The 72,089-nt window shown below is 47.5% G+C and overlaps 1 protein-coding gene across 1 annotated transcript; it reads left to right on the forward strand.

The window, feature by feature from the left end:
- Nucleotides 1–3,081: 3,081 nt before the first annotated feature.
- LOC149441884 (uncharacterized) lies at nucleotides 3,082–50,740 on the forward strand. The gene is made up of 2 exons (XM_089656795.1): nucleotides 3,082–4,448; nucleotides 48,666–50,740. The coding sequence occupies exons 1-2, from the start codon at nucleotides 3,148–3,150 to the stop codon at nucleotides 50,110–50,112; spliced, it is 2,748 nt and encodes a 915-aa protein (XP_089512921.1). The 5' UTR covers nucleotides 3,082–3,147; the 3' UTR covers nucleotides 50,113–50,740.
- The last annotated feature ends 21,349 nt before the right edge of the window (nucleotides 50,741–72,089 follow it).

The following is a 72,089-nucleotide window of genomic DNA, read 5'->3' on the forward strand; positions in this document are numbered from 1 at the left end:
GTGGGGGATGGACTGGTTGGAAGAGTAGAGGATTCCAGAATTAGCAGAGGACGGGATAGGCTTCCCTGAAGAGAAAGGTTTTCAGTGAACGCCAAAAGGCAGGTGATAATTTGATAGATTGGGGTAGGGAGTTCCAGAGGATGGGTGACGCCCTGGTGAAGTCCTGGAGATGAGCATGGGAGGAGGAGACAAGGGAGCTAGAGAGTAGGAGGTCTTGCGAGGAGCGGAGAGTACAGTTTGGGTGATATCTAGAGATAAGATCGGTTATTAAAATTTGGGCAGTGTTGTGGATGGCTTTATATGTCATTGTCAGAGTTTTGAATTTTTTCCGTTTGGCAACTGGGAGCCAGTGGAGGGATTGGCAGAGAGGGGTGGAGAACACTGAGTGGAGGTCAGTGGAGGGATTGGCAGAGAGGGGTGGAGAACACTGAGTGGAGGCCAGTGGAGGGATTGGCAGAGAGGGGTGGGGGACACTGAATGGAAGCCAGTGGAGGGATTGGCAGAGAGGGGTGGAGGACACTGAGTGGAGGCCGGTGGAGGGATTGGCAGAGAGGGGTGGAGGACACTGAGTGGAGGCCAGTGGAGGGATTGGCAGAGAGGGGTGGAGGACACTGAATGGAGGCCAGTGGAGGGATTGGCAGAGAGGGGTGGAGGACACTGAATGGAGGCCAGTGGAGGGATTGGCAGAGAGGGGTGGAGGACACTGAATGGAGGCCAGTGGAGGGATTGGCAGAGAGGGGTGGAGGACACTGAATGGAGGCCAGTGGAGGGATTGGCAGAGAGGGGTGGAGGGCACTGAATGGAGGCCAGTGGAGGGATTGGCAGAGAGGGGTGGAGGATACTGAATGGAGGCCAGTGGAGGGATTGGCAGAGAGGGGTGGCAGATACAGAACGGTTAGTGAGGTGGATGAGTCTGGCAGCAGCATTCTTGATAGACTGGAGGGGGATAGCCTGCGATGAGATCGGCCAGTGAGGAGGGAGTTACAGTAGTCGAGGCGAGATATGACAAGGGAGTGAATAAGTTGCTTAGTGGTTTCCGAGGTTAGGATGGTGTTAGTGATATTTATGGTGAAGTCAGGGTAGGGGGCACGGGCTGGGGGGAAAAGTCAGTTTTGGAAAGATTGAGTTTGAAGAAGTGGAGTGACATCCAAGCCGATATGTCACTTAGTAGGTTAGTAATGCGAAAGGAGACTGAAGGGGTGAGGTGAGGAGGAGACTGAAGGGGTGAGGTGAGGAGGAGACTGAAGGGGTGAGGTGTAGAAAGATAGATTTGCATGTCATCAGCATAGAGATGGTAGTTGAAGCCATGGAAGTTTTTCAAGTGACCAAGGGAGGAGGTGTAGATGGAGAAGAGAAGGGGTCCAAGGACAGAACCTTGAGGGACCCCAACAGAGAGGGGGAGGGAGGGGGAGGTGGCAGCATTATAGGTAACACTGAAGGAGCATTGGGATAGGTAGGAAGAGAACCAGGAGAGAGTGGAGTTGCTGAGGCCAAAAGAGTGGAGTTTTTTGAGGAGGAGGGGATGGTCAACTGTGTCAAAAGCCGCAGAGAGGTCAAGTAGTAAGAGTATGGAGTAGTGGCCATTGGTTGGGATGAGTATGGAGTAGTGGCCATTGGTTGGGATGAGTATGGAGTAGTGGCCATTGGTTGGGATGAGTACGGAGTAGTGGCCATTGGTTGGGATGAGTACGGAGTAGTGGCCATTGGTTGGGATTAGTATGGAGTAGTGACCATTGGTTGGGATGAGTATGGAGTAGTGGCCGTTGGTTGGGAGGAGTACGGAGTAGTGGCCGTTGGTTGGGATGAGTACGGAGTAGTGGCCATTGGTTGGGATGAGTATGGAGTAGTGGCCGTTGGTTGGGATTAGTATGGAGTAGTGGCTGTTGGTTGGGATGAGTATGGAGTAGTGGCCATTGGTTGGGATGAGTATGGAGTAATGGCCGTTGGTTGGGATGAGTATGGAGTAGTGGCCGTTGGTTGGGATGAGTATGGAGTAGTGGCCATTGGTTGGGATGAGTACGGAGTAGTGGCCATTGGTTGGGATGAGTATGGAGTAGTGGCCATTGGTTTTTGCAGTTAGTAGATCATTAGTGAGTTTTAGTAGGGCAGTTTCAGTGGAGTGTAGTGAGCGAAAGTCAGACTGTAAAGGGTGAAGAAGGTTGTTGTCGGTGAGGTGGGAGCTCAGGCGATTGTAGACTAAGCGTTCTAGGAGTTTAGAGGTAAATGGCAGCAGGGAGATGGGTCTTAAGTTGTTCAGGTTGGTGGGGTCCAGGGAGGGCTTGTTAAGTATGGGAATGATGTGTGCATGCTTTAGAGGGGAGGAGAAGGCACCAGTAGAGAGGGAAAGATTGAAGATGTGAGTGAGGGAGCATAGGATGGAAGAGGAGGGGGACCAAAGGAGTTGTGAGGGGACAGGATCCAGGGGGCAGGTGGTGAGTTCGGCTTCTGATAAAACCTTAGTGACCTCTTCAGTATAGCGGGGTCAAAGGAGGACAGTGTTGAGGGAGGTATGGTGTGAGGGATACTAAGTGGGATGGATGTCTGTGTAGTGGCGATGTCCCTATGAATTGCATCAATCTTGTTTCGGAAGTGGAGTGCAATCTCGTGGGCAGTGAATGAGGCGCTGGGTGGCGATGGGGGTGGAGAAAGTAGAGAGTTAAAGGTAGAGAAGAGCCGATGAGGACTCGAAGAGAAGGTATTAATGAGAGTGACAAAGTAGGCTTGTTTGGCAGTTTGAAGGGAGGAAGTGTATGTTAGAAAAGCAGGTTTATATTGGGTGAATGCTTGGTGGGATTTGGTTTTAGGCCACAATCGCTCCAGCACGATTACATTACATACTCCTAACCCCTGCACTATATACTCCATTTTATACATTACATACTCCTGACTTCTGCTCTCTATCTACCCACTGTTATATATTAACATAGGAAAACACGGAGAAGATGGCAATGAGTGATAGAGGGGGTGGGGACCCTCGTCCTATAATCCCCTCATCACTGTCCCTCCTATAAAAGACAGTTCTGGTTGTTTCCTCACTCTCTGATTAAGGTCCATGAATAAAGAAATGACCTGGTAGGAGATCAGAGGAGCCATTTCCTAGTTCCCTTGAGGGTGGAATTGTAAGCTCCTCAGAGACCAAGCTGCCTGATGTGGGCGGAGTCCTGGTTTGGGGGAACCAATCATCTCCTGTCTAGTAATCCTCTTTGTCTTTGTATTTTAGTCCATGGCCGGGAGATGAGGAAAACCTCCGAGGATTGTCTCACTTTGTCTCCAGACTGGAAAGTAGAAGATGAGGACATCACACAGTATAGTCCAGGAGAAAACCCGGCTCCCTCCAATGTCCATCCGGCACCACCCAGTGTAGATGGACCATCGGATTCCTCGTATCCTGAGGAACCTCAGACTGTGCGGGACCGGGCCGGCCTTCCAACAGGGAAGAACTTATCCTGTACTGAGTGCGGGAAGGGTTTCCGTTCTAAACATGGTCTTAATGTGCATAAAAGATCTCACATGGGGCAGAAGCCGTATTCCTGTCCTGAGTGTGGAAACTGTTTTTCACATATGTCCAATTTTTATAGACATCAGAGATCTCACACAGGGGAAAAGCCGTATTCCTGTCCTGAATGTGCAAAATGTTTTTCAGAAAAGTCCAATCTTCACATACATCAGAGATCTCACACAGGGGAAAAGCAATATTCCTGTCCTGAGTGTGGAAAATGTTTTTCAGTGAAGTCCCAGCTTTACAGACATCAGAGATCTCACACGGGGGAGAAGCCATATTCCTGTCCTGAGTGTGGGAAGTGTTTTTCAAGGAAGTACAATCTTTACACACACCAGAGATCTCACACAGGGGAGAAGCCATATTCCTGTCCTGAGTGTGGGAAATGTTTTTCAGACAAGTCCCATCTATACAAACATCAGAGATCTCACATGGGGGAAAAGCTGTATACCTGTTCTGAGTGCAGAAAATGTTTTTCAGACAAGTCCTATCTTCAGACACATCAGAGATCTCACACGGGGGAGAAGCCATATTCCTGTTCTGAGTGTGGGAAATGTTTTTCACAGAAGTCCAGTCTTTCCAAGCATCAGAGATCTCACACAGGGGAGAAGCCGTATTCCTGTCCTGAGTGCGGGAAATGTTTTTCATTTAAGACCAGTCTTAACGCACATCAGAGATCTCATACGGGGGAGAAGTCGTATTCCTGTCCTGAGTGTGGGAAATGTTTTTTAGTGAAGTCCCATCTGAACACACATCAGAGATCTCATACGGGGGAAAAGCCATATTCCTGTCCTGAGTGTGGGAAATGTTTTTCAGCTAAGTCCCATCTTTACACACATCAGAGATCTCATACGGGGGAGAAGCTGTATTCCTGTCCTGAGTGTGGGAAATGTTTTTCATTGAAGTCCCATCTTCACACACATCAGAGATATCATACGGGGGAGAAGCCGTATTCCTGTCCTGAGTGCAGGAAATGTTTTTCACGGAAGTCCCATCTTTCCAGACATCAGAGATGTCACACAGGTGAGAAGCCGTATTCCTGTCCTGAGTGTGGGAAATGTTTTTCACGGAAGTCCCATCTTTCCAGACATCAGAGATGTCACACAGGGGAGAAGCCACTTTCCTGTCCTGAGTGAGGGAAATGTTCCTCACTGAAGTCTTGTCTTCCTGTACATCAGGGGTCCCACACAACCCTGGAGGTGTATTAGTGCCTTGAGTGCGGGAAATGTCTTCTAGATGAATGTTGCTGGACATCCCAGCTCTCATGTGGGGAAGAAGCACACCCTGATATACACCTCAGATATACTCCATGGCTGATCTTCATCATGGAAGAAACAGTTCATAAGGAGATGAGAGGCCCCCAAAGACATGGATGAAGTGCAGTAAATGTCGGGGTGCAGAGTGGTCAGTAGATCCTGGAAATGAAGGACACAACTTCAGCCCTTCTTGGGTGTCGGAGTTGCGTTTTCTGATAATGATATAGCGGGTTACAGAGCTAGAAGCCGGGAGTGCCCAGATCTCGTTATCGGGGAACTTTACACAGACAACAAGAACTTCTGAAGTTGATGTCCTTCATTTCAAGGCTCTACAGAACAGTGGTGACCCCGAAGTGTCTCTCTTTCTTCAGTCGATCCTTCTCCCATCCCCCAACAGGAGGGAAGGAGAACTCCGCCCCAAACTAGGGGGGAACTTTCCTCTCATTATTTCCCTTGGCTTCTGTGTGGGTTTGGGTGGTTGGAGGAGTGCGGCATGAGAGGGAACACAGCTTGTTGTTCTATGTCTACATATGGGGTCTGGGTAGAGGGGATCCACCGGAAAATATTTCTACTCTTTGATTTTGTGGAAACTGTTTTTGTTCTCACTTTGAAGGGCGATATTATGTGTGGTTTGTAAAAGGGATTGGCCCAATAGATACCGCCCCACTTAGAGAATAGATGAACTAATATGACCAGCATTCATTCAGCCATGTCACATGTTGGTCTTTTCATACAGTGATTTCCTATGATCATTGGCTCCATCTAGTGGCCATAATGTGGTATGGAACTGTTTTTCCTAATTGAGGCATTTTGGTGTCACGGCTGGACACATGCTTGTCTCTCCACCCAACATATTATTAGTGTACTATGTCAGGGATGGTGTCATACAAATAACGGAGATCACACTCCTACATTTATGAGTACAGTAGACATTGAAGGACATAAATTAAAAAAAACCTCAGGATTAAACCAACCATTGATTTAAAGCAAAAAAAACCTATCTGGCCTTTAGATGGCGCTAAGTATCATAGTAATTCGCTCCACCTACTATATGAAAGGGTTAATAGTTCACTCACTTTTGCTTTGTGCCTACTAACTGGTTTGTTGTACATACAAGATGTTCCCGTGGGATGTGAATGCTGGTATCTATGCACACATTTCTTGTTTATAGAAATCAGAAGTCACTATCCTGTTGTATTTTTGTTATGACGCAACATGGAGTAGTTTACTGAAAATTCTGTATTCTGATTGGTGATTTATGGAAAACGCCTGATATATGCCGGGTTATCATTTATTATTAAAGCTTGATGAATAATAAAGAAGTCACATTTTGCATCACACATCCAGATGTCTGACTTGTATTATTCCCAAAGTACTTTGAACTGGATGTTTGTATGGAGGAGGAGGCCGGCATAAATTGATGTTCCTGTCAGAAGTGGGATAGGATCGGCCATCGGAGGTAAGTGAGCATTTTTTGTCTTCCTTTGCCCTGATCGCCCCCTATCTCCACCAAGCCTCTGTGCTGCGGTAGCACAAGCAATTGTCTGCTGGAGCTTTGGGAGCTCGCGGGGTTAAACAGAACCTAGGTTGATGTATAAGAAATGTGTGTATGTCCTCCATACAATCATACAGAGCAGTGTGTTCAGTGATTATGTACGCTTGTAACTAGAGAAACTGTTCAGTTGATGTATTCTAAGTCTCTGTAGGACTGTGAGATGCCCCATCTACTCAGTGAGGAGATTTCTCCATTGGCCTGGGATAGGTGAAAGCATGGTGACAGTCTGAAGGAGTCACAATAGGGTGTACCTGTCCAGGTGATTTTCAGCCTTGAAGCACTTGTGCAGTTGAGAAGAATTTTGTTGGAGCTCTACGTGAGTTCAGTCCAGCTTCACCCGGCACAAAGAGTCATCACTGGGAGTGAAACACATAGGCCAGCTCACATAATATTGCTTCTTTGCTTTGCAGTGATGATGGGAAACTCCCAAGGTAAGGGGAAGTACCCAGACCCTCCGGAGCCACCGTGTAAAGTATTCAGAGGAAGAAAACCTGTTAAAGAAATTTACTAAGGAAGACGGATCAGCTCTAGAAAAATCCCAACTATCAGCTAATGAGACATGTAAAGAGTATTTGTCACCTTGGGATTGTTATGTTGTCCCGTGAGTGGACAGCTTGGTGGGGTGGAGTTCAACCATGGGGAGTGCCAGTCCTTTTCCCAGAGATGGGGACAATGATGATTTTCACATGGATATAATAAAGGGGATATGTTTAGGGGATGAAACTGCCTTTCCCTATTTTGGTCCAGATCCTGAGTGGGATATGAAAGGGGGAGCATTGAATTGGTTGAAGTATGCCCCAGGATATAAGCGCCCGACACCAATCCCTTCTGCCCCAGTAGCTAAACACAGTAATAATCCTTTTTTTGCCACTTCTTTGACGCCTGCCACTGCGCTTCCTGATTATATTCAGCTGTATCCTCAGCTCACTAAGGATGAGGATTATTTGTTGTCTTGGAGGAGAAATGCATTACACTCTGTCCCAGCCCCCACCGTCTCACACTGATGAAAGAGGCCATTTGGCAGTGATCTGTGGTGATGTGGAAGATTCTTCAGGTCAGGTTGAAGTTTATCAATGTGTGAAATGAATAAAGAGTGGAAAGAAAAAAAAAATACATTGGGAAGGACATTAGACCAGATGCAGCAAACTGGCTGCTCTGCTGCCCAGGACCAAGAAAAAAAATGAAAGGTAGTAAGAAATCCATTGAAATGAGGCGGACAGACATCCATGGTAAAAGAGCAGACAGTACAGGAGAGGGACGTATCAAGATTCAAAAGGAGATGTAGAGGTGAGTCAGCAGGAGCAAAATAATTCAGAAGAATTTGGTATTATTTGAGGTCCAGAAAAGAAGCAGAAGACGATGGAGCCACTTAAGCTTACCCTTACATCATTGTGGGAAATGATGTGGTGATCAAGCAAATGGAAATTAATGATGTTAACGACATTATAAAGGGTTGTCCTGATCCTCGGAAAAACCCCACTGCTGCCATAAACTACTTGAAAAGAGCAACGCAGAGACAACAATGTTCACAACAGGACATGAAGATAATCATCGATGGAATTTTGGGATATAATATGGAATCAGGTTGAGATTGGACCAACGTGCTGCTATTTATGAGCTTCATGAGCCGTTTGGACTGACTGTGGAATATGAGTGAGAACGTTCGTAGGACAGAAACAGATGTGGAAGGAGTTGGCTGCAGAAATGCAGAAGTTGTGGAAAGATAAGCAGTCACTAGCTACAGCAGTTGCTTGTAAGCAGAGCAGTATGGAATCAACTACGGAGTTCCTAAAAAGATTTAAGAAGGTCTGGAAAGAAGAGGCAGGATGAAATCTGACATCAGAGTTAGGAATTATATATATACAGGCAGTTATGCAGGGATAGAAAATGGGAGTGGAGGCATCTATGGCTATGAAATTGGGACATAACACCGTGTTACATACTACACATCACGTGTAGTGATGTGATAATTTCTTTGCCCATTTTCCAGTGTATACTTCTATTATGCAGTGTTTGTTTTGCCCTTTTCCAATATGGCTGCTATGCTCTCTGGGCATTGAGGATGAGGTCATCAGAGAGAGACTTGTGAAAAAGAGGGAAGTGTGGATTTCCTGGGGGAGAGATAACTCAGACTGTAAGTGTTGCAGCCTCCCCTCACTGAGACATGCAGAAAAGACTGTTAATGCTTTAATGTTCCTGTGTGGAAGATACTTTATGTTGGATGGTCACTGAATGTGATTTCTCCAATACATGGACTTTCATATACAATGCTGTGTGGATTACTGTCTATGTGGATGATACATTTCTCAGTTGGGATTTCACTTGTTATCCACAAGCCCCAATTGAGTGGAGGCGCTAGTGCTTGTTAGAGATCTTGTCCTGATCACACAGATTATAAGGTTTCTGCTCCTAAATACTATACAGGTGACACCATCATACCCCAGTAGCCGCAAAGAGTGTACAAATAGCACTACATTTGGAGGCACTGCTGAGAGCTATCTTGGATCAGGACATTAAGGAACTACCATGTCATTGTTATTAACAGAAGCTGTGAGGCAGTGAGCCCTAGAAGAGGGACTGCCACCTGAAAGGACATTTGCCATTTCATATGTGCCTATCACTGTGAGTTCCCACAGACTGCAGGAGGCACTAAAAGCAAATAAAACCTTGTAGTATGCCACTCTTGTGGATAAAAGAGAAGAGGATGAGAGTTGTGAACTGTATACCCATTATCTTTGTCTCAGTGAGGTGGATTTAAATCCAGATAAAGGGCCCTTCTGCATAAATCCCAAAGGGGCTGAAGCAATTGGTTGTGCTGTAGTATTTCCAGTGATTTCACCTCCAGTAAGGAGAGAGTTACCAGCCCTGCCTGTAAAGTGTGAACCATTGAACACAACGACTTCATCAGGAGAGTCTGAAATGTCGCCTGCTACAGCCACCATGCAGGAAACAAATATTGAGTCACTGAAGTCATTGCTTAGAATTTACATGCTGATTCTTACCGCAAATGAAAGGCTTTTTCCGGAGTGCTACCTGTCCCTGCTGGTGAAGAAAGCTTTGAAGTGTGGAAAGATTTTGCACAAGTGATAGAGGAATGGATATGCACAGAGGAAAAGAAAAACAGCGCATCATGGAAAGCTTAAGACCACCAGCATCCATTATTGTCAGAGCTTACAAGGACACACATGTGAGTACCAGTGCTCAAGAATATATTGATATTTTGACAGATGCTTATGGACGGCACCGTGACCCGGATCAGATGCAGATTGCTGATTGTAAACAGACAAAGCATAGAGAGGGAGAGGATGTTTCTGTGTTTGTGAGGAGGCTAGAAGTGCTTCTAGGAAGATTGCTCACTGAAAAGGTTATCTCTCCTGCAGATGTTGATAAATTAAGGACTGCTCAAATCATAAAGGGGCTTCTGCCGCATCACCCAATGTCACCGGCCCTAAGAGTTGTTTTGAGAGAGAGAAACTTTACTTTACTGAAACTATGAGTGTAGTAAAGAAACAGGAGGCTGATATCCTTTTTAGTACCCCTTCTAAAAGCAAAGTTCATCAGAGTTCTTGGGGTGAGCACAAAAATGAGACTGTTGCTAAAAACAAAGAAGTTGGTAGACTTCCACAGCCTAGAGCTCTATCTGCTGATAAAACCTCCATTGATAAGCCTCTCTTCCACATTGAATGTTTCCGCTGTGGACAAACAGGCCACACAGTTCATCAGTGTCTACAGATTGCTGATAGTTCTGAAATTCATAGTAAAGCTGGAAAAATGTATAAAAGAAAACAGAGAAAATCAAGAAAACAAATGTTCACTAAACTGCCTGGAGTAGGCCGCAGATGTACTTTCAGTTTGTTAATGATATACCCAATACTGCTCTGTTTGACACCGGCTCTCAGGTGACTATTATCTACAGACCCTTCTATCAGCAACACTTAAGCCACCTCCCATTGAAACCTATGGACACTATACCTGTTTATGGTGTGGGAGAAAATCCTGTTTTTATGGATGGTTGTTTAGAAGTTGAGCTTCGCATTCCTGGTGTGACAGCTGATGAGGATCCCCCACTTAAAGTCATTGCCTATGTGAGCCCTTCACCCGGGGGTAGCAAGTCTGCTCCTATGATTGTGGGTTCCAATGTTGAAGCCGTTGAGGCTGCTTTCATAAGATTTCTTCAGCCACAACAGGATACTCCTCTACCTTCACTGCCTGTTGCTCCAGAACTTCAAAATATCTGCCAAACTTTTGCTCCTGATCTTCCTGGAGGATGTGTGGGGAATCCATGGCATCCCATAGAGCTTCCAGCCGGGGGAGTGAGAGTGTTGCAGGTTTATGTGGAAATTTCACCGGGTGCAAACGGTAGCTTTTTCCTGCTAGAGACTGATCTGAAAGAGGCTGCAAAGAATGGCTGGGAGATAGTCTTTCCTTTCTCGTACTATCATTTAAAATGTCCAAGAGTGGATGCTGTTACTGTTTGGAATGTTACCACATACCCAGTTATAATACCAGCCTGGCAGGAGGTAGCCTATTGTTACCCAGTGGAGACCATTAGCTCTTACCCTGCCAAGGTCGAGGGGAAAGAAACCAAATTAGACTTTCACCTGAATGATGCTGATAGTCCTGCAGAGCACAAACAAGCACTAGAAGAGCAGCTAATGGAATACAATGACGTTTTCTCTACTGATGACATGGATGTTGGGTGTGCTAAAAGTATTTAACGCAGTATTTGCCTAACAGATAGCACCCCCTTTAGAGAAAGATCCAGGCGCATACCTCCTAAAGATCTGGATGATGTTCAAGAGTGCTTGCACAAAATGAAAGATCAAAACATCATTGTTGAGTCTAAAAGCCCATATGCATCCCCAATAGTGATGGTCAGAAAGAAAAATGATGGAGTGCGAATATGTGTTGATTACAGGACTCTAAATCAGCGAACGGTTCCAGATTAATACACGTTACCTCACATTGAGGAAGCTCTTGATGCCCTGCAAGGCAGCAAATGGTTCACAGTAATGGACTTAAGATCCGGGTATTACCAAGTACCAATGAGTGAGGAAGATCAAGAAAAGACAGCTTTTATTTGCCCCCTGGGGTTTTCCAGTTTGCTAGAATGCCTCAGGGAATTAGTGGTGCACCTGCAACCTTCCAGCATCTAATGGATCGGACACTGGGAGACCTTTGTCCCACTCAATGTATTGTCTACCTAGATGACATAATTGTTTTTGGCTCTACCCTGGAGGAGCATGATCAGAGACTATTTAAAGTGCTTGATCGTTTGAGGAGAGAAGGTCTTACAAATGTAAGTTTGCCCATTCTTCAGTAAACTTTGTGGGCCACATCGTATCTGCAGAAGGGGTAGCAACTGATCCTGCTAAAGTGGAGGCTGTGGTAACCTGGCCCTGTCCCACAAATCTGACAGAACTGAGGTCCTTCTTGGGGTTTTGTGGCTATTATCGCCGCTTCATTAGAGACTATTCCAAGACTGATCGGCCTCTTAATGACTTGCTTAAAGAGACACCTGGTATTGACACAACCAGCAAAACTCCTTTCAGTGAGAGGTGAACTTCTGCTTGTGAGGAAACTTTTCTACAGCTTAAAAAAAGCCTTACAGAAGCACCAGTGTTGGCTTATGTAGACCCACAAAAGCCATACGTTCTGCATGTAGATGCCAGCTATGATGGGTTAGGTGGAGTCCTCCATCAGGAGTACCCAGGAGGTCTAAGGCCTGTTGCTTATATCAGTCACAGTCTAAACCCAGCAGAAACTAATTTTCCTGTTCACAAACTGGAATTTCTTGCCCTGAAGTGGGCTATTGTTGAAAAGCTGCATGATTACTTGTATGGGGCTCAGTTTGAGGTGAGAACTGATAATAACCCCCTCACTTATGTCTTGACTACAGCCAAGCTGGATGCCACTGGTCATAGGTGGCTTGCTGCCTTGTCTAATTACCAATTCACTCTCAAGTACAAGCCAGGACCCAAAAATATTGGGGCTGATGCTCTCTCCATGCGTCCTGGATTGCCAATGAACTTAGAAGAAAGTGAATGGGAGGAAGTACCTGGGCCTGCTGTGGCTGCCTACTGTGCTACAGCTGCTGTACAAGGAGACAATATTGTTTTCTCTGACGTACGAGTTGTTGACTCATTGGGAGCTGGTGAAGAGTGTATCCCAGACATGTATTGCTGCCCCACTGCTCTAGGGATACCAGAAAACATCCAGCTGCAAAAGAAAGATATGATTCTTCTACAAATGAGGGATCCAGTAATCAGACATGTTAGAGAGTCTGTTTTCCACAAACATCCTAATTACATGAGAAAATTCCTACCTGAGCAGAGTAGCTACTATCTGAAGGAATGGGATGAACTCAAAATATTCAATGGACTTTTGTATAGGGTAATGTCAGGGATCCCCTCGATCCCCGCCGCGTTGGTCCCGGCGCAGGCGCAGTATGCCGCCCGGCGCAGGGACTCGAGCACTGGTTCCGGGCCGGCCGCGGCGTTCGAGTTCGCGCATGCGCAGTAGAAGCCGCGGCCGCCCGCTGGGCACCAATGGCAGCGCAGGGCGGGATATTTAAACGACCCTGAGCTGTCATTCAGTGCCTTCTGGTCTTTCCTGCATTCTGAATCCTGTGAACCTGTACCCTGTAAGTTATTGACCCGGATTGAACCTGACCTTGCTGTTTTCGCCTGTTCTGACCCTTGCTTTGCCTGACCTCTCTCCTGAATGCCCCCTATTGGATTTGACCTGCTGTTGCTGACCTGGCGTGTGACCCGACCATTCTATGCCCGCTGCCTTGTACCTTGCCGCCCTCTCTGTTACCGACCCGGCCCGTCTGACCCTGCTCATCCATCCATCCATCCCGTGCAGTGGGGTCTTCTGACCTCCTCACATCAGACTCTTCCCCGTGGGAGCCCCTTGCGCATACTACTACCACTGACGGACGCACCCGGTAGTCACGACCTGGTCTCAGGGAGCTCCAAGTCCATCCCCACCATCAGGGGCCCTGGTGAACAAGCACCCTGGGACTTAGACTCCGTGCGCTGGGGACGCCTATTCAGTGGAGTGCTAGTAGTACCGCCGGGCGGTCCCTTACAGGTACATTTGTTCCATGATCATCCTGGAAGGAGACAGCTAGTGCTCCCTCAAGTCTACAGAAAATCTGTTTTGAGAAGTTTGCATGACCAACATGGGCATCTAGGAGTTGAAAAAACATGGATTAATCCGAGACCGTTTCTTTTGGCCACGAACGAGGGAAGCTGTTGTGGACTATTGCTGCCGTTGTGTGAGATGTCTGCAACGGAAAACGCTGCCTACTCAAGCTGCTCCTATGGAACACTTGAAAAGTTCTGGTCCAATGGATTTAGTGTGCATGGACTTTTTGTGTATTGATAATGACAGCAGTGGTGTGGGAAATGTTTTGATTGTGACTGGTCACTACACTCGATATGCTCAAGCCTATCCCACCAAAGATCAAAAAGCAGTAACTGTGGCCAAAGTGTTGTGGGAGAAGTTTTTTGTTCATTCTGGACTGCCAAATCGACTTCACTCTGACCAGGGACGGGACTTTGAAAGTCGCCTAATTAAAGAGCTGTTAACATTGCTTAACATGGACAAGAGCCGAAGCACGCCTTATCATCCAGAGGGTGATGCTCTCCCTGAGCGTTTCAATCGTACCTTGTTGAATATGTTGGGTACCCTCCCTAATGGTGCTTAACAAACCTGGAGCCGACATGTTGGAGCTATGGTACATGCCTAGAATTGTACCAGACATGAGTCAACTGGTTTCTCTCCTTATTTTCTCATGTCCTAGATTGTAAGCTCGAAAGAGCAGGGCCCTTGAACCCCTTGTGTATTGTATTGTTACTGTCTTGTCTCATGTTCTGCCCCCCCCGCTACTGTACAGCGCTGAGCATACCCTTTGGCGCTATATAAATACTGTATAATAATAATAATTAGAGATGAGCGAATCGAAGTAGGCGAAGTGGAATTCGAGTCGAATATTGGAAAATTTTCGTAAATTTCGTAAATTTCGAATCGAAATTTTTCCTAAAATGGCGGCGGACATGTGCGGCGACGGAGCGGGGATGTCTGGGAAGACGCGCAGACAAGGCGCGCTGACCCATAATGCATTCCTTAATGACGTGATCGCATTAGCCAATCAGCAGCCAGCCAGCCAGCACTGTGTAATGGTCGAGCTATAAATAGCGGCCATTTTAGAATTCTTCATTTGCCTCCAGTCATTCAACAGAGGCAGACCGCTCTGTATTAGGGACAGAGTTAGGGCCACAGAAACGTTACTTGGGGACAGAGAAACGTTACTTAGGGACAGAGAACCATTACTCAGGGACACAGAATTGTTAATGAGGGCCACAGAATCGTTACTTAGGGCCAAAGAAACGCTAGTTAGGGCCACAGAATTGTTACTCAGGGACAGACAGAATTGTTACTGAGTGCCAGAGAATTGTTACTTAGGGCCACAGAAACGTTAGTTAGGGCCACAGAATTGTTACTCAGGGACAGACACAGAATTGTTACTGAGGGCCACAGAACTGTTACTGAGGGCCACAGAAACGTTAGTTAGGGCCACAGAATTGTTACTCAGGGACAGACACAGAATTGTTACTGAGGGACACAGAACTGTTACTTAGGGCCACAGAAACGTTAGTTAGGGCCACAGAATTGTTACTCAGGGACAGACACAGAATTGTTACTGAGGGCCACAGAATTGTTACTTAGGGCCACAGAATTGTTACTCAGGGAAGGACAGAATTGTTACTGAGGGCCACAGAATTGTTACTTAGGGCCACAGAATTGTTACTCAGGGAAGGACAGAATTGTTACTTAGGGCCACAGAAACGTTAGTTAGGGCAACAGAATTGTTACTCAGGGACAGACAGAATTGTTACTGAGTGCCAGAGAATTGTTACTTAGGGCCACAGAAACGTTATTAGGGCCACAGAATTGTTACTCAGGGACAGACACAGAATTGTTACTGAGGGCCACAGAATTGTTACTTAGGGCCACAGAAACGTTACTCAGGGACACAGAATTGTTACTGAGGGCCACAGAACCGTTACTTAGGGCCACAGAATTGTTACTCAGGGACAGACACAGAATTGTTACTCATGGACACAGAATTGTTACTGAGGGCCACAGAACCGTTACTTAGGGCCACAGAAACGTTACTCAGGGACACAGAATTGTTACTGAGGGCCACATAACCATAACTTAGGGCTACATAATTGTTACTCAGGGACAGACACAGAATTGTTACTGAGGGACACAGAATTGTTACTGAGGGCCACAACCGTTACTTAGGGCCACAGAATTTTTACTCAGGGACACAGAATTGTTACTGAGGGCCACAGAACCGTTACTTAGGGCCACAGAATTGTTACTCAGGGACACAGAATTGTTACTGAGGGCCACAGAACCGTTACTTAGGGCCTCAGAATTGTTACTCAGGGACAGACACAGAATTGTTACTGAGGGACACAGAATTGTTACTGAGGGCCACAGAAACGTTAATCAGGGACACAGAATTGTTACTGAGGGCCACAGAACCGTTACTTAGGGCCACATAAAAGTTAATCAGGGACACAGAATTGTTACTGAGGGCCACAGAACCGTTACTTAGGGCCACAGAATTGTTACTCAGGGACAGACACAGAATTGTTACTGAGGGACACAGAATTGTTACTTAGGGCCACAGAATTGTTACTCAGGGACAGACACAGAATTGTTACTGAGGGACACAGAATTGTTACTGAGGGCCACAGAACCGTTACTTAAGGCCACAGAAACGTTACTTAGGGCCACAGAAACGTTAATCAGGGACACAGAATTGTTACTGAGGGCCACAGAACCGTTACTTAGGGCCACATAAACGTTAATCAGGGACACAGAATTGTTACTGAGGGCCACAGAACCGTTACTTAGGGCCACAGAATTGTTACTGAGGGACAGACACAGAATTGTTACTGAGGGACACAGAATTGTTACTGAGGGCCACAGAATCGTTAATCAGGGACACAGAATTGTTACTGAGGGCCACAGAACCGTTACTTAGGGCCACATAAAAGTTAATCAGGGACACAGAATTGTTACTGAGGGCCACAGAACCGTTACTTAGGGCCACAGAATTGTTACTCAGGGACAGACACAGAATTGTTACTGAGGGACACAGAATTGTTACTGAGGGCCACAGAACCGTTACTTAGGGCCACAGAAACGTTAATCAGGGACACAGAATTGTTACTGAGGGCCACAGAACCATTACTTAGGACCACATAAACGTTAATCAGGGACACAGAATTGTTACTGAGGGCCACAGAATTGTTACTCACGGACAGACACAGAATTGTTTCTTGAGGGACACAGAATTGTTACTGAGGGCCACAGAACAGTTACTTAGGGCCACAGAAACGTTAATCAGGGACACAGAATTGTTACTGAGGGCCACAGAACCGTTACTTAGGGCCACGTAAACGTTAATCAGGGACAGACACAGAATTGTTACTGAGGGACACAGAATTGTTACTGAGGGCCACAGAACCGTTACTTAGGGCCACAGAATTGTTACTAAGGGACACAGAATTGTTACTGAGGGCCACAGAACCGTTACTTAGGGCCACAGAATTGTTACTTAGGGACACAGAATTTTTAATGAGGGCCACAGAACCGTTAATTAGGGCCACAGATTTGTTACTTAGGGACACAGAATTGTTACTGAGGGCCACAGAACTGTTACTTAGGGCCACAGAATTGTTACTCGGACAGACACAGAATTGTTACTCAGGGACACAGAATTGTTACTGAGGGCCACAGAACCGTTACTTAGGGCCACAGAATTGTTACTCAGGGACACAGAATTGTTACTGAGGGCCACAGAACTGTTACTTAGGGCCACAGAATTGTTACTCAGGGACACTGAATTGTTACTGAGGGCCACAGAACTGTTACTTAGGGCCACATAATTGTTACTCGGACAGACACAGAATTGTTACTCAGGGACACAGAATTGTTACTGAGGGCCACAGAACCGTTACTTAGGGCCACAGAATTGTTACTCAGGGACACAGAATTGTTACTGAGGGCCACAGAACTGTTACTTAGGGCCACAGAATTGTTACTCAGGGACACAGAATTGTTACTGAGGGCCACAGAACCGTTACTTAGGGCCACAGAATTGTTACTCAGGGACAGACACAGAATTGTTACTCAGGGACACAGAATTGTTACTGAGGGCCACAGAACCGTTACTTAGGGCCACAGAAACGTTACTCAGGGACACAGAATTGTTACTGAGGGCCACAGAACCGTTACTTAGGGCCACAGAATTGTTACTCAGGGACACAGAATTGTTACTGAGGGCCACAGAACCGTTACTTAGGGCCACAGAATTGTTACTCACGGACAGACACAGAATTGTTTCTTGAGGGACACAGAACTGTTACTGAGGGCCACAGAACCGTTACTTAGGGCCACAGAAACGTTAATCAGGGACACAGAATTGTTACTGAGGGCCACAGAACCGTTACTTAGGGCCACAGAGTTGTTACTAAGGGACACAGAATTGTTACTGAGGGCCACAGAACCGTTACTTAGGGCCACAGAATTGTTACTTAGGGACACAGAATTGTTACTGAGGGCCACAGAACCGTTAATTAGGGCCACAGATTTGTTACTTAGGGACACAGAATTGTTACTGAGGGCCACAGAACTGTTACTTAGGGCCACAGAATTGTTACTCGGACAGACACAGAATTGTTACTCAGGGACACAGAATTGTTACGGAGGGCCACAGAACCGTTACTTAGGGCCACAGAATTGTTACTCAGGGACACAGAATTGTTACTGAGGGCCACAGAACCGTTACTTAGGGCCACAGAATTGTTACTCAGGGACACTGAATTGTTACTGAGGGCCACAGAACTGTTACTTAGGGCCACAGAATTGTTACTCGGACAGACACAGAATTGTTACTCAGGGACACAGAATTGTTACTGAGGGCCACAGAACTGTTACTTAGGGCCACAGAAATGTTACTCAGGGACACAGAATTGTTACTGAGGGCCACAGAACTGTTACTTAGGGCCACAGAATTGTTACTCGGACAGACACAGAATTGTTACTCAGGGACACAGAATTGTTACTGAGGGCCACAGAACTGTTACTTAGGGCCACAGAATTGTTACTCGGACAGACACAGAATTGTTACTGAGGGCCACAGAATTGTTACTGAGGGCCACAGAACCGTTAATTAGGGACACAGAATTGTTACTGAGGGCCACAGAACTGTTACTTAGGGCCACAGAATTGTTACTCGGACAGACACAGAATTGTTACTCAGGGACACAGAATTGTTACGGAGGGCCACAGAACCGTTACTTAGGGCCACAGAATTGTTACTCAGGGACACAGAATTGTTACTGAGGGCCACAGAACCGTTACTTAGGGCCACAGAATTGTTACTCAGGGACACTGAATTGTTACTGAGGGCCACAGAACTGTTACTTAGGGCCACAGAATTGTTACTCGGACAGACACAGAATTGTTACTCAGGGACACAGAATTGTTACTGAGGGCCACAGAACCGTTACTTAGGGCCACAGAATTGTTACTCAGGGACACAGAATTGTTACTGAGGGCCACAGAACTGTTACTTAGGGCCACAGAATTGTTACTCAGGGACACAGAATTGTTACTGAGGGCCACAGAACTGTTACTTAGGGCCACAGAAATGTTACTCAGGGACACAGAATTGTTACTGAGGGCCACAGAACTGTTACTTAGGGCCACAGAATTGTTACTCGGACAGACACAGAATTGTTACTCAAGGACACAGAATTGTTACTGAGGGCCACAGAACTGTTACTTAGGGCCACATAAACGTTAATCAGGGACACAGAATTGTTACTGAGGGCCACAGAACCGTTACTTAGGGCCACATAATTGTTACTCAGGGACAGACACAGAATCGTTACTGAGGGACACAGAATTGTTACTGAGGGCCACAGAACCGTTACTTAGGGCCACAGAATTGTTACTCAGAGACAGACACAGAATTGTTACTGAGGGACACAGAATTGTTACTGAGGGACACAGAATTGTTACTCAGGGACACAGAATCGTTGAATTAAAGAGTATGTCAGACAACATGCAGAGGAGTGGCAGAGGAGGCAATGTTTGAGGAGCGAGCAGACGTGGCAGCAGAGGAAGGGGTCGAGGCAGCACTATTCGCAGCCAGAGGCCAGTGCTCCCGGTGTCATCCAGTGGTCGTGTCTCCACCGACAACCCTGCCGTCGTCGATTGGTTGGCTCGGTCGTCTTCCTCTTCCCAGGTCACCTCTGACACCTACAGCCAACGGTCGGTGGGTACGTCAGACACAACCGTTAGTTGGCATGGCCCGGGACCAAGCCCACTGAAATCACATGTCCTCTACCTGCCCCTGTCCTTTGGTGTTCCCTCACCAAGCGAAGTATCGCATGCTGTGGGCTCAGCCCCACTGTACAGTGAGGAAGAGCTAACAGAGGGCGGTCAGGAACGGGGGGAGACATCCGCCTTTTCAGCAGCCAGGCGAAGAAGTAGTGGCGAGGAGAATGGCTCGGTAGCCGGTCTAAAGACAGGTCTGTCTCCTGACCCAGACGCAGCCGAGGGGGCTAGTAGTGAGGCGGAGACCCTACTTGATGATGAGGAGGTTGATCGCACTTGGCAACCTCGTCGTCATCAGGCAATTTCTTCCGCATCATCAGGAGAAGAGGGTGGCAGCTTGGCAGCGAGCGAAACAGTCGGTGGGTTGCCCAGGAGACAGCAGCAGGGTCGCAGCAGTGTCAGTGGAGCCAAACGGCCACGGAGTAGAGCACCAGCTCCGCTGCAGCCTACCACCACGGCCAGTAGTGGTGCCGGTGTGCACGGGGGAAGCAGCAGTCAGCCAGTGAGGAGTATCGGGGGCAAAGTTTCCTACTCGGCGGTGTGGCAATTTTTTGTCAAGCCGCCCGAGGAAGTAAACGTAGCCGTATGTCGACTATGTGGCCAGAAAGTCAAGCGTGGCCAGGGGGCCCATGTTGGGACTACAGCGTTGCGGCAGCATATGCAGCATCACCATTTGGTGGCCTGGGAAAACCGTGATAAAGATACGGCGGTTCTGCCCGCCCCAGCCCCCGCTCCATCACCCGCTCCGTTACTTGCTCCGTCACCCGACGTCAATCGCCCTCTATCAGCCAGTCAAGGCTCCAACACCTCTGCTGAGGGGAGTTGTCACTCGTTGGCATCTTCCGCTCGTTCAGATGCTCCTTCTCCTGCTACTCCTCTTCACGGATTCCGTCAGCAGTCTTTCTTGGAATCCGTTTCCAAGAGACAACAGTTTGCGAGCACGCACCCGACGGTGCAGAAGCTGAACGTCCTCCTGTCCAAGTTGCTGGTGCTGCAGTCCCTCCCTTTCCAACTGGTGGACTCAGCACCTTTCCGAGAAATGATGGCTTGTGCCGAGCCGCGGTGGAGAGTGCCAAGCCGTCATTTCTTCGCCAAAAAGGCAGTGCCAGCCCTGCATTCACATGTAGAAGAGATGGTGGGCCAGTCTTTGAGCATGTCGGTCTCTGCCAAAGCGCACGGCAGCGCCGACGGTCAAGGACAGTACATGTCATTTACAGCCCACTGGGTGAACGTGGTGCTGGCACAGCCGCACCAGCAACTTGGACAGGTCACGACGCTTTTGCCTCCACGTTTGCACGTCCTTGGTCCAGCAAAGATGTCCGCCTCTACCACCTCTTCTTCCGCCGTGTCCTCAGCCGCCACCCCCGTGCCAAGTCCCATTACTCGACCGGCATATCACATGTGCAGGGCGCAACGGTGTCACGCTGTGCTGCACCTGGTATGCCTTGGCGAACGTAGTCACACAGGGGAGGAACTTCTGAGTGTAATGAACAGAGAAATCGACAGATGGCTGTCTCCGCGCAAACTGAAAATCGGAACCATGTTGACCGACAACGGAAAGAACATGGTGTCTGCTCTGCGTCAAGGAAGGTTGTGCCATGCGCCATGCATGGCTCACGTGTTCAATCTGGTTGTCAAGCGGTTCCTAAAATCCACCATCCCACTGCAAGACATCCTTAAAATGTCACGTAAACTTTGCATGCATTTCAGCCATTCCTACACCGCAAAGCACACCCTCCTTGAGCTGCAGCGGCAGAACGGAATTCCACAGCATCGCCTGATCTGCGACGTTGCAACAAGGTGGAATTCAACCCTACACATGTTAGACCGCCTTTACGAACAGCGAAAGGCCATCACCGATTTCCTGATGTTACAAGCGGATAAAGGTACTCCCCTGTGTAACTTCGATGTCAGCCATTGGCAGCTCATGCGTGACACCTGCCGCTTGCTCAGGCCCTTTGAGGAGGCCACGCTATTCGTGAGTCGGCAGGACTATGGGATGAACGACGTCATTCCTCTGTTGCACGTCCTGGAACAAATGCTGTTAACAATGGCTGGTCAGGGTGCGGTAGACGTGGCGCACAGATCTCAACGCCACATGACCCCTGTGGGGCCAGGACAGGAAGAAGAGGAGGAGGTAGAGGAGGACATTTGTGCTCAGGAATTATTGAGTGAAATGGGTGGTTTTTCCACTCAGCGGACAGGAGTGGAGGAGCAGGAGCATCTGGTAGAGGAGGAGGAGGAGGAGACAGAGGACCCAGACGCACCGTGGCAGTATGCTGTGGAGATGGAGGCAGGGAGTCCCTCGCATTCCTTGGCGCAAATGGCCCATAGCATGCTCGGTTGCTTGCGTAGCGACAGCCGAATAATAACCATCAGACAGAGGGATGACTTTTGGCTGTCCACCTTGTTGGACCCTCGCTATCGTTCCAAAATGGTGGCCTTTTTCACACCTGCTGAGAGGGAGGCCAAAATTACGTACTATAAAAACCACCTATGTAGTCAGTTGGTCTCTGCCTTTGTGCGCCAACGTCCATCCTCAGACACTGTGGGCCCTGTGCGCTCGCGTTCCGCTGCCATGGCAGCAGGGGAGGGGTGGGGTGGTAGGAGCAGTGGCAGCTCCACCAGCAGCGGCTGCCTCAGTCTGCAGTCGATGATGAGTAGCTTTCTTCACCAGCACAGTGAGGAAACTACGAACCAGCCGCAGCAGCAGCATCAGGTGGACCTGGAGCAGGAGCTCAAACAACAGGCTTGGGCCTACTTGGACAGCACCCTGCCAACCGAGGTAGACAATCCCCTTGACTACTGGGCAACGAAACTTGACCTTTGGCCCCAACTAGCTGAATTTGCCCTTGAAAGGCTGTCATGCCCGGCTAGTAGCGTGGCATCGGAGCGCGTGTTTAGTGCGGCAGGAGGTATTGTAACTCCGCGGAGGACACGACTGTCCACCCAAAGTGTGGAGAGACTCACGTTTGTGAAAATGAATCAGGCGTGGATTAGTCTGGATTTCAAACCACCAGTTCCTGACACAACTGACTAAATCCGCCATGAATCATGCCCCTGCCATGTGCCACTTTCAGGTCTCCTCACACACTGCTGGTGTGTTCCATTTCTTGTCATAGGGTGCTGGCAGATTACGGGCCTCCTATAGCTGCTGCCAGGCCCCTAATCTGCCATAGGCCCCTATATACCGCCTCCTCATGCTGCTGCTAGGTCCAGAGTCTCTCATGGGTCCCTGTACGGCCTCCCATTGCTGCTGTCTCCATCGCCACACTCTGCCATGTGCCACTTTCAGGTCTCCTCACACACTGCTGGTGTGTTGAATTTTTTGACATAGGGTGCTGGCAGATTACGGGCCTCCCATAGCTGCTGCCAGGCCCCTAATCTGCCATAGGCCCCTATATACCGCCTCCTCATGCTGCTGCTAGGTCCAGAGTCTCTCATGGGTCCCTGTACGGCCTCCCATTGCTGCTGTCTCCATCGCGACACTCTGCCATGTGCCACATTCAGGTCTCTTCACACTGCTGTTGTGTTGAATTTTTTGACATAGGGTGCTGGCAGATTACGGGCCTCACATAGCTGCTGCCAGGCCCCTAATCTGCCATGGGCCCCTATATACCGCCTCCTCATGCTGCTGCCAAGTCCAGAGTCTCTCATGGGTCCCTGTACGGCCTCCCATTGCTGCTGTCTCCATCGCCACACTCTGCTGCCATGTGCCACTTTCAGGTCTCTTCACACTTTAGTTGTGTTGAATTTTTTGACATAGGGTGCTGGCAGATTACGGGCCTCACATAGCTGCTGCCAGGCCCCTAATCTGCCATGGGCCCCTATATACCGCCTCCTCATGCTGCTGCCAAGTCTAGAGTCTCTCATGGGTCCCTGTACGGCCTCCCATTGCTGCTGTCTCCATCGCCACACTCTGCTGCCATATGCCACTTTCAGGTCTCTTCACACTTTAGTTGTGTTTAATTTTTTGACATAGGGTGCAGGCAGATTACGGGCCTCACATAGCTGCTGCCAGGCCCCTAATCTGCCATGGGCCCCTATATACCGCCTCCTCATGCTGCTGAAAAGTCTAGAGTCTCTCATGGGTCCCTGTACGGCCTCCCATTGCTGCTGTCTCCATCGCCACACTCTGCTGCCATGTGCCACTTTCAGGTCTCTTCACACTGCTGGTGTGTTTAATTTTTTGACATAGGGTGCAGGCAGATTACGGGCCTCACATAGCTGCTGCCAGGCCCCTAATCTGCCATGGGCCCCTATATACCGCCTCCTCATGCTGCTGCCAAGTCCAGAGTCTCTCATGGGTCCCTGTACGGCCTCCCATTGCTGCTGTTTCCATCGCCACACTCTGCCATGTGCCACTTTCAGGTCTCTTCACACTGCTGGTGTGTTTAATTTTTTGACATAGGGTGCAGGCAGATTACGGGCCTCACATAGCTGCTGCCAGGCCCCTAATCTGCCATGGGCCCCTATATACCGCCTCCTCATGCTGCTGACAAGTCTAGAGTCTCTCATGGGTCCCTGTACGGCCTCCCATTGCTGCTGTCTCCATCGCCACACTCTGCTGCCATGTGCCACTTTCAGGTCTCTTCACACTGCTGGTGTGTTTAATTTTTTGACATAGGGTGCAGGCAGATTACGGGCCTCACATAGCTGCTGCCAGGCCCCTAATCTGCCATGGGCCCCTATATACCGCCTCCTCATGCTGCTGCCAAGTCTAGAGTCTCTCATGGGTCCCTGTACGGCCTCCCATTGCTGCTGTCTCCATCGCCACACTCTGCTGCCATGTGCCACTTTCAGGTCTCTTCACACTTTAGTTGTGTTTAATTTTTTGACATAGGGTGCAGGCAGATTACGGGCCTCACATAGCTGCTGCCAGGCCCCTAATCTGCCATAGGCCCCTATATACCGCCTCCTCATGCTGCTGCCAGGTCCAGAGTCTCTCATGGGTCCCTGTACGGCCTCCCATTGCTGCTTTCTCCATCGCCACACTCTGCTGCCATGTGCCACTTTCAGGTCTCTTCACACTGCTGGTGTGTTTAATTTTTTGACATAGGGTGCAGGCAGATTACGGGCCTCACATAGCTGCTGCCAGGCCCCTAATCTGCCATGGGCCCCTATATACCGCCTCCTCATGCTGCTGACAAGTCTAGAGTCTCTCATGGGTCGCTGTACGGCCTCCCATTGCTGCTGTTTCCATCGCCACACTCTGCTGCCATGTGCCACTTTCAGGTCTCTTCACACTGCTGGTGTGTTGAATTTTTTGACATAGGGTGCAGGCAGATTACGGGCCTCACATAGCTGCTGCCAGGCCCCTAATCTGCCATGGGCCCCTATATACCGCTTCTTCATGCTGCTGCCAGGTCCAGAGTGTCTCATGGGTCCCTGTACGGCCTCCCATTTCTGCTGCCAGGAGGCAGCAGGGTCGCAGCAGTGTCAGTGGAGGCAAACGGCCACGGAGTAGAGCAGCAGCTCCACTGCAGCCTACCACCACGGCCAGTAGTGGTGCCGGTGCGCACGGAGGAAGTAGCAGTCAGCCAGTGAGGAGTAGCGGGTGCAAAGTTTCCTACTCGGCGGTGTGGCAAGTTTTCGTCAAGCCGCCCGAGGAAGTAAACGTAGCCTAATGTCGACTATGTGGCCAGAAAGTCAAGCGTGGCCAGGGGGCCCATGTTGGGACTACAGCGTTGCGTCAGCATATGCAGCGTCGCCATTCGGTGGCCTGTGAAAAACGTGATAAAGATACGGCGGTTCTGCCTGCCCCAGCCCAGGGTTCCATTTTGTCATAGGGTGCTGGCAGATTACGGGCCTCCCATAGGTTCCGCCAGGCCCCATATCGGCCATGGGCCCCCGTACCTCCTGGTCACGCTGCTGCTGGTCCCACAGTGTGACCTGGGTCCCTGTACGGCCTCCCATTGCTTACACTCTGCCATGTGCCACTTTGAGGTCTCCTCACACTACTGTGCTTGTCCATTTTGACATAGGTTGCTGGCAGATTAGAGGACTTCCATAGGTTCCGCCAGGCCCCATATCGGCCATGGGCCCCCGTACCTCCTGGTCACGCTGCTGCTGAGCCCACAGTGTGACCTGGGTCCCTGTACGGCCTCCCATAGCTTACACTCTGCCATGTGCCACTTTGAGGTCTCCTCACACTACTGTGCTTGTCCATTTTGACATAGGTTGCTGGCAGATTAGAGGACTTCCATAGGTTCCGCCAGGCCCCATATCGGCCATGGGCCCCCGTACCTCCTGGTCACGCTGCTGCTGAGCCCACAGTGTGACCTGGGTCCCTGTACGGCCTCCCATTGCTTACACTCTGCCATGTGCCACTTTGAGGTCTCCTCACACTACTGTGCTTGTCCATTTTGACATAGGTTGCTGGCAGATTCCAGGACTTCCATAGGTTCCGCCAGGCCCTATATCGGCCATGGGCCCCCGTACCTCCTGGTCACGCTGCTGCTGGTCCCACAGTGTGACCTGGGTCCCTGTACGGCCTCCCATAGCTTACACTCTGCCATGTGCCACTTTGAGGTCTCCTCACACTACTGTGCTTGTCCATTTTGACATAGGTTGCTGGCAGATTAGAGGACTTCCATAGGTTCCGCCAGGCCCCATATCGGCCATGGGCCCCCGTACCTCCTGGTCACGCTGCTGCTGAGCCCACAGTGTGACCTGGGTCCCTGTACGGCCTCCCATTGCTTACACTCTGCCATGTGCCACTTTGAGGTCTCCTCACACTACTGTGCTTGTCCATTTTGACATAGGTTGCTGGCAGATTAGAGGACTTCCATAGGTTCCGCCAGGCCCCATATCGGCCATGGGCCCCCGTACCTCCTGGTCACGCTGCTGCTGGTCCCACAGTGTGACCTGGGTCCCTATACGGCCTCCCATTGCTTACACTCTGCCATGTGCCACTTTGAGGTCTCCTCACACTACTGTGCTTTTCCATTTTGACATAGGTTGCTGGCAGATTACAGGACTTCCATAGGTTCCGCCAGGCCCCATATCGGCCATGGGCCCCCGTACCGCCTGGTCACGCTGCTGCTGGGCCCACAGTGTGACCTGGGTCCCTGTACGGCCTCCCATTGCTTACACTCTGCCATGTGCCACTTTGAGGTCTCCTCACACTACTGTGCTTGTCCATTTTGACATAGGTTGCTGGCAGATTAGAGGACTTCCATAGGTTCCGCCAGGCCCCATATCGGCCATGGGCCCCCGTACCTCCTGGTCACGCTGCTGCTGGTCCCACAGTGTGACCTGGGTCCCTGTACGGCCTCCCATTGCTTACACTCTGCCATGTGCCACTTTGAGGTCTCCTTACACTACTGTGCTTTTCCATTTTGACATAGGTTGCTGGCAGATTCCAGGCCTTCCATAGGTTCCGCCAGGCCCCATATCGGCCATGGGCCCCCATACCTCCTGGTCACGCTGCTGCTGAGCCCACAGTGTGACCTGGGTCCCTGTACGGCCTCCCATTGCTTACACTCTGCCATGTGCCACTTTGAGGTCTCCTCACACTACTGTGCTTTTCCATTTTGACATAGGTTGCTGGCAGATTCCAGGACTTCCATAGGTTCCGCCAGGCCCTATATCGGCCATGGGCCCCCGTACCTCCTGGTCACGCTGCTGCTGAGCCCACAGTGTGACCTGGGTCCCTGTACGGCCTCCCATTGCTTACACTCTGCCATGTGCCACTTTGAGGTCTCCTCACACTACTGCGTTTGTCCATTTTGACATAGGTTGCTGGCAGATTAGAGGACTTCCATAGGTTCCGCCAGGCACCATATCGGCCATGGGCCCCCGTACCTCCTGGTCACGCTGCTGCTGGTCCCACAGTGTGACCTGGGTCCCTGTACGGCCTCCCATTGCTTACACTCTGCCATGTGCCACTTTGAGGTCTCCTTACACTACTGTGCTTTTCCATTTTGACATAGGTTGCTGGCAGATTCCAGGCCTTCCATAGGTTCCGCCAGGCCCCATATCGGCCATGGGCCCCCGTACATCCTGGTCACGCTGCTGCTGAGCCCACAGTGTGACCTGGGTCCCTGTACGGCCTCCCATTGCTTACACTCTGCCATGTGCCACTTTGAGGTCTCCTCACACTACTGTGCTTTTCCATTTTGACATAGGTTGCTGGCAGATTCCAGGACTTCCATAGGTTCCGCCAGGCCCTATATCGGCCATGGGCCCCCGTACCTCCTGGTCACGCTGCTGCTGAGCCCACAGTGTGACCTGGGTCCCTGTACGGCCTCCCATTGCTTCCACTCTGCCATGTGCCACTTTGAGGTCTCCTCACACTACTGTGCTTGTCCATTTTGACATAGGTTGCTGGCAGATTACAGGACTTCCATAGGTTCCGCCAGGCCCCATATCGGCCATGGGCCCCCGTACCTCCTGGTCACGCTGCTGCTGGTCCCACAGTGTGACCTGGGTCCCTATACGGCCTCCCATTGCTTACACTCTGCCATGTGCCACTTTGAGGTCTCCTCACACTACTGTGCTTTTCCATTTTGACATAGGTTGCTGGCAGATTCCAGGACTTCCATAGGTTCCGCCAGGCCCCATATCGGCCATGGGCCCCCGTACCTCCTGGTCACGCTGCTGCTGAGCCCACAGTGTGACCTGGGTCCCTGTACGGCCTCCCATTGCTTACACTCTGCCATGTGCCACTTTGAGGTCTCCTTACACTCCTGTGCTTTTCCATTTTGACATAGGTTGCTGGCAGATTAGAGGACTTCCATAGGTTCCGCCAGGCCCCATATCGGCCATGGGCCCCCGTACCGCCTGGTCACACTGCTGCTGGGCCCACAGTGTGACCTGGGTCCCTGTACGGCCTCCCATTGCTTACACTCTGCCATGTGCCACTTTGAGGTCTCCTCACACTACTGCGTTTGTCCATTTTGACATAGGTTGCTGGCAGATTAGAGGACTTCCATAGGTTCCGCCAGGCCCCATATCGGCCATGGGCCCCCGTACCTCCTGGTCACGCTGCTGCTGGTCCCACAGTGTGACCTGGGTCCCTGTACGGCCTCCCATTGCTTACACTCTGCCATGTGCCACTTTGAGGTCTCCTCACACTACTGTGCTTTTCCATTTTGACATAGGTTGCTGGCAGATTCCAGGACTTCCATAGGTTCCGCCAGGCCCCATATCGGCCATGGGCCCCCGTACCTCCTGGTCACGCTGCTGCTGAGCCCACAGTGTGACCTGGGTCCCTGTACGGCCTCCCATTGCTTACACTCTGCCATGTGCCACTTTGAGGTCTCCTTACACTACTGTGCTTTTCCATTTTGACATAGGTTGCTGGCAGATTAGAGGACTTCCATAGGTTCCGCCAGGCCCCATATCGGCCATGGGCCCCCGTACCGCCTGGTCACGCTGCTGCTGGGCCCACAGTGTGACCTGGGTCCCTGTACGGCCTCCCATTGCTTACACTCTGCCATGTGCCACTTTGAGGTCTCCTCACACTACTGCGTTTGTCCATTTTGACATAGGTTGCTGGCAGATTAGAGGACTTCCATAGGTTCCGCCAGGCCCCATATCGGCCATGGGCCCCCGTACCTCCTGGTCACGCTGCTGCTGGTCCCACAGTGTGACCTGGGTCCCTGTACGGCCTCCCATTGCTTACACTCTGCCATGTGCCACTTTGAGGTCTCCTTACACTACTGTGCTTTTCCATTTTGACATAGGTTGCTGGCAGATTCCAGGCCTTCCATAGGTTCCGCCAGGCCCCATATCGGCCATGGGCCCCCGTACCTCCTGGTCACGCTGCTGCTGAGCCCACAGTGTGACCTGGGTCCCTGTACGGCCTCCCATTGCTTACACTCTGCCATGTGCCACTTTGAGGTCTCCTCACACTACTGTGCTTTTCCATTTTGACATAGGTTGCTGGCAGATTCCAGGACTTCCATAGGTTCCGCCAGGCCCTATATCGGCCATGGGCCCCCGTACCTCTTGGTCACGCTGCTGCTGAGCCCACAGTGTGACCTGGGTCCCTGTACGGCCTCCCATTGCTTACACTCTGCCATGTGCCACTTTGAGGTCTCCTCACACTACTGTGCTTGTCCATTTTGACATAGGTTGCTGGCAGATTAGAGGACTTCCATAGGTTCCGCCAGGCCCCATATCGGCCATGGGCCCCCGTACCTCCTGGTCACGCTGCTGCTGGTCCCACAGTGTGACCTGGGTCCCTGTACGGCCTCCCATTGCTTACACTCTGCCATGTGCCACTTTGAGGTCTCCTTACACTACTGTGCTTTTCCATTTTGACATAGGTTGCTGGCAGATTCCAGGCCTTCCATAGGTTCCGCCAGGCCCCATATCGGCCATGGGCCCCCGTACCTCCTGGTCACGCTGCTGCTGGTCCCACAGTGTGACCTGGGTCCCTGTATGGCCTCCCATTGCTTACACTCTGCCATGTGCCACTTTGAGGTCTCCTCACACTACTGTGCTTTTCCATTTTGACATAGGTTGCTGGCAGATTCCAGGACTTCCATAGGTTCCGCCAGGCCCTATATCGGCCATGGGCCCCCGTACCTCCTGGTCACGCTGCTGCTGAGCCCACAGTGTGACCTGGGTCCCTGTACGGCCTCCCATTGCTTACACTCTGCCATGTGCCACTTTGAGGTCTCCTCACACTACTGTGCTTGTCCATTTTGACATAGGTTGCTGGCAGATTAGAGGACTTCCATAGGTTCCGCCAGGCCCCATATCGGCCATGGGCCCCCGTACCTCCTGGTCACGCTGCTGCTGAGCCCACAGTGTGACCTGGGTCCCTGTACGGCCTCCCATTGCTTACACTCTGCCATGTGCCACTTTGAGGTCTCCTCACACTACTGTGCTTTTCCATTTTGACATAGGTTGCTGGCAGATTCCAGGACTTCCATAGGTTCTGCCAGGCCCTATATCGGCCATGGGCCCCCGTACCTCCTGGTCACGCTGCTGCTGAGCCCACAGTGTGACCTGGGTCCCTGTACGGCCTCCCATTGCTTACACTCTGCCATGTGCCACTTTGAGGTCTCCTCACACTACTGTGCTTGTCCATTTTGACATAGGTTGCTAGCAGATTAGAGGACTTCCATAGGTTCCGCCAGGCCCCATATCGGCCATGGGCCCCCGTACCTCCTGGTCACGCTGCTGCTGGTCCCACAGTGTGACCTGGGTCCCTGTACGGCCTCCCATTGCTTACACTCTGCCATGTGCCACTTTGAGGTCTCCTCACACTACTGTGCTTGTCCATTTTGACATAGGTTGCTGGCAGATTAGAGGACTTCCATAGGTTCCGCCAGGCCCCATATCGGCCATGGGCCCCCGTACCTCCTGGTCACGCTGCTGCTGAGCCCACAGTGTGACCTGGGTCCCTGTACGGCCTCCCATTGCTTACACTCTGCCATGTGCCACTTTGAGGTCTCCTTACACTACTGCGGCTGTCCATTTTGACATAGGTTGCTGGCAGATTCCAGGACTTCCATAGGTTCCGCCAGGCCCTATATCGGCCATGGGCCCCCGTACCTCCTGGTCACGCTGCTGCTGGTCCCACAGTGTGACCTGGGTCCCTGTACGGCCTCCCATTGCTTACACTCTGCCATGTGCCACTTTGAAATCTCCTCACACTCCTGCGGTGGTCCATTTTGTCATAGGTTGCTGGCAGATTACAGGCCTTCCATAGGTGCCACCAAGCCCCAAATCGGCCATGGGCCCCCGTACCGCCTGGTCACGCTGCTGCTGGGCCCACAGTGTGACCTGGGTCCCTGTACCGCCTCCCATTGCTCCCACTCTGCCATGTGCCACTTTCAGGTCTCCTCACACTCCTGCTGGTTTCCATTTTGTCATAGGTAGCTGTATGGCCTCCCATTGCTGCTGGCTCCACCGCCACACTGTGGCTCCAAACACTGGTTTTGGCCCCGTGACTGGCCAAAGGAGTGAAGTGTGCGGTGATTCTAAGATCGACGGCACTCATCTGCATGTCATACTGACTGACAGTATTATTTCTCTTCCCCAGCAGACTCCAAGGGCATTTAAATTAAAGGTACAGTGTTCTGCACTAATATTAAGTCTCTCTGAAGCCTAGAAACACCCTTTTTTAAGTTAAATTCACAGCGAATTTATTCGACTCGAATCGAATATTGTCCACGAATTCGCCGAATCAGTCGAATCGAATTTTTCATTTCTTCGCTCATCTCTAGTGATGATAAATAATAAACAATACAAGATAACAGTACAATGATCTAATCCACAATAATGGGGAGAAATACAAGCCAGCAATTACTGCCAAATATTAATGAATTACATCCAACTGTCTGGAAATGTCGTGTAAGAAATCAGTAACTCAGCAACATGTGACAACAGATATACAAATCCCCCCCGTGATCTCTCTACAACCAGATATTCAACGCTCAACGTGTACCTTGCCATGACTTGATCTGGAATCCCATACACAGGCCAATCCAATCCGCTTACAATCTGAGATGAAGATGTAATGTTACATGAAGTAGTCTACCTTGTCATATATATACTGTATACATCCGGATAAACCATTGACTAGAAGCCAGAATCAGCTTCAGGGATATGTAAAATCAATCTTCCCCAGAGGAGTGAAATGATAATAATTTATACTGCAGGTAAAATGACGTCACATCCCCTCCTGTGCTCACCAGAACCGTTATCGGACTAAACAATGTATCTGGAGATATAAGGGGAGTACAAGTTATCTGAGGAAAATGAAAGTTCTAGTTCCCAATATGGACTGTATGGTGTCAGTGATGTCAGCTTTCAGTGCGCTCACTTCAGGGGGTGTCTGTGTCCGTCTGTTGCCCCTTGTCTCCTGTCTTGTGGGGTCTTGTTTTGTGATGTGTGTCCTCTTCTCTGTCCGTCTCTTACTTTTATCCCCACATAAACCTAGGCGGGCAAAGCTTATCTTCACCTAAAAGTGACCTCAGACTAGGTGTCATTTCTCTATATAAAGATTTCAATGACCTGAAGGGGGCAGTACAAGATTGGGAAGGATTTGGGTCTTCTGGAACATGACAAGGTCTGGTAGGAGGAGTAGAAGATTCCATTATTAGCTGAGGGCAGGATAGGCTTCCCTGAAGAGATCGGTTTTCAGAGATCACCTAAAAGTGAGCAGAGTAGGCGATAGTCTGATAAATTGTGGTAGAGAGTTTGAGGATGGGGAAAGCTCTGGAGAAGTCCTGCAGATGAGCATGGGAGGAGAAGAAAAGGGAGCTAGAGAGCAGGAGGTCATATGCGGAGTGGAGAGTATGGTTTGGGTGATATTTAGAGACAAGATCGGTGATGTAATTTGGGGCGGAGTTATAAATGGCTTTATATGTTATTGTTAATGTTTTTAATTTTATCTGTTGGGCAATGGGAAGCCAGTGGAGGGATTGGCAGAGAGGGGTGGAGGACACTGAATTGAGACCAGTGGAGGGATTGGCAGAGAGGGGTGGAGGACACTGAGTGGAGGCCAGTGGAGGTCTTGTCAGAGAGGGGTGGAGGACACTGAGTGGAGGGATTGGCAGAGAGGAGTGGAGAACACTGAGTGGAGGTCAGTGGAAGGATTGTCAGTGAGGGGTGGAGGACACTGCATGGAGGCCAGTGGAGGGATTGGCAGAGAGGGGTGGAGGACACTGATTGGAGGCCAGTGGAGGGATTGGTAGAGAGGGATGGAGAACACTGAGTGGGGGCCGGTGGAGGGATTGGCAGAGAGGGGTGGATGACACTGAGTAGAGGCTGGTGGAGGGATTGGCAGAGAGGGGTGGAGGACACTGAGTAGAGGCCAGTGGAGGGATTGGCAGAGAGGGGTGGAGGACACTGAATTGAGGCCAGTGGAGGGATTGGCAGGGAGGGGTGGAGGACACTGAATGGAGGCCAGTGGAGGGATTGGCAGAGAGGGGTGGCAGATACAGAACAGTTAGTAAGGTGGATGAGTCTGGCAGCAGCATTCATGATAGACTGAAGAGGGGATAGCCTGCGATGAGGTCGGCCAATGAGGAGGGAGTTACAATAGTCAAGGCGAGAGATAACAAGGGAGTGAATAAGTTGCTTAGTGGTTTCCGAGGTTAAGAACGGGCGTATCTTGGAGATGTTGCGGAGGTGAAGTCTACAAGATTAGGACAGCGATTGGATTTGGGGGTGAAAAGACAGTTGGGAGTCTAGGATTACACCTAGTACCCTGGCATGAGGGGAGGGACTGATGGTTGTATTATTGGTCTTGATGGAGAAGTTAGTGGAGGGGGCACAGGAGCTCAGTTTTGGAAAGATTGAGTTTGAGGAAGTGGAGTGACATCCATGCTGATATGTCACTTAGTAGGTTAGTAATGCGAGAGGAGACTGAAGGGGTGAGGTGAGGAGGAGACTGAGGGGGTGAGGTGAGGAGGAGACTGAAGGGGTGAGGTGAGGAGGAGACTGAAGGGGTGGGGTGAGGAGGAGACTGAAGGGGTGGGGTGAGGAGGAGACTGAAGGGGTGAGGTGAGGAGGAGACTGAAGGGGTGAGGTGAGGAGGAGACTGAGGGGGTGAGGTGAGGAGGAGACTGAAGGGGTGGGGTGAGGAGGAGACTGAAGGGGTGAGGTGAGGAGGAGACTGAAGGGGTGAGGTGAGGAGGAGACTGAGGGGGTGAGGTGAGGAGTAGAAAGATAGATTTGTGTGTCATCAGCATAGAGATGGTACTTAAAGCCATGGGAGTTTATCAATAAACCAGAAATCATGAAATAGAATATACAGAACAAAATGGCTTCCAGCATGTCCATGTAGAGATGATATGTTCAGGCCTTCCTGTTTCATTCTGTGAGCCCAGAACAGTTCCGACAACCTGGTGATCTACGATTGGCTCATATCCCTGTGGGGCGATAATCTGTAGGCACCTGCTGATCTATGATTGGCTCATATCCCTGTGGGGTGATAACCTGTAGGCACCTGCTGATCTACAATCGGCTCATATCCCTGTGGGGCGATAATCTGTAGGCACCTGCTGATCTATGATTGGCTCATACTCCTGTGTATCCGGTTCAGATGATGATTACAGAACTCCCAATGTTGTTCATGTAATGGAGTGCACAGTGTGTTCCATCCAAGAAGGGCAGCAAGGTAGAAGCCGGCAATTACAGGCCAGTGAGTCTAACATCGGTGGTAGTCATGTTAATGGAATCACTCCTGAAAGGAAGGATCATTGATCATCTAAAAACACACAACTTGCTGGATCCAAAGCAGCATGGCTTTACTGGGGGCAGACCATGGCAGACTCATCTGATTGGACCTTTTGACTATATTACCAATGATTTGGACCAGGGTGGTGCTGTGGACATAGAATATCTTGATTCCAGCAAGGCATGTGATACAGTTCCACATAATGATCTAATACAGAAGTTGGACAAGCTAGGACTTAGTCCTTGGGTGGTTCAGTGGATGTGCAGTTGGCTAAAGGATAGATACCAGAGTGTGGTTGTAAATGGGGTTCACTCAGAACAGAGAGCAGTCACTAGTGGTGTACCCCAAGGCTCTGTACTGGGTCCTGTTCTATGTAATCTATATGTAAGTGATAGAACTAAAGGGTTGTTGGGTAAGGGGATGTCTCTTTGCTGATGACACAAAGGTGTGTAATAGGGAGGATATCCCTGGAGGTGTCTGTAACATGGATCAGGATTTAGCATTGCAGGAAGATTGGTAAAAAAGTGGAAATTGCAGTTCAATATTTCAAATCTAAAATAATGCACCCAGGAAAAAAGAATCCCTTGAGAAAGTACAACATTGGAGGTACAGTGTTGGCCAGCACTTCAGAAGAAAAGGATTTTGGGTACTTATTTCAGAAGATTGCAAAATGAACAAACAGCATGGCCAGGCAGTGGGGAAAGCGAATAGAATTCTAGGATGCATCACTAGAGGGGTCACCAGCGGGAGGAAGGTATGACAGAATGCGGCATCCGACCTCAGCCCTTCTCACCAACTCGTGACCGAAGGACCAGCCGATCTGCCACTTGCGTAACAATGCCACTCTCAGTTGCGCCCTGAACAAAGCTTGTGGGACTACAATCTATGTGCCAGCAGCCTGAGAGCGATTGTTACTGGTTAATTACGCAATTAACCCTTCACACTGCCACCACCACCTTTTTACAGAGAAGGAGGAAACTCACAAATCTTACCAGTAACACTATGATATTAGTATAAGTGTCTGTAATACACACTGTCACCTCAGACAGGGATATTCAGAGGATTATTACATACAGGAACACTCTTCCAGGGACAGGGATATTCAGAGGATTATTACATACAGGAACACTCTTCCAGGGACAGGGATATTCAGAGGATTATTATATACAGGAACACTCTTCCAGGGACAGGGATATTCAGAGGATTATCACATACAGGAGCACTCTTTCAGGGTCAGAGATTCTTTAATTTGCATTAAAAGCTTTAGAGACAGTTCAACACTTTTCAGAAAATAGGATTTATTACTAAAAAGGTCAAAATGGTGCAATAAAAATATTTACAAATAAAGATGTAACAAAGATATAAAGAGAGCAATAAAACAACAGAGAAATAAAAGAAAGGAGTTCAGAAGACAGAATACTTGCAATATCCTTGGTTTGAGCAGAGTCCAATTGTCCGAACAAAAAGATTGCCTTGGCTCTCAAGTCTGTTAGATGTTTTCTGATTGATGTTAAATGAGAGCTGTCTTCTCCAGGCTGTCAGTCTTTCTCTACCATATTAAAGGGGTGTCTCCTGAGAACAAATGACCAATCATCCAGTTTGGGGATGGGTGTTAGGCGGTAACCAAGGTTATGACCAAATCCCTTACAATTTTATACTAAGGTCAATAACCTTCAATAGGTACAGGCAGCATCCTAGCAACTGGCAGATTAATATTTAGAAATATATTCTATACCAGTGGCAGACTGACCATTTGGAAACTCGGGCACTGCCCGAGGGCTCGGGGTGAGTAGGGGGCCCCATGAGATTCCCCTGGTACCTTTTTCATAGGCTTTTTTGAGTTTGGGCAAGGACACAGGGGCCCCATGATCCCCTATTGCCCAGGGGCCCCATGAGTTGTCAGTTCACCCCTGTTCGTAACACAAAGATACCAAACATAGCATACCCTTGTCACCCAGGAGGAAAGAGACTGCTTCTTCTCTCTTGTAGGCACTAACATAGTAATGTAAGGTCTTGTGTGACTCATATTAAAATGATCTATCTGTATATATACTTCATATTAATGTGCCCAGTTCCTGCTGAAGTTTATAAATTGTATGAAAAATGACTCTTGTGGAATGTACGTTTTATGGCACGCTCTAGCCCTAATAGCCTAACAGGTCATGACTGACTGAGTTATTGTTTTACAACCGGGCAGAGGGAAGTGGTTTTCCAGCAAACCCCTTGGAACCAGACTAATTAGAGGTTTACAGCCCTGGAGCTGATCTATCTGTGTTTTATTTAGGATAAGAGATCCTGTTGACCTCCGTCAACTTGTAGCTATGCATTCCATGGACAAAGGGATGAGGGAGGACAGAAGGGAACATGGCTGAAACCTAACAAGATGGCTGTCATGTACAACATCTATGCCTCTATTGCACACAATCATCACAGAAGCAGGTCCTGATTCCTCTATATAGATCTTTATATTGCTAGAGGGGTCACCGGCAGGAGGAAGAAGGTCCCGATTCCTCTATATAGATCTTTATATCACTAAAGGGGTCACTGGCAGGAGGAAGGAGGTCCTCATTCTATATAGATCTTTATATCACTAGAGGGGTCACCGGCAGGAGGAAGGAGGTCCTGATTCCTCTATATAGATCTTAATATCACTAGAGGGGTCACCGGCAGGAGGAAGGAGATCATGATTCCTCCAGATAGATCTTTATATCACTAGAGGGGTCACCGGCAGGAGGAAGGAGGTCCCAATTCCTCTATATAGATCTTTATATCACTTGAGGGGTCACCAGCAGGAGGAAGGAGGTCCCGATTACTCTATATAGATCTTTATATCACTTGAGGGGTCACCAGCAGGAGGTGGAAGGTCCTGATTCCTCTATATAGATCTTTATATCACTAGAGGGGTCATGAATCATGCTGAGCCCTCTCTGGGTAGTTATGTCTGAGACTGCAGAAGGACCCATGGCTGTTGAGACATCTGACTTGGTTGGTAATTGGTTTTCCATGTGCTCAAGGATTCTTTTGCAACCTCTGCACCATGTAAGACAAGGCAGAGATTGATTGACAGATGTCCCCTATTGCAGAGGCCTCCCTTTCAGACTCCATCATTGGCTGACTGGTACTGTCATGTACCTGATGGGGGACTGAAATGACGAGATTGGCCTTACTTGTGTCACTAGCCCTGACCACACTGGAAGAGGAACAGAGGGTGTCTAGGGACCAGGGGGACAAGAGCGCCAGCAGGTGTTGTTTGCAGCTCTTGCAATTGGAGACTTTGGAAGACTGATGAACCTCCAATTGAGACACAGTAGTGATATGCAGAGCTGGTATGGTAGATCGCCAGGTGTGCACCAGAGCAAGGCAGGAAGCAGGCATGGGAGACAGGAGCAATGTCATAGGAATAGCCGGGGTCATTAATGGGCGGACAGCAAGGTACCAAATCATAAGCAAGCCAAAGTCAGGAGCAGAGCCGAAGTCAGGAACCAGTATCAAGCAGGGGAGTAATCAGAGTCAGGTCAGGAACAAGCCGGGTCAGCAACAAGGAAATCACACACAAGAACGAGCAGGAAACAGGGAACAGCTGAAGACCAGTCAGCACTCAGCACAGGCAAAGGCACCTTTTAAATAGTCCACCTGGAGCCAATCTTCACCATGCATGATCGTGCATTTCTGTGCACATGCGCACGTCTAATCACCAGCCGTCTCACGGGAATTCCCTTACAGAGGGGTCACCGGCGAGAGGAAGGAGGTCCTGATTCCTCTATATAGATCTTTATATCACTAGAGGGGTCACCGGCAGGAGGAAGGAGGTCCCGATTCCTCTATATAGATCTTTATATCACTAGAGGGGTCACCGGCGAGAGGAAGGAGGTCCCGATTCCTCTATATAGATCTTTATATCACTAGAGGGGTCACCGGCAGGAGGAAGGAGGTCCCGATTCCTCTATATAGATCTTTATATCACTAGAGGGGTCACCGGCGAGAGGAAGGAGGTCCCGATTCCTCTATATAGATCTTTATATCACTAGAGGGGTCACCGGCAGGAGGAAGGAGGTCCCGATTCCTCTATATAGATCTTTCTATCACTAGAGGGGTCACCGGCAGGAGGAAGGAGGTCCCGATTCCTCTATATAGATCTTTCTATCACTAGAGGGGTCACCGGCAGGAGGAAGGAGGTCCCGATTCCTCTATATAGATCTTTATATCACTAGAGGGGTCACCGGCGAGAGGAAGGAGGTCCCGATTCCTCTATATAGATCTTTATATCACTAGAGGGGTCACCGGCAGGAGGAAGGAGGTCCCGATTCCTCTATATAGATCTTTATATCACTAGAGGGGTCACCGGCAGGAGGAAGGAGGTCCCGATTCCTCTATATAGATCTTTCTATCACTAGAGGGGTCACCGGCAGGAGGAAGGAGGTCCCGATTCCTCTATATAGATCTTTCTATCACTAGAGGGGTCACCAGCAACCTCATTTAGAATACTGTGTCCAGTTCTGGAGACCTCACTTACATAAAGGTATTGATAAGATAGAACGAGTCCAGAGACGGGGAATACAAATAGTGATATCAGGAGAGACTTCAGGAACGTAACATGTCCAGTCTGGAGGAGAGAAGGGAAAGGGGAGACATGACTGAAACCTTTACATACAACAAGGGAGTGAAGAAGGTTCAGGAGGGCAGGATTTTCAATATAAAACCAAAATGAAGAACACGGGACATGACCTCCAACTAACTGGAGGAAAGTTCACAACTAATCTCAGAAAGTATTATTTTACTGAAAGAGTAGTAGATGCTTGGAATACATTTCCAGTAGAGGTATTGAGCCAGAGACAAATCACAGAGACCATCACAATAGTACACAATGAATGGTTATGAATGAAAGCCATTCATTGTGTACAACTGTCATGTGATCACTGTGATTGGTCATAGCAATCACATGGTACTGGGCTGGTCTGGTACAATGATCTGTCATCTGGTGGACACAGCAGGTGACATATCAAGATACAGCAGAGCCACTAGACTTGGAGGACTTCATATGATGTCCTCCCAGGATGGGAGAGATCCCGCTCAGCTGTCATTCTGCTATAGGCCTGGTGGGAAGCAGTTCATTACAGGGGACACTGTACAGGTTCTACATGTAGTCTCGGGGGTCCCTGTGGAAGTCCATGTGTGGACATTTCTACCTATGATAAATGACAGGCTAAACCCACCTGGAGACTTTCTCCACACCTGGAGTGTGCTGAGTTCTTGGAGAACGTCTACACAGTGTTTCCAGATTGGCTTTATCACCCCAACGAGCTCGCTCCAGTTCATGGATGTCATCATTATGTTTGGAGGATCTCACCAGTCAGGAGCCTTTCCTGTCATCCTACATGTTCCCTTCTGAGGATTGTTCTATCCTTCCAAACAAATGTATGAAATCATGGATGAGTCCTCCTTCTATGTGATCTAGAAGATCTTCAATCACAATGTCTTTATGGATGAAGTGGATGGCCCAGTTTATATATTATTTATTGCTTTACAGCTTTATTCCCTCCAGGATTCATTCTTTATTTATAGAACCATTCAAGGAAGTGTTCTTACTTTGAGAGATCTCCACCACCATTCCTCTGTGACCATTACATCCTTGTCATTTATGTCTAACATCTTCATTATCAGTGGATTGATATATATTATTATACTTTACGATGTATTTTTTTTTTTACCCAAAAAGATCTGTTTTGGAGGTCTCTGTTTTATTATGTATTTTGTTTTTATCTTGTGTTCTGTGTCTTTAAGACTTTTCTATCTGTAGTAAAATATATTATATAAACAATTGGTTGCATAAGAGTTAGGTTTATTGTTTCTTACTTTTTTTAGTTCTTTTTGATCTTCCCTGGTATCTCTGTAAGGTAGATACAATGCTGGAATGGTTATCAGGGGATGTTTCTCGGGGCTGCAGTTCCTCTGAACTCCACAAGATGGTGATCTCATTTCTCCCCAGACAGGACTTCTCTATGGGATACAGACAGGAAGTGATGTCAGGTACAGACAGGCCATTCTGAGAGGTGAGTTGGGAGGAAGCAGATCAGAGACATTGGTGGACATGGCAGCAGAGGAGGTAATAAGATGTTATTTCCTATTTACACCCAGTAACCTCACCGTCATGTCCATCCTCTTCCTCCATAGTCACGTTCCGTCCTCTTCCTCCATAGTCACGTCCGTCCTCTTCCTCCATAGTCACGTCCGTCCTCTTCCTCCATAGTCACGTCCGTCCTCTTCCTCCATAGTCACTGTCCTGGCTCCGGGGTGTGACCAGAGGTATGTGACTGACGCAGGGAAACGTAGGCTTCAGATAAGTTATAAACAATAAGACAATTTATTAAAGACTAACAATACAGACATAAACGCAGTGCAATACTAAAACATAACACAGTGCAAATGAACCAAACCAAACCACCCACAGATAACAGTACATACAATGCAAGCGTCGTCAGGCAGGCCGGGTCAATAACAATTGGGCAGGTAGGTACAGGGGGTCAGGCAGAGAATGGTCGGGGTCAAAAGCCAGGGATGAAACAGGAGAAGTCAGCAGAGGTCCGGATCAGGCAGGGTCAGCAATGAATCAGTCAGACAGGGACAGGGATGCAGGTAACAAGAAACAGGGGCCCAGGAAAAACACACACCAAGGCAGAGACTGCAGGTCTGGCCATCCCTTAAATACACCTGCATGATCAGCTTCAGGTGTTTGGCTGGATGCAAGGTTGAGTCTCTGATTGCCGGGAGCACCCGCTGGCCAGCCCTGGTACTGCAGCCCACAAGGCAGGTGAGTCCCACCATTACTGGCAAGTCCATTCCTGACAGTCACTGTGATGTCTTTTATCTCCAGCAGATGATGATACACACATATATAGTGTGGGAACCCAGATGAACCCCTTCAGGGGCAGAACATTCCCCCACTTCCAGGGCCGGAACATTCTCCTCATTGTGGAGGTAAATTCTAGTAATATGGTCCTCTAAACAAACAGCACTGACAATAAATAGACAAGAGAAGGACCATCCTGACCATACATGGCCTACAAAGGGCAATGATGACACTACACAGGCAGCCAATGGGCAATCATTACACTATGCAGCCAACACAATGATGGAGTGCCGGGGTCAGGAGTATGGAGCATAGAGCCCCTTACATTGCTGCTCAGGAGGAAGAAAACATTCCTTTTTAACAAGAAATGTATATAAATCTGAGGTGCTTTCAGGAATGTCTGGGGGTTTAAAAAATAAATGGGGCTTTATAGCGACTAAAACATTTAATATGTGTAGCATTGCGCTGTTTATCTCCTCCTCCCCTCCCCCGCCTGTCTCCAGCACCGCACCCAAGGAATAGCAGGGAGGGGAGATTCCTTGCAGTGTAATGAGAACCGATTGGCTGCTCCTCAGGAAAGGGGAGTGTCCGGCTTATCCTTTCTCCCTTTCACTCCCAGAGTCATTTTTGCATTTTTGCACGTTTAAAAAATCATTTTATCCTGAAGTTGACACAAAACCCCCAAAATATCGATTTTCTGAAAGTAGAGACTTTAGAGAATAAAATAGCGGCAGTTCTAATTTTTTATTTCACAAAATATTATCACAAAGTCTAGGAAATGCCAAATTTCAGTAAAAAATACTCTTAAGCTGATTTCAGGGCACAAAAAGCAATAAATGACCCATTTATGTGTAAAACTATAAAAGCCGAGGTTGCAGCGAGTAAATAGATATCCAACATGTCAAACCTTAAGTTGTGTGTGCTGAAATGGTGACAACCTTTAGTCCCCGGTATTATCTATAGGGGACACATTTATAGCCCCTTCTAGGTCATCAGTATGGAGTACGGAGGAGGTCTGCTCCTAGAATTATCCTCTCATTCTGGTGTGACCGGCGATATGTAACGTGTATCACAATCAATGTTATCACGTGTAGGCGCTCCAGCGTGTGCTCTTACATTTGGGCGTGCATATATGTGGGGGAGGGGGGGCCTTAAAATTTTTTAAAGGGAGGAGTTATGTACTTGGTTATAACTTTAATTCTTTGCATTTAAAAAAAACATTTTTACTTAAGGGGACAAAGTCCTCTATGTGATGACTTTTGATGACAGGTTCTCTTTATTGAGACATCCAGGGTCTAAAAGACCCCCAATGTCTCCCCTGTACTCCATTGGATGTAATGTAGTGCACATCGCATCGCATTACATTCTTTGCTGGCCTCAATGGTCGGGAAATCTGTCATAATGTCACTTCTGGGTCAGGACAAGAAGGGAGTGAACGTGTCCGCTCTCCTCCATCCCCTCTACCCTCTGACACCCGCTGACCCGGGCCCACAGATGGGCAAGCAGAGCCGGGGAAGCATAGCAGGTACAGGAGAGGTTCACACACACGGGGTGGCAGAGGCTGGCACCTGAAAGGAGAGCCCTGCGGCTTGCCCTCAGCAGGGATAAAGATTAAAAACAATACTTGCCCGGCCCCCAGAACTACATATCCCGGGCGTCGGGTGATGTAAAGTGACCATCCCTGCATGATGAGCTGACATTGACCTCACAGCACTGCCTCAGAGCAAACTAGTCATAGGAAGGATCAGATTTATCATTCCTTGTCTGCAGATCTAATACTCATCAAAACCAGTTCAGAGACCAAACAAACCCAACAGAGATAAGGGTCCCCGGACCCCAAAATTGTAGTAAACACTAAACAGTCCAAACAAAATGTCTTCCCATGGGGGGAGTAGTTCTTCAATGTCCAGCAACCCTCCTATTCCCCCCTCACATCCACATCCTATTATTGTGTGACCAATACCATCCAAATCATTCTTACTTTCATTTCCCAAAGTTATCCGTCTACAAGGAGACCTGTATAGATCACATGATGGCACCAATGAGGATAGAGAAGGACCGGAGTCACATGACTGAGAAGATACTAAACCTCACCCTGGAGATCATCTACCTGCTGACCGGAGAGGTGAGGAGGATTCTGGGAGGTCACATGACATCACTCTTATCTCTATTAATAAAACACAGACCTGACCGGAGAGGTGAGGAGGATTCTGGGAGGTCACATGACGTCACTCTCATCTCTATTAATAAAACACAGACCTGACCGGAGAGGTGAGGAGGATTCTGGGAGGTCACATGACATCACTCTTGTCTATTCTGGTCAATAGACCATTTTATTTTTGCACACATTTAGATGATGTCAGGTGGTTGATATTGTTTTATTTTTCTCCTGATCTGTAGGATTATGTTGTAAAGAAGAAGTCTAGTGGGGAGCCAATCTCAGGACGATGGAGCAGAACCCGGAGCCTCACCATGGTGCCTCCATCTCATTCTCTGATACCTGAGAGGGAGAAAGAGCAGAAGATTCTGGAACTGACCACCATGATGGTCCATCAGCTGACAGGAGAGGTGAGCGGTGCCGGGAATTCTGGGACATTCTCCAGTAACAGACAAGGGATGTGTCTGGATGGTGACTGTATCATTGTGTGTGTCAGATTCCTATAAGGTGTCAGGGTGTCACTGTCTATTTCTCCATGGAGGAGTGGGAGTATTTAGAAGGACACAAGGATCTCTACAAGGACGTCATGATGGACAATCAGCCGCCCCTCACATCACCGGGTAAGAGGAGACTTTATTGTAAAGGAGAGAGCAGTACGGAGGATCCACCTAGATCCCCCATCATCTGATAAACACATAGAAACAATGGATTCAGTCAGTGTGTGTGTTTCCTACAGATGGATCCAGTCATGGGAACCCACCAGAGAGATGTCCCCGTCCTCTGTATTCCCGGGATTCCACACAGGAAGGTCACACCATCCCTCACCATCATCAGGTAGATGATGACAATTATTGGTAGTTGTGATTTATACACAGCATGTTTGTTACAATGAATGTTTTATTATATCTTTCAGAGTGGAATCCTCGGGGATGATAATATTGATGTTAAAGAAGAGTATAAAGAGGAGGATGAGGAGTATGGAGTGATGGAGGAGTTTTCAGAAGGACACAAGGATATGATGGAGCCACCTAATACCAGGAACCCCCCAGAGAGATGTCCCCGTCCTCTGTATTCCCGGGATTCCACAAAGGAAGGTCACACCATCCCTCACTATTACAAGGTTGGTGGGATGGAGAATCTAGAACATGGACTTGTAGAGACTATGGGCTCCAATCACAAAGCGGTATCTTCCCGTATCCCAGTATGTAGTAAGATGCTGCATTCTGTTTTTTAGTAGTGAAGCCTGCGGGGAATTTACCACTGGTGTCCATAGCAACACTTGTAAATAGCTTGTTGTTAAGGAGAGGGCAGCCGCCAGTGTCCTCAGCAACCAGTAAACAAGGAGCGGACGGCCACCAAGTTCCCCGCTGACAGCTGTGACAGGTCTGGTATGGATTTTGAGGGGAACCCCGATGCCAAAATAATACAAAAAGTGTGGTTTCCCCACTAAAATCAATACCAGACCCTTAGTGAGTGCCCACCTTCCTCCTGAACCATACCAGGCCACATACCCTCAACATTGGGTGGGTGCTTCAGGGCAGGGGCGCTCTATCCTCCCAAAAGCACCTTGTCCCCATGTCGATGGGGATAAGGGTCCCTTCCCCACATCCCTGGGCAGTGGTTGTGGGGGGCTTATTGGAATCTGGAAGCCACTTTTAACAAGGAGGCCCCCAGATCCCATCCCCCCACAATGTGAATGAGTATAGAGTACATAGTACTCCTATTCATTCACCAAATAGTGTAGTGTAAAAAAACACTGGAAGTAATTTTTGACAAAACAAAAATAAAGAACAATATCCCCCTAATGTAGATCCATCGATGATCCAATCACAATACTCGCTGTCATCGCTGACTCAAATAAAAAACAAAGCTCCCCTCCTGCCGTCTGACAGCTCCGCCACCTCCCACTTCTAAATAAACTAAGGAGCACTACTACCCTGTGATGTCACTGGGTGGCCTTGCCCTCTTGTGACATCACCAATACAACATGCCCCGGTCAGTGACATCATTGAGTTGCACCGTCCCTTAGTATATTTAGTGGCAGGAGGCAGCAGAGCTGTCAGACAGAGGGGAGTCTTCATTGGGATCGGAGCTTTTCTTTCCGAGTCAGCGGTGACAGCGAGCATCGTGATTGATGATGGATCTACACCGGGGGGACATTTTGCTTTAGTTTTCCTTTTTTAATAAAGGATTTGTCAAAAACTGCCTGCTGTCTTTTTAACAGAATACTTTTTTGGGGTGAATAATTAGGGGTACCATGTACCCCATACTCATTCACATGGGGTGAGGGATCTGAGGGCCCCCTTGTTATATTTTGTAAGTCCTCTTCCTGCAAACCTCCACAGCCACTAGCCTGGGTTGTGGGGAAGAGTTCCTTGTCCTCATCAACATGGACAAGGTGCTCTGAGGGAGCAAAGTCTCCCCCCCCTGCCCCAGAGCATCCACTCCATGTTAAGGGCATGTGGCCTGGTATGTTTCAGGAGGGGGGTCGCTTGCTCATCCCCCCCTTTCCTGACCTGCCAGCAGCATGCTCAGATAGGGGTCTGGTATGTATTTCTTTCATTTTGACAAGGGGTTCCCCTCAAAATCCATACCAGACCCGGGGGGGACCCCACGCCATTTTCTTAATATTTTGTTGCCGGTAAATCTTTTTTTTTAGATTTATCGGTTGGTTAGGACGTGGTGGCCGCTCGCTCCCTAACAACCATGTTGTTTACTGGTTGTTAAGGATGCCAGCGGCCGCCCACTCTTTACCAAGCAGTACACATTTCCTGAATGCCGCATGTCTCCACCACTAATTAATGACCGCATGCATTTCATTCTTTATTTCCTTCTGTGAATGTAACGCCTGTTCATGCGGTATTTACTGAGCGTGTTCAGTGTTTGTGGTCAATACCGCAACACGGGATAGGAAATGGACAGTTTCAGGATGGCATGCGGTATTTAGGGGAAATGTACCCACATATCACATGTGATCTGCTTCTGTGAAGGGAGACAATTTTGTCACAATCATAAATCTTACATTTTACAGATGATATTCTCTCTCATTTCCTTGATTTAGAGTGGAGATCCAATCGATATAGAATTTGAGGTGAAAGCAGAAGAAGAAGAGGCGTATGTGAGGGATGATCAGCAGTCTATGGAGGAGGATGGAATAACGGGGACATTTATAGAGGAGGACTCTCCTACAGAGATCAGCACAGGTGGGTCATGAACACTAAATCCATTCCTCCACCCATACTGCTCACTGATTGGTCCAGAGTAGGGCGGGGACTGGGTGATATCAGCCTGTAATCCCCTGGTCACTTTCCTGAGCTGTGTTCCCCGTCCTGTATTCCTGGATTTCTCTCGGATAATCTTCCTTCTCTGTGCTGCAGACACAATTTATGTCTCTAGACTGGATTTATGGAGGTTCTGGGGTTCAGCTGGCAGCAAAATGTTCATTTCACCATAAGTGTTACTAGACCTAGGCACTGGACATGTTCTTTTGATCTTATTCCTCATGGTGGTGACATAGCAATTCTCCCAGTATTTGTCACCTGTGCCGGGTGGAGGGATATGTCTGTAGTGTCTCAGACCCAAGTCACTGAGTGCAATCTCAGGAGATGGGAGGCAGCGGTGTGGGATCTCTGCAACTTGTCATTAGAAGGCAGGGGAAGCAGTTGAACCTGAAGCCAGTGAAGCCTAGAATAGTCCAAAACATTCAATCACTGAATAGAGGGGAACCAAAAAGGACTAAAGGTGCCTAGGCTATCTGGAAACCTGTCTAGAAGGGTGCTATGCACTATATAATTTATATTACAACTTGACCCATGCACTATATACTCTATGTTGTACATTACATACTCCTGACCCCTGCACTATATACTCTATGTTGTACATTACATACTCCTGACCCCTGCACTATATACTCTATGTTGTACATTACATACTCCTGACCCCTGCACTATATACTCTATGTTGTACATTACATACTCCTGACCCCTGCACTATATACTCTATGTTGTACATTACATACTCCTGACCCCTGCACTATATACTTTATGTTGTACATTACATACTCCTGACCCCTGCACTATATACTTTATGTTGTACATTACATACTCCTGACCCCTGCACTATATACTCTATGTTGTACATTACATACTCCTGACCCCTGCACTATATACTCTATGTTGTACATTACATACTCCTGACTTCTGCTCTCCCTCTCCCCCCACTGCTATATATACACATAATATGGATTCTCTTTTGTTCCCCCCATTTCCTCCCAGCTGGACATTTTATATCGGATGATGTGATTGGAGCACAGACTTTTACATGGTGATAATAATGTGATAACATCCTCCAACTTTGGACCCTTAAACAGAAAGTGATAATGAGGGAGGAGTCAATTCCCCAATGATGGTGGTCTTCAGGATCAGTCCAGTCTTCATCTTGGTTGTTCTCCCCCCATCCTCACTCTCTGACCTCTGGTGGGGCTCAGCCAGTCCTGGTTTGGGGTAACCAATCAGCTCCTGTCTAGTAATCCTCTTTGTCTTTGTATTTTAGTCCATGGCCGGGAGATGAGGAAAACCTCCGAGGATTGTCTCACTTTGTCTCCAGACTGGAAAGTAGAAGATGAGGACATCACACAGTATAGTCCAGGAGAAAACCCGGCTCCCTCCAATGTCCATCCGGCACCACTCAGTGTAGATGGACCATCGGATTCCTCGTATCCTGAGGAACCTCAGACTGTGCTGGACCATGCCGGCCTTCCAGCAGGGAAGAGGCTGTCCTGTACTGAGTGCGGGAAATGTTTCCATTCTAAATCCAATCTTAATGTGCATAAAAGATCTCACACAGGAGAGAAGCCGTATTCCTGTCCTGAGTGCGGGAAGGGTTTCCGGCGTAAACCAGAGCTTAATGTGCATAAAAGAACTCACACAGGGGAGAAGCCATATTCCTGTCCTGAGTGCGGGAAATGTTTTTCACATAACTCCAGTCTTTACCTTCATAAAAGATGTCATACAGGGGAGAAGCCATATTCTTGTCCTGAGTGCGAGAAATGTTTTTCACAGAAGTCCTATCTTTACCTGCATAAAAGATCTCACACAGGGGAGAAGCCATATTCCTGTCCTGAGTGCGGGAAATGTTTTTCAGTCAAGTCCATTCTTAACAAACATCAGAGATCTCACACAGGGGAGAAGCCGTATTCCTGTCCTGAGTGCGGGAAATGGTTTTCAGACAAGTCCAGTCTTTACACACATCAGAGATCGCACATGGGGGAGAAACCTTATTCCTGTACTGAGTGCGGGAAATGTTTCAGTTCTAAAAAACATCTTAATAGGCATAAAAGATCTCACACGGGGGAGAAGCCGTATTCCTGTCCTGAGTGTGGAAAATGTTTTTCAGACAAGTCCAATCTTTACAAACATCAGAGATCTCACACAGGGGAAAAGCCGTATTCCTGTCCTGAGTGCGGGAAATGGTTTTCAGACAAGTCCCATCTTTACACACATCAGAGATCTCACACAGGGGAGAAGCCGTATTCCTGTCCTGAGTGTGGGAAATGTTTTTCAGAAAAGTCTAGTCTTCACAAACATCAGAGATCTCACACGGGGGAGAAGCCCTTTTCCTGTCCTGAGTGTGGGAAATGTTTTTCAGAAAAGTCTAGTCTTCACAAACATCAGAGATCTCACACGGGGGAGAAGCCGTATTCCTGTTCTAAATGCGGAAAATGTTTTTCAGTGAGGTCCTATCTTTCCAGGCATCAGAGATCTCACACGGGGGAGAAGCCATATTCCTGTCCTGAATGCGGAAAATGTTTTTCAGACAACTCTAATCTTTACACACATCAGAGAACTCACACAGGAGAGAAGCCGTATTCCTGTCCTAAGTGTGGGAAATGTTTTGCACATATGTACGTTCTTCACAAACATCAGAGATCTCACACGGGGGAGAAGCCGTATTCCTGTTCTAAGTGCGGAAAATGTTTTTTAGAGAAGTCTGATCTTTCCAGACATCAGAGATCTCACACGGGGGAGAAACCATATTTCTGTCCTGAGTGTGGGAAATGTTTTTCACATAAGTGCAGTCTTTCCAGACATCAGAGATCTCACAAGGGGGAGAAGCCGTTTTCCTGTCCTGAGTGCGGGAAATGTTTTTTGCAGAAGTCCGATCTTTACAGACATCAGAGAACTCACACAGGGGAGAAGCCACTTTCCTGTCCTGAGTGAGGGAAATGTTCCTCACTGAAGTCCTGTCTTCCAGTACAGCAGGGGTCCCACACAACCCTGGAGGTGTATTAGTGTAGGAAATGTCTTCTAGATGAATGTTGCTGGACATCCCAGCTCTCATGTGGGGAAGAAGCACACCCTGATATACACCTCAGATATACTCCATGGCTGATCTTCATCATGGAAGAAACAGTCCATAAGGAGATCAGAGGTCCCCAAAGACATAGATGAAGTCTGCGACCGGGTTGGCCATTGATAGGAGAAGAATAAAAATGGAGTCCTGCCTGAAAGGATCTAGAGAACCTCCATTGTGTTGATGTACGCTATTTTAAGTATTAAGTTAGGTTTTTGCAGATATATTAGAAGTTTAATGGAACTGTTTTAGTTTGGTGAAGGATGTATCAACAAAAGATAACATGACCCTGAAGTTTTCTTTGCCCGGCTATTTCTCAGAAAGCTAGCAAAAACAGTTTATACCAAGAAATGTATATGTCATGTTTCATGTAGTCAGCTCATGATGGAAACTTACAATTACAGTTTTAGAACTCGCTCCCCCCCCCCCTTATTATTTCTGTATCCTATATAATCTTAGTAATGTCTAATAAACTTTGAACATAAGCTGCCGTTATTTCCGTGTTCAAGGGGTGTTCCCAGAATTCTGCAGATAAACCAGGAATCTCTCCACAGACCGGGGGTCTCTGAGGGGATAAGAAAATCATCCTTTCAGCTGGGGGCTTGGCCCAGGATGACCACCCACCTCACTTGGTAAGTAAACCTTTTGTCTTTTTATGACCAAAAGCTCTTTCTTGCCCTGTGTTGAGGGAAGGTCTTGAATCATTCTGTATTGTCTATATAGACCCCTGATAACCTGCAGCTACTTTTGGTAAGCAGACTTAACTCTTTGATAGCGTTACAAAAGAGTGCAATATATATATATATAAAAAAGAGTGTTTTTGGTAAAACACAGATTGTTCTTTGGTAGAACACACTGTCCTTTGGTAGTGTTAGGGATCCAGGTATGACCAGAGATGTGTGGACTGACACAGGGAAACGCAGGCTTCAAGTATGGTGTAAAACAATATAATTTATTAAGATTATACAGTACACAGTGCAAAAACCTTCAATAAATAACAATATGTGCGGGAACACAAACGCAGTCAGGCAGGGTTGGTAACTATCGGGCAGACAAGGTACCAAGGAGCAGGCAGGAGAGTGGTCAGGAATAGCCGGGGTCAGTGCAGGCAGAGTTCTAGCAGAGTCACGATCAGGCAGAATGCAGATACAGGGGCTCATAGGAACAAACACCAAGGCACTGACTGCAGGCCTGGCCATTGCTTAAATACACCTCCTGCAATCAGTCTCAGGTGATGGCTTGATTGCAGAAGTGAGATTCTGGCTGCTGAGAGCACCCGCTGGCCAGCACTGGTACTGCAGCCCACAAGGCAGGTGAGCCCCGGCACCACCTGTGCTGAGCCCATTCCTAACAGGTAGAACAGTGAAGAGATAACTTTTGGGAAGTTATCAAAAGGTTAATAAGTTTGTGGAGCAGATTCTTGTTTATCTTTTGCTTTTTCTTTCTGTCGCATAGAAGTATAAGATAATTTGTTGTGTGGAACAAAATAAGATTATAAAAAGGTAAGATAGATAATCTTATCCACTGTCTAAATATGGGTCAAGGAGGTAGTTACCCACCAGGTCCCCCAGAAAAGGGAGAAAATTGTAAGGATTATGTTGCTAGAGTTTGTGGAATGGACTATTATTTAATAAATCCCTGGGTGGATTGTATGGCAGGCTGGGCAGAAGCCATGGGAAGTACAGACCCATTCCAGAGAGAGGGAGAGATTTTATGGGAATTTTAGGGATTTCTCTGAGAGTAACATCAGAAGGAGGTATTGTTGCCAGATCCTCCAAAGTACCCATTATACCCACCTATTTCAATGATGAGAGTCATCCCTCACACATTACATCCCCTCCTGATACACATCCAGTTTGGGCCACAAATTCTATGGATGTAGGATTCATTTCATGTACACCATACACAGTCACACTCAAGGAAGGGGCATTGCCCTACAAACAGAGGCAATACAAATTAACGCCAGAGAAGGACGAAGGGATTGCTCCTCTAGTGGAAAGATTTTTAGAGACAGGTATTTTAGAAGAAACTGTTTCTCCTTACAACACACCTATCAACCCTGTTAAGAAGCCGGATGGCTCTTACAGGTTTGTACAAGATTTGAGGGCCATAAATAATTTGGTGGTTCCATTAGCCCCAATAGTGCCTGATGTGCCATCACTCCTCACCTCCATTCCATCCGATGCAGAATATTTTACAGTGATTGATTTAACAAATGCATTTTTTTTGGTTCCTGTGTACCACCAGACGAGGGCACTATTTGTATTTATATTCCGAAATTGCCAGATGACCTGGTGTAGAATGCCCCAGGGTTTTGTAGACTCGCCTGCAGTCTACTCACTTGCCCTCCAGACCACACTGAGGTCCTGGACCCCTCCCAATGGTTCGGTCCTCATTATATATGTGGGACCTATTGATTTGTAGTTCAAGTCAGGCGGCCAGTCAGGAGGATAGTTGGTCTCTGTTAGAATGGTTGTCAGCGAATGGTCACAAAGCATCTAAAAAGAAACTGCAATGGTACCAAAAACAGGTTGAATACCTTGGTGTTACTCTAAGTCATGGTGAGAGGAATGTCAGTCACAAAAGAGCTGCGGCTCTCGTGGGTCTGCCCCGCCCACAAACAAAAAAGGACATGCTAACTTTTCTTGGTATGATTGGTTACTGCCGCCAATGGATACCTGATTGTTCATTTTATGATCACACTCTGAGGTCTGCCACACTTTCAGAATCACCTGACATTCTCACATGGTCAAATGACATGGTTGATGCCTTTGTGTACCTGAAGAATGCTATGGTAACGGCCCCTGGTCTTGGACTACCTGACTATAAGAAGATGTTTCATCTGTATGCTAGGGAAAATTGTACAACCATGGCGGGGGTCCTGGCTCAGGAACATGGAGGCAAGCTCCGCCCTGTAGCTTTTTTTTCCAAAGTAGTGCCAACTCAGGTTCAGGGCATGCCTGCTTGTCTGAGAGTTTTTGCATTCTGCGTAATGGTGGTAGAAATGGTTATTTCTTTCACATTGGGACATGAAACTACCCTACACACCACACATCAAGTGTCCTTACTACTGAAAAACATACACACTCAACACATGTCAGCACAAAGGTTGAGCGGATATGAAGTGATTCTTCTATCTGATCCCAACTTGATTATTAAATATTCTTCAGTAAATTCAGGTCCTGCTCCAATTCTGAATGCCCTATTGGGGCTAAAGGGGGAACAGGATGAAGTGGCACCAGAACACAACTGTATAACCCACATACAGCAAGACACTTCCCCTAGGCCCGACATGTCAGCTGTGGCTCTTCATGGGGCCCCAGATGTGTTTGTAGATGGCTCATGCTCTAGGCCAAATGATAATACTTACCATGCAGGAGATGCCATTGTGCAACTTCCTGACAAAATACTCGAGGCAAAGCCAATCCCATATCAGTCAGCCCAAGCAGCCCAACTGATTGCCCTTACAAGAGCATGTCAATTATTTGCAGGACAGGATGTCAACATTTACACAGACTCCAAGTACGCCCATGGTGCTGTACATGATTTTGGGGTCATTTGGGAGACAAGAGGATTCATTGCTGCTGATGGCAAAACCATATCTCACTCTTCCTTGATATCTGATCTACTCAAAGCCATACAGTTACCAAAAACATTAGCCATTCCTCATTGCAGGTCACATACAAATCGCAGAGATCATATTGCCAAAGGAAATGCATTAGCAGATAAGGTAGCAAAGGAAGCTGCATTACAACAGGTGGCCAGTGAACAGATGTCTATGCCCACTTCAGACGTCACAACCACCCCACATGACCAGATGTATGCAGATTTACAAACATTTGCTACAGAAGTCGATCTAGCAGACTGGAATGGTTCTGGAGCACAACTAGATCCAGCTTCTGGTCTATTGTGCTTAGAGGGGAAACCATGCATTCCCATGTCAAGTGCCCCATTGTTCATTGCACAGTACCACGGTCTAGGACATAGAGGATGGAAAACGACATGTGAAACATTATTGCAGGATTTTTACATTACAGGTTTATCTAGGTTGGTGAAAGAATATGTTTCCAGGTGCATTACATGTATAAGGAACAATCCACAGAATCCAAAGAAATCACAACACCAGCATCTAGTGTACCCAACTACACCTTTCACCCATTTACAAATAGATTTTACCCACATGCCAAAAACAGGACAGAGGCAAGAGTTTTTGTTGGTAATGGTGGATATGTTCAGCAGATGGGTGGAAGCATTTGTCACTAATAAAGAAGACGCACAAACTGTAGTCAGAATTCTTACACAGGAGATAATACCCAGATGGGGATGTCCGCTGCAGATAAATTCTGATAACGGACCAGCCTTTGTGGCCAAGGTATGCCAAGACCTGGTAAAAGTACTTAGATTGGAAATGTCATATTCCCTATCATTCTCAAAGTTGGGGTATAGTAGAAAGGATGAACAGGACAATTAAGGATAAGTTGAGGAAGGCCACTGGAGGAACCTATACCCACTGAAAGAAGATGTTACCTGCAATTCTAGCAGAGGTAAGAATGACACCTGAAGGGAAATGTATGTCTTTTAGGTCTGTCATTTTGTTTTCCCCACTCCATTTTGTACTAACATGTTGATTAATTGTTTTGTATTATAACCAGAATGAGTTAATGAAAATATGCTATGTCAGTTATTTATTACAGAACTATACTCACAAAATTCTTCTATCTTTTATCTTAGCTTAGCCTTGGTAGAGACGGTGAAAGTATTCAATTATTTCTTTGTATTAACAAGCACCTGTTTCTGTTATGATACAATTAAATGTCAAATATTTCTGTTCCATGAGAAAATAATTGTTTGTTACTTATAACTAATTAAAATGCCTGAGAAAGATCATGTTCACAGCCTTGAAAAGTATCTAGCGAGATTCTATTGTATGTAGCAGATAAGTTTTTATGTAATATTATAGACATTCCTTAAATTTTGCTTCTCATCATTATTCAGGATTGACGTAAATGTTTGTATTCTCACTTGCACGCTATATTGTACTATAAAAGAGAGCTTTCGTTGTGGAATAAATTAGAAGTTTTTGGTTACTGACAAGACGGTGTCATGTGTGATTACTTGTAACCAATGCTTCTCCAGGCCTGAGGAGACAGAATGAGTGACAGAGAACTTAGACCAGGGGTCTAAAGGGTCAACAGAACCAACAGTTTTGGGGGCTCGTCCGGGATATCGGCATCACCCGCTCAGTGACCATCCACTTGTCCGGTAAGTAGAATTATTTTCTATATAACCTGTACAAGTTGGATATAAGGAAACTGGGAGGCTCTGATTAGTCCGATATCCATTTAAGCCAATATGTGTTCAGGGAACACAACACTCCGGGAGTGTTAGAAATAGTCTCAGGGAGACTAAGAAATCTCAGGGAGATTGCCAATAAAGTGCTCTGGGAGCAGAACACTCCGGGAGTGTTAGAAAAATAGTCTCAGGGAGACTAAGCAATCTCAGGGAGATTGCCTATAGTCACTCATTCTGTGTCTAAAGTTTATTATTTTCCACATATAGAAGTATAAGATTATTTGTTTTGTGTGAGTAGTAAGTCTGGGTGGTAAGATAAACAAAATCTGTCTGTCTCTCCGGCTGTCCGTGGGCTCTGACTTAACTCTCGATCTCTGAACTGTGACAGGAGTATTCCGGGAATACTTCATTGAGTCTCCGGGAGACTCAGATAAGGAAAGGTGATTTATGTAGACGGGGTCTACATTTGAAATATCTAGACAGGGTCTAGGTTAATTACAGAGTCTTAACTAGTCTGTTGGGGGTAATCAATTTTCTTTTCTTTGCTTCTACTATCAAATGCATAGAGTAATAAGATAATTTGTTTATGCAAATAAGTGAACCTGGTTGGTAAGTGAACGGGTTAAAGTAATTGAAATAGAGTCAATATTTAAGTTCTTATTGTCTATCTTTTGTTGAGAGTGATAAGTGGTTATGTGTCACTAGACCCGTTGCGTACTGTCAGCTCCGTACTGTCAGAATATATCCCTCCTTCTCCAAAGAGGACGTGAATTTTTCTTTGCAGCACAGCAGCAAATCCAATCCACAGCCTCATCCCCTGTCCCAGTCCAGGACGCTGTGGAAGATCAATCTGAACCCCCACCCAAGGAATTCCTGATTCCACACAGGGAATTTTTTTTCTGCTGAAGGATTAAAAGAGATATCAGGGTCCCTATTAGTAGACTTGGCAAATAAAGCAGGAATAGATAAAATTTTCAGTCCTGGAAGGGCAGGTAGAACCAAACACAGTCCAAGCAATATCAATTTCTCACTGTAGGAGACACATTAATAATTAAATGTTTAGAAATAGAGGACATTGACTGTGTTACAAAATATTGTTCTGTTGGTGTTTGACATTCTTTTTTTTACAGCCATACCGTCTGATGCTGAATGTTTTTCAGTAATTAATTTAGCAAATGCATTTTTTTAGCGTCCTTGTTGATGCAGAGACACAGCCCATTTTTGCTTTCTGTTTAATGTCTCAGGGTTTTTTGTAGATTTTTCTGTAGTCTACTCAACTGTTCTCCAGGGCACTCTGAGGGGGTGGACACCGGACTATGGGTCAGTCCTGCTGCAGTACGCAGATGTCATCTGCCTCTGCAGTCTCACTAAGGGGGCCGGCCTGAGGGATGGGGAGAGTTTGTTGAAATGTTTCTTTGAAAGTGAATAAGAAAAAAACTACAATGGTGTAAAACAAGTGTTAAATATCTGGGTTTTGTGTTTACAAAAGGAGGAAAGGAAAGTCAGTCCAAAGAGAGCTGTGGCTCTCCTGAAACTTGCCCGCCCACAAACCAAGAAAGACATGCTCACCTTTCTTGGAGCCATTGGTTACTGCCGCCAGTGGATACCTGACTGTTCCTATTATGATAAGTCACAACCCAGCAAATGTCAGAAATTGTTAAGTGGTCAGATGACATGGTTGATGCATATGTGTATTTGAAAAATGCAATGGTAACTGCCCCAGGCCTTAGCCTTCCTGATTATGTAAAAATGTTTCATGTGTATGCAAGGGACAATTGTAAGACCATGGCTGGTGTACTCGCCCAGGAGCATGGAGGCAGACTTTGCCCTGTAGCTTTTTTCTCAAAAATGGTGCCAGTTCAGGTCCAAGGCATGCCTGCGTGTCTCAAAGTGTTGGCATTTTACATTATGACTGTGGAGATGTCTATGTCATTCACCTTAGGACACCCCATGATATTGCACACTACACATAATGTAGTTATTTTATTAAGAAATATACACACTCAGCACATGTCCTCCCAACAATTCAGCGGATATGAGGTTATCTTGATGAGCAACCCCATGTTGCATATCAAGTATAACAACTCAGGTCCAGCAATGATTCTAAATGCACTGTTGGGTCTCAAATTGTCAAACAATCTAGGACCCGAGGCTCATGACTGCTTCAAATCCATTAAGGCTAATATTTCACCCAGACTAGATTTATTAAAGATTCCAATCCCAAATGCTGATGTTGTTTTCATAGATTTCTCCTGCACTAGGCCAAATGACAAATCCTTTTCAATCAGCCCAGGCTGCTGAATTGATTGTTTTCACTAAAGCATGTGAACTGTACAAAGATCAGTCTGTCACTATTTACACGGATTCTAATATGCCTATGGAACAGTGTATGACCATGGTGTATTATGGTTTCTCAGAGGCTACATAGGAGCTGATGGGAAAAGGATTGCCCATTCCCAACTAGTAGCCAATTTGCTCAAGGCTCTCACACTTCCCAAGGAACTTGCTGTCATACACTGCAGAGCACATACCAAAGGGGACGATGATATAACAAAAGGTAACGCTCTAGCAGATTATGAAGCAAAAAAGGTAGCTCAATAATAATTTGTTTTACTGCAGATACCCACTTTGTGCCCCATCCTCCCAGATGATTCCCAATTGATCACAACTTTGTAGTAGTCAGCTTTCACAAAGGAGCTCGAAGACTGGTGCTACCCTATTTTACAGAAGAATCCAAGGACTGGATTAATCTGCAAAGAGGGGAACCATGCATCCTACGGTGTAACACCCTGATATACATTGCACAATACCATGGGATAGGATATATAGGATGGAAGGCAACCCTAAAACAACTCCAAAAAGATTTTTATATCACAGGAATGGCGAAGTTAGAATAAGATTATGTGAAAAGATGCATCACATGTAACCCAAACAACCCAAATAAAGCCATGCATCAATACCTGCCTTACCCCACAACACTTTTTACACATCTTCAAATTGACTTTACACACATACCCCAACAACAGGGAGGACAACAACCAGCTTGTGTGGTCACAGATGTGTTTTCCCGATGGCAAGAAATGTATCCCACAAAAAGAGAACGATGTTATCCGCAAGTTTCCGTTTTTTTACAGGAAAATACCTACCCATTCCAGGCCGGAGATCGTATTGTGGTGAAACAGCTGACGAGAAACAAGAAAAAGCAGGATTTCGTCTATGGACCAGAAACTACGGTTGTAGCAGTAACTAGAACAGCAGTTCTCACTGAACATAGTTCCATCTGGATCCATGCTTCCAGAGCGAAGCTGGTCGAGAAAGGCCCAGGACCAGACCCAAGAAGCAAGCAAGGAGGTACTAACGGGGGCAGAAAGCCCTGACCTTGAACAGGACAATCAAGGAAAGAGGGTACTAACGGGGGTAGAAAACCCTGACCCTGAAGAAGATGAACTGCTTCCCCAATTTTGGACCATGGTTCTGCCACTTTCTCCTGATCATACTGATTTTGTTGGCATCTTGCCATGGTGAAGTGGTGATAATACAGGACTCAGGCCACACCATATTGTGGTATAATTCATCAAATACTGAGGTTGCTACCTTTATTATTGATTACTGCCAAAGTGTACAATGTCCCCATAACTCCCACTTACTCTGGTTGTGTAATATGTATCATACTGCACATGATGTTAGCCATGTATATATAGATGCCATAGGGGTACCAAGAGGGGTTCCAGACGAATTCAAGGCAAAAAAACCAAGCAGCAGCAGGATTTGAGTCTATATTTCTCATTGTCACCGTAAACAAGAATGTTGATTGGATAAATTATATATATTACAATCAACAGAGGTTTGTCAACTACACCAGGGATGCATTGAAGGGGATAGCGGAGCAGTTGCAGGCTGATTCCACCATGACATTTCAAAACCGCATGGCCCTAGACATGATTCTTGCTGAAAAGGGGGGTACATGTGTATACATTGGTAAAACCGAAGGATGTTGTACCTACATACCTGATAATACTGGGCCTAATGGGAAGATCACGTTGGCCATAAAAAGTTGGAGGACCTTTCTGAAGAGCTAAAAACAAACTCAGGCATTGATAACCCTTGGGACCAGTACTTTGGATGGTTTCCTAGTTAGAAACAAGCATTAGTGCAATTTTTTATTATTATCGTTATTATCATGGTAATCATAGGTTTAGTTGTATGTTGTGTAATCCCTTGTTTCCGTAAAATGCTTAGCAAAGGCATTGAAAATGCCTCCATGCTCTCCATAAGTCTTGAACACACACGATTATTTGATAAAAAGCCCAATGACTATTCTGTTTATGTTGCGAAACACAAAGAGAGGAAGAAAGGTAGCCCAGTTATTTGACGGATGGGGGCGGCCCTTATGCCACCTGGGATTCCAAGGATGCTAGCATCGCCATACCCATTGTACAGTTGTGTCCAAAATTATTCAACCCCCACTGAAATTGAGTGTTTTGGCCAGTTTGACATTGCTTTTGATCATTCAGTCATCTTGCTTACATTTACATTAAAGAGGCACTTGTAGGTCAGACAAATATAACATAACAGTTATAATGAAATAACCACAAATGTCTTTTCTGTGCTCACAGCATTATCAGTTTTATTCAACCCCCAAGTGACATTCAATCTTAGTACTTAGTACAGCATCCTTTTACAGTTATAACAGCTTTTAAACGTGAAGCATAGCTTGACACAAGTGTCTTGCAGCGATCTACGGGTATCTTCGCCCATTCTTCATGGGCAAAGGCCTCCAGTTCAGTCACATTCTTAGGCTTGCGCACTGCAACTGCTTTCTTTAAGTCCCACCAGAGGTTCTCAATCGGATTTAAGTCTGGTGACTGCGATGGCCACTCCAAAATGTTCCAGCCTTTCCTCTGCAACCATGCTCTAGTGGACTTGGAGGTATGCTTGGGATCATTGTCCTGTTGAAAGGTCCAACGTCTCCCAAGCCTCAGGTGTGTGACGGACTGCATCACGTTTCCATCCAATATCTCCTGGTACTGAAGAGAATTCATGGTACCTTGCACACGCTGAAGCTTCCCTGTACCTGCAGAAGCAAAACAGCCCCAAAGCATGATTGACCCTCCACCATGCTTCACAGTAGGCAAGGTGTTCTTTTCATCATAGGCCTTGTTCTTCCTCCTCCAAACATAGCGTTGATCCATGGGCCCAAACAGTTCTAATTTTGTTTCATCAGTCCACAGAACACTATCCCACAACTTTTGTGGTTTGTCCACATGGCTTTTGGCATACTGCAGTCGACTCTTCTTATTCTTTGGAGACAGCAAGGGGGTACGCCTGGGAGTTCTGGCACGGAGGCCTTCATTACGCAGTGTGCGTCTTATTGTCTGGGCTGAAACTTCTGTACCCACATCTGACAAATCTTTTCTCAGTTCCTCAGCAGTCACACGGGGACTTCTCTCCACTCTACGCTTCAGGTAGCGCACAGCAGTCGAAGTCAGCATCTTCTTTCTGCCACGACCAGGTAGCGTTTCAACAGTGCCCTTTGCCTTGAATTTGCGAATGATGCTTCCTAAGGTGTCTCTTGGTATGTTTAACATCTTTGCAATCTTCTTATAGCCATTGCCCTTCCTGTGAAGAGAAATCACCTCTTCTCTTGTCTTCCTGGACCATTCTCTTGCCTTCACCATGTTTGTAACCACACCAGTAAATGTCTAGAAGGAGCTGAGTATCACAGTCATTTTAAAGCTGCCTAATTGGTGCTTATTATGCTTGATTGCTGCTCGGTGACATCCACAGGTGTTTTCAATACCTGATGGAAAGCACCTGTATGAACCTCTGTTCTTCAGAGTGGTAGTCTTTAAGGGGTTGAATAATTGTGGCAATGAAGAAACCACATAAGAACCATTTACTACTGTATTACATAAACAATTGATGTCATTTTAGTTGCATTTGGGTAGTTACAACGTCCTTGTAGGATTTGATTCTGAATACAATTCCAAATGTACACTATAGTCCCTAAACCCCTTTACAGCATTGGGGGTTGAATAATTTTGGACACAACTGTATGTAGCCAGAGAGTTGCCAAACCTCTGATGACGTCAAGGTAACTGTGGATTAAAGTAATAAAATCACCCAATTAGAAATAGTTGATTTTAAGAGGGGATTGAAGGGAAATGTATGTCTTTTAGGTCTGTCATTTTGTTTTCCCCACTCCATTTTGTACCAACATGTTGATTAATTGTTTTGTATTATAACCAGAATGAGTTAATGAAAATATGCTATGTCAGTTATGTATTACAGAACTATACTCACAAAATTCTTCTATCTTTTATCTTAGCTTAGCCTTGGTAGAGACGGAGATAGTATCCAATTATTTCTTTGTATTAACAAGCACCTGTTTCTGTCATGATACAATTAAATGTCAAATATTTCTGCTCCATGAGAGACTAATTGTTTGTTACTTATAACTAATTACAAATGCCTGAGAAAGATCATGTTCACAGCCTTGAAAAGTATCTAGCGAGATTCTATTGTATGTAGCAGATAAGTTTTTATGAAATAGACATTCCTTATTCTTGGATAATTAAATTTTGCTTTTCATCATTATTCAGGATTGACGTAAATGTTTGTATTCTCACTTGCACGTTATATTGTACTATAAAAGAGAGCTTTCGTTGTGGAATAAATTAGAAGTTTTTGGTTACTTATAAGACGGTCTCATGTGTGATTACTTGTAACCAATGCTTCTCCAGGCCTGAGGAGACAGAATGAGTGACAGAGAACTTAGACCAGGGGTCTAAGGGTCAACAGAACCAACAGGGCCCATGGCAGATTAGGGGCCTGGCAGCAGCTATGTGAGGCCCGTAATCTGCCTGCACCCTATGTCAAAAAATTAAACACACCAGCAGTGTGAAGAGACCTGAAAGTGGCACATGGCAGCAGAGTGTGGCGATGGAGACAGCAGCAATGGGAGGCCGTACAGGGACCCATGAGAGACTCTAGACTTGGCAGCAGCATGAGGAGGCGGTATATAGGGGCCCATGGCAGATTAGGGGCCTGGCAGCAGCTATGTGAGGCCCGTTATCTTGCAGCACCCTATTTTAAAAAAATTAAACACACCAGCAGTGTGAAGAGACCTGAAAGTGGCACATGGCAGCAGAGTGTGGCGATGGAGACAGCAGCAATGGGAGGCCGTACAGGGACCCATGAGAGACTCTAGACTTGGCAGCAGCATGAGGAGGCGGTATATAGGGGCCCATGGCAGATTAGGGGCCTGGCAGCAGCTATGTGAGGCCCGTAATCTGCCTGCACCCTATGTCAAAAAATTCAACACACCAGCAGTGTGTGAGGAGACCTGAAAGTGCCACATGTTTGAGGCATGATTCATGGCGGATTTAGTCAGTTGTGTCAGGAACTGGTGGTTTGAAATCCAGACTAATCCACGCCTGATTCATTTTCACAAACGTGAGTCTCTCCACACTTTGGGTGGACAGTCGTGTCCTCCGCGGAGTTACAATACCTCCTGCCGCACTAAACACGCGCTCCGATGCCACGCTACTGGCCGGGCATGACAGCCTTTCAAGGGCAAATTCAGCTAGTTGGGGCCAAAGGTCAAGTTTCGTTGCCCAGTAGTCAAGGGGATTGTCTACCTCGGTTGGCAGGGTGCTGTCCAAGTAGGCCCAAGCCTGTTGTTTGAGCTCCTGCTCCAGGTCCACCTGATGCTGCTGCTGCTGCTGCGGCTGGTTAGTAGTTTCCTCACTGCGCTGGTGAAGAAAGCTACTCATCATCGACTGCAGACTGAGGCAGCCGCTGCTGGTGGAGCTGCCACTGCTCCTACCACCCCACCCCTCCCCTGCTGCCATACCAGCGGAACGCGAGCGCACAGGGCCCACAGTGTCTGAGGATGGACGTTGGCGCACAAAGGCAGAGACCAACTGACTACATAGGTGTTTTTTATAGTACGTAATTTTGGCCTCCCTCTCAGCAGGTGTGAAAAAGGCCACCATTTTGGACCGGTAGCAAGGGTCCAACAAGGTGGACAGCCAAAAGTCATCCCTCTGTCTGATGGTTATTATTCGGCTGTCGCTACGCAAGCAACCGAGCATGCTATGGGCCATTTGTGCCAAGGAATGCGAGGGACTCCCTGCCTCCATCTCCACAGCATACTGCCACGGTGCGTCTGGGTCCTCTGTCTCCTCCTCCTCCTCCTCTCCCAGATGCTCCTGCTCCTCCACTCCTGTCCGCTGAGTGGAAAAACCACCCATTTCACTCAATAATTCCTGAGCACAAATGTCCTCCTCTACCTCCTCCTCTTCTTCCTGTCCTGCCCCCACAGGGGTCATGTGGCGTTGAGATCTGTGCGCCACGTCTACCGCACCCTGACCAGCCATTGTTAACAGCATTTGTTCCAGGACGTGCAACAGAGGAATGACGTCGTTCATCCCATAGTCCTGCCGACTCACGAATAGCGTGGCCTCCTCAAAGGGCCTGAGCAAGCGGCAGGTGTCACGCATGAGCTGCCAATGGCTGACATCTAAGTTACACAGGGGAGTACCTTTATCCGCTTGTAACATCAGGAAATCGGTGATGGCCTTTCGCTGCTCGTAAAGGCGGTCTAACATGTGTAGGGTTGAATTCCACCTTGTTGCAACGTCGCAGATCAGGCGATGCTGTGGAATTCCGTTCTGCCACTGCAGCTCAATGAGGGTGTTCTTTGCGGTGTAGGAATGGCTGAAATGCATGCACAGTTTACGTGACATTTTAAGGATGTCTTGCAGTGGGATGGTGGATTTTAGGAACCGCTTGACAACCAGATTGAACACGTGAGCCATGCATGGCGCATGGCACAACCTTCCTTGACGCAGAGCAGACACCATGTTCTTTCCGTTGTCGGTCAACATGGTTCCGATTTTCAGTTTGCGCGGAGACAGCCATCTGTCGATTTCTCTGTTCATTACACTCAGAAGTTCCTCCCCTGTGTGACTACGTTCGCCAAGGCATACCAGGTGCAGCACAGCGTGACACCGTTGCGCCCTGCACATGTGATATGCCGGTCGGGTAATGGGACTTTGCACGGGGGTGGCGGCTGAGGACACGGCGGAAAAAGAGGTGGTAGAGGCGGACATGCTTGCTGGACCAAGGACGTGCAAACGTGGAGGCAAAAGCGTCGTGACCTGTCCAAGTTGCTGGTGCGGCTGTGCCGGCACCACGTTCACCCAGTGGGCCGTAAATGACATGTACTGTCCCTGACCGTAGTTACAGCTCCACACGTCGGCGCTGCCGTGCACTTTGGCAGAGACCGACATGCTCAAAGACTGGCCCACCATCTCTTCTACATGTGAATGCAGGGCTGGCACTGCCTTTATGGCGAAGAAATGCCGGCTTGGCACTCTCCACCGCGGCGCGGCACAAGCCATCATTTCTCGGAAAGGTGCTGAGTCCACCAGTTGGAAAGGGAGGGACTGCAGCACCAGCAACTTGGACAGGAGGACGTTCAGCTTTTGCACCGTCGGGTGCGTGCTCGCAAACTGTTGTCTCCTGGATACGGATTCCAAGAAAGACTGTTGACGGAATCCGAGAAGAGGAGTAGCAGGAGAAGGAGCATCTGAACGAGCGGAAGATGCCAATGAGCGACAACTCCCCTCAGCAGAGGTGTTGGAGCCTTGACTGGCTGATAGAGGGCGATTGACGACGTCGGGTGACGGAGCAAGTAACGGAGCGGGTGATGAAGCGGGGGCTGGGGCAGGCAGAACCGCCGTATCTTTATCACGGTTTTCCCAGGCCACCGAATGGTGACGCTGCATATGCTGACGCAACGCTGTAGTCCCAACATGGGCCCCCTGGCCACGCTTGCATTTCTGGCCACATAGTCGACATACGGCTACGTTTACTTCCTCGGGCGGCTTGACGAAAAATTGCCACACCACCGAGTAGGAAACTTTGCCCCCGCTACTCTTCACTGGCTGACTGCTACTTCCTCCGTGCGCACCGGCACCACTACTGGCCGTGGTGGTAGGCTGCAGTGGAGCTGGTGCTCTACTCCGTGGACGTTTGGCTCCACTGACACTGATGCGACCCTGCTGCCTCCTGGGCAACCCACCGACTGTTTCGCTCGCTGCCAAGCTGGCACCCTCTTCTCCTGATGATGCGGAAGAAATTGCCTGATGACGACGAGGCAGCCAAGTGCGATCAACCTCCTCATCATCAAGTACGGTCTCCGCCTCACTACTAGCCCCCTCGGCTAGACCGGCTACCGAGCCACTCTCCTCGCCAGTACTTGTTCGCTTGGCTGCTGAAAAGGCCGATGTCTCCCCCCGTTCCTGACCGCCCTCTGTTAGCTCTTCCTCACTGTACAGTGGGGCTGAGCCCACAGCATGCGATACTTCGCTTGGTGAGGGAACAGCAAAGGACAGGGGCAGGTAGAGGACACGTGATTTCAGTGGGCTTGCTCCCGGGCCATGCCAACTAACGGTTGTGTCTGACGTACCCACCGACCGTTGGCTGTAGGTGTCAGAGGTGACCTGGGAAGAGGAAGACGACCGAGCCAACCAATCAATGACGGCAGGGTTGTCGGTGGAGACACGACCGCTGGATGACACCGGGAGCACTGGCCTCTGGCTGCGAATACTGCTGCCTCGACCCCTTCCTCTGCTGCCACGTCTGCTCGCTCCTAAAACATTGCCTCCTCTGCCACTCCTCTGCATGTTGTCTGACATACTCTTTAATTCAACGATTAGGTGTCCCTGAGTAACAATTCTGTGTCCCTGAGTAACAATTCTGTGTCTGTGCGAGTAACAATTCTGTGGCCCTAAGTAACAGTTCTGTGGCCTTCAGTAACAATTCTGTGTCTGTGCGAGTAACAATTCTGTGTCTGTGCGAGTAACAATTTTGTGTCTGTGCGAGTAACAATTCTCTGGCACTCAGTAACAATTCTGTCTGTCCCTGAGTAACAATTCTCTGGCACTCAGTAACAATTCTGTCTGTCCCTGAGTAACAATTCTCTGGCACTCAGTAACAATTCTGTCTGTCCCTGAGTAACAATTCTCTGGCACTCAGTAACAATTCTGTCTGTCCCTGAGTAACAATTCTGTCTGTCCCTGAGTATGAATTCTGTGGCCCTGAGTAACAATTCTGTGTCTGTGCGAGTAACAATTCTGTGTCTGTGCGAGTAACAATTCTGTGTCTGTGCGAGTAACAATTTTGTGTCTGTGCGAGTAACAATTCTCTGGCACTCAGTAACAATTCTGTCTGTCCCTGAGTAACAATTCTCTGGCACTCAGTAACAATTCTGTCTGTCCCTGAGTAACAATTCTGTCTGTCCCTGAGTATGAATTCTGTGGCCCTGAGTAACAATTCTGTGTCTGTGCGAGTAACAATTCTGTGTCTGTGCAACAATTCTGTGTCTGTGCGAGTAACAATTTTGTGTCTGTGCGAGTAACAATTCTCTGGCACTCAGTAACAATTCTGTCTGTCCCTGAGTAACAATTCTCTGGCACTCAGTAACAATTCTGTCTGTCCCTGAGTAACAATTCTGTCTGTCCCTGAGTATGAATTCTGTGGCCCTGAGTAACAATTCTCTGGCACTCAGTAACAATTCTGTCTGTCCCTGAGTAACAATTCTCTGGCACTCAGTAACAATTCTGTCTGTCCCTGAGTAACAATTCTGTCTGTCCCTGAGTATGAATTCTGTGGCCCTGAGTAACAATTCTCTGGCACTCAGTAACAATTCTGTCTGTCCCTGAGTAACAATTCTCTGGCACTCAGTAACAATTCTGTCTGTCCCTGAGTAACAATTCTGTCTGTCCCTGAGTATGAATTCTGTGGCCCTGAGTAACAATTCTCTGGCACTCAGTAACAATTCTGTCTGTCCCTGAGTAACAATTCTCTGGCACTCAGTAACAATTCTGTCTGTCCCTGAGTAACAATTCTCTGGCACTCAGTAACAATTCTGTCTGTCCCTGAGTAACAATTCTGTCTGTCCCTGAGTATGAATTCTGTGGCCCTGAGTAACAATTCTGTGTTTGTGCGAGTAACAATTCTGTGTCTGTGCGAGTAACAATTTTGTGTCTGTGCGAGTAACAATTCTCTGGCACTCAGTAACAATTCTGTCTGTCCCTGAGTAACAATTCTCTGGCACTCAGTAACAATTCTGTCTGTCCCTGAGTAACAATTCTCTGGCACTCAGTAACAATTCTGTCTGTCCCTGAGTAACAATTCTCTGGCACTCAGTAACAATTCTGTCTGTCCCTGAGTAACAATTCTGTCTGTCCCTGAGTATGAATTCTGTGGCCCTCAGTAACAATTCTGTGTCTGTGCGAGTAACAATTCTGTGTCTGTGCGAGTAACAATTCTGTGTCTGTGTGAGTAACAATTTTGTGTCTGTGCGAGTAACAATTCTCTGGCACTCAGTAACAATTCTGTCTGTCCCTGAGTAACAATTCTCTGGCACTCAGTAACAATTCTGTCTGTCCCTGAGTAACAATTCTCTGGCACTCAGTAACAATTCTGTCTGTCCCTGAGTAACAATTCTGTCTGTCCCTGAGTATGAATTCTGTGGCCCTGAGTAACAATTCTGTGTCTGTGCGAGTAACAATTCTGTGTCTGTGCGAGTAACAATTCTGTGTCTGTGCGAGTAACAATTTTGTGTCTGTGCGAGTAACAATTCTCTGGCACTCAGTAACAATTCTGTCTGTCCCTGAGTAACAATTCTCTGGCACTCGGTAACAATTCTGTCTGTCCCTGAGTAACAATTCTGTCTGTCCCTGAGTATGAATTCTGTGGCCCTGAGTAACAATTCTGTGTCTGTGCGAGTAACAATTCTGTGTCTGTGCAACAATTCTGTGTCTGTGCGAGTAACAATTTTGTGTCTGTGCGAGTAACAATTCTCTGGCACTCAGTAACAATTCTGTCTGTCCCTGAGTAACAATTCTCTGGCACTCAGTAACAATTCTGTCTGTCCCTGAGTAACAATTCTCTGGCACTCAGTAACAATTCTGTCTGTCCCTGAGTAACAATTCTGTCTGTCCCTGAGTATGAATTCTGTGGCCCTGAGTAACAATTCTCTGGCACTCAGTAACAAATTCTGTCTGTCCCTGAGTAACAATTCTCTGGCACTCAGTAACAATTCTGTCTGTCCCTGAGTAACAATTCTGTCTGTCCCTGAGTATGAATTCTGTGGCCCTGAGTAACAATTCTCTGGCACTCAGTAACAATTCTGTCTGTCCCTGAGTAACAATTCTCTGGCACTCAGTAACAATTCTGTCTGTCCCTGAGTAAAAATTCTGTGGCCCTAATAACGTTTCTGTGGCCCTAAGTAACAATTCTCTGGCACTGAGTAACAATTCTGTCTGTCCCTGAGTATGAATTCTGTGGCCCTAACTAGCGTTTCTTTGTCCCTAAATAACGATTCTGTGGCCCTCATTAACAAGTCTGTGTCCCTGAGTAATGGTTCTCTGTCCCTAAGTAACTTTTCTCTGTCCCCAATTCTCGTTTCTGTGGCCCTAACTCTGTCCCTGTCCCTAGTACAGAGCGGTCTGCCTCTGTTCAATGACTGCAGGCAAATGAAGAATTCCAAAATGGCCGCTATATATACCTCGACCATTACACAGTGCTGGCTGGCTGGCTGCTGATTGGCTGATGCGATCACATGTCGTTGAGGAATGCATTATGGGGCAGTGCGCCTTGTCTGCGCGCCTTCCCCGACATCCCCGCTCCGTCGCCGCACATGTCAGCCGCCATTTTCTGAAAAATTTCGATTCGCGCGTCCGAATTAGGCTATTTTTCGGATTCGGCACGAATCGAAATTTTTCCGATATTCGACTCGAATTCCACTTCGGATACTTCGATTCGCTCATCTCTACACGTTACATTCACCGTGCACACTGTAGTGACAGCAATAATTCTAGCGCCAGACCTACTCCATAACGTTAAGCAGACTGGGACTTAGACCCCACGCCCTGAAGAACCCCGAGCTGTGGGTTGCTAGAGACTCTGCCAGGCGGTGCATGACAGATATCCCCCAAATGTCAGGAGGGTACAGATATCCCCCAAATGTCAGAACGGTACAGATATCCCCCAAATGTCAGAACGGTACAGATATCCCCCAAATGTCAGAACGGTACAGATATCCCCCAAATGTCAGAACGGTACAGATATCCCCCAAATGTCAGGACGGTACAAATATCCCCCAAATGTCAGGACGGTACAGATATCCCCCAAATGTCAGGACGGTACAGATATCCCCCAAATGTCAGGACGGTACAGAAATCCCCCAAATGTCAGGACGGTACAGATATCCCCCAAATGTCAGGATGGTACAGATATCCCCCCAAATGTCAGGACAGGACAGATATCCCCCAAATGTCAGAACAGTACAGATATCCCCCCAAATGTCAGGACAGTACAGATATCCCCCCAAATGTCAGGACGGTATAGATATCCCCCAAATGTCAGGACAGGACAGATATCCCCCAAATGTCAGGACGGTACAGATATCCCCCAAATGTCAGGACGGTACAGATATCCCCCAAATGTCAGGACGGTATAGATATCCCCCAAATGTCAGGACAGGACAGATATCCCCCAAATGTCAGTACGGTACAGATATCCCCCAAATGTCAGGACGGTACAGATATCCCCCAAATGTCAGTATGGTACAGATATCCCCCAAATGTCAGGATGGTACAGATATCCCCCAAATGTCAGGACGGTACAGATATCCCCCAAATGTCAGGAGAGGACAGATATCCCCCAAATGTCAGGACAGTACAGATATCTCCCAAATGTCAGGACAGTTCTCTTGCTAGTTGACTGCCCCCTTGTTAGTTGAGGTGTTTGTAGTCATAGAGGTGTTGGGTCATGATGGAATGATGTTGTGTCAGGTGAATGGTAGGCTCTGACCTGGTTTTATCTGCCAGCTCTGTGTTGATTCGCTGAGTTTTATATTGTTTATTATTAGAGATGAGCGAATCGAACTAGGCGAACCGGAATTCGAGTCGAATTTCAGGAAATATTCGATTCGTGTCGAAACCGAAATTTTGCCTACTTCGGGTGCGCGAATCGAACATTTCCCGATCAGCCGGCAAAAGTGTCCCTGCAGTGAGCTCCGCTATTTCTGACAGTTCTCTGACAGAAGGAACACATGTTTAGCGGTTGAAACATTGTATCTATTAGTTTACATTTAGGATACAGATGTTTCAACCACTGTACATGTGAAGAAGTTGTGAGAGAACTGTCAGAAATAGAGGAACTCTGCACATACACTTTTTGCCGGCTTGGAATTATTCTTCTTTTCATCCTACTTCTTCTTCTTCTTCATCCTCAGAAGAAGAGGATGAGGATGAGGATGAAGAAGAAGAAGAAGAAGAAGAAGAAGAAGAAGAAGTAGGATGAAAAGAAGAATAATTCCAAGCCGGCAAAAAGTGTATGTGCAGAGTTCCTCTATTTCTGACAGTTCTCTCACAGCTTCTTCACATGTACAGCGGTTGAAACATCTGTATCCTAAATGGAAACTAATAGATACAATTTGTATCTATTAGTTTCCATTTAGGATACAGATATTTCAACCGCTGTACATGTGAAGAAGCTGTGAGAGAACTGTCAGAAATAGAGGAACTCTGCACATACACTTTTTGCCGGCTTGGAATTATTCTTCTTTTCATTCTTCTTCTTCTTCCTCATCCTCATCCTCATCCTCATCCTCTTCTTCTGAGGATGAGGATGAAGAAGAAGAAGAAGAAGAAGTAGGATGAAAAGAAGAATAATTCCAAGCCGGCAAAAAGTGTATGTGCAGAGTTCCTCTATTCTGCAGATACACTTAGAGGAGCTCTGCAGATACACTTAGAGGAGCTCTGCACATACACTTTTTGCCGGCTTGGAATTAATCTTATTTTCATCCTACTTCTTCTTCTTCTTCTTCTTCTTCTTCATCCTCATCCTCAGAAGAAGAAGAGGATGAGGATGAGGATGAAGAAGAAGAAGAAGAAGTAGGATGAAAATAAGAATAATTCCAAACCGGAAAAAAGTGTATGTGCAGAGCTCCTCTAAGTGTATCTGCAGAGCTCCTCTAAGTGTATCTGCAGAATAGAGGAACTCTGCACATACACTTTTTGCCGGAAACCGCTGTATGGAGTGAATGTCCCAGAACTGTCAGAAATAGACTATTTATGACAGTTCTGGGACATTCACTGCATACAGCTGTTTTAACCGCTGTATGGAGGGAATGTCATGGAACTGTCAGAAATAGACTATTAATGACAGTTCTGGGACTGTCCTTCAATGCAGCGGTTGAAACATTGTATGTATTTGTTTCCATAAATGGATCCATTTATGGAAACAAATACATACAATGTTTCAACCGCTGTATGGAAGGACAGTCCCACAACTGTCATTAATAGTCTATTTCTGACAGTTCCATGACATTCCCTCCATACAGCGGTTAAAACAGCTGTATGGAGTGAATGTCCCAGATCTATCAGAAATAGACTATTTATGACAGTTCTGGGACATTCACTGCATACAGCTGTTTTAACCGCTGTATGGAGGGAATGTCATGGAACTGTCA

The sequence above is a fragment of the Staurois parvus genome, unplaced genomic scaffold (genome assembly GCF_062004578.1).
Source record: "Staurois parvus isolate SC_StPar_1 unplaced genomic scaffold, SC_StPar_1.0 ptg000940l, whole genome shotgun sequence".
Lineage (NCBI taxonomy): Eukaryota > Metazoa > Chordata > Amphibia > Anura > Ranidae > Staurois > Staurois parvus.

Coding starts and splice junctions, on each gene's coding strand:
- LOC149441884 (XM_089656795.1), top strand. CDS start 3,148: ATGTGGGCGGAGTCCTGGTTTGGGGGAACCAATCATCTCCTGTCTAGT. Junction 4,449..48,665: donor TATCATACGGGGGAGAAGCC/GTATTCCTGTCC, acceptor AGCAGGGAAGAG/GCTGTCCTGTACTGAGTGCG.